Genomic DNA, 72,089 nt, shown 5'->3' on the forward strand with positions numbered 1-72,089 from the left:
AGTTTAGAAAAAGGTTCACAATAGAAAGAGAATAACAGTTCAAAAGCTGCGACCAATGGGCAAGACCAAGTTATCATAGTATAATTAGGATCTCTAAAATTGTACATGCATGTCATGAAGTCACGAACAGAGTCGGATGTACTACAGACCAAGCTAGTTCTAAACTCTTTCCTTTAATTCATTTGTAAGCTAGGAAGTTGTCTATTGTACACTTTATTATACAATACTCAAATATTTTCCAAGAACAGAATCACTCCAACCAATTGATATGAAACCTAGAATTTAATCCCCTATTCAAACGGAGGATTAAACAACAGAACATATATAGATGCAAACAATTCTACATTTACAAGAAACAAAAAGATGTCATGTAAATGTTCCACAAAATTTCATGACAATCATGTACACTCCAATTTTATTTTCTATCTTGGCCCAATCGAAGTTATGGTGACCCCATTTAGAGATTCTTTATGAGTTGAACCAGTGTCACGGCTCCTCAAAAAATCTATCACTGTATTTGATCTTGCATAATTTGATGGCTCGGTTGGTGAAGGCAACTGCATCTGATCACTGATTAGCATTAGCTGTACAGTTGACATAGTTGGTCTTTCTTCGGGGTTTTCTTGCACACAGAGCAGTCCTGTGTGGAAGCACCGAGACACCTCATTGGCAGAGCATGAATTACTGAGTGTTGGGTCTATGAATTCTGATGCTCGATCTTCGGTCCATAATATCCAAGCCTTTTAAATGTGTAAATGTAGATATATATTCACAAAACATGTAATGGAAGGAAACATATCAATACCACAGGCTCCTTCTATATCAAATATAAATTTGTGCAATTTGTGCAATCTTCTCAATATTTTTTTATGTGAAGGACACTATCATAGTGGTGTCCATTTCAACTACTAGCTGCTAATATACTGGTAATTCATATGCAAATATTTGCAAAGTATGAGATTTATTAGAAACTAGTTAATTTGAAATGCCTTACATGCTGAAGAAGAGTGTCGCCATGCTGTTGTAAATGATAAGCACTACAATTTCGTTGCCCGTTAAGTATCTCCAAAAGTAGAACACCAAAACTAAAAACATCTGATTTTATGGAGAATGTTCCATTCAATGCATACTCTGGGGCCATATATCCACTGTAGAAGCAACGCTTTTAATATGATTAAAAATAATATACCAAGGAATGAAAATATGAAATACAGATACTGACTTTTGACTATCATTATTTTGCTCTACGTTGAAATTTTAAAATACAGTAATTGATATCCTTGTGGTAGTTTCTAGTCCATTAATAATTGATTGTATCTTGTATAAACAATTAATTCTAATACAACCTGTACCAGGAGTTTATTGAACAAAACCTCTCTGCAGTAATTTACAAATTAAGATCCAAAATATGTTATGGATATCACATCATTGATAGGAAAACTAATACATGTATACGCAACAAGCAACATTTTTAGGCCATTTCTAAAAAAATGATATTATTTTTTGAGAAAACTTTGATGGTTAATTGTCCAACTTACAGGGTGCCGACAACTTTGCCAGTATTAACTTCATTGCTATCTTCGCCATAAAAACTTTTTGCCAAACCAAAATCAGAGATTTTGGGATTCATTCTATTATCCAACAGAACATTGCTAGCCTTAAGATCTCTGTGTATAAACGTCACTTGAGAATCCTCGTGTAGGTAAAGCAAGCCTCTTGTAATGCCCAATATTATGTCATGCCTTGTCTTCCAATCCAGCTGGGAACTCCTGTTTGAATCTGTGGATTCATACCAAAAAATACAAGTATAAAGAAAAAGGAATGAAGTTAACCAAGAGAAAATTTACAATGAACTCTACTAATTAGAAAAACTCTAGCTATATGTGTTGTAACGTTAGTATTTCATCCCAAATGCCTACTAATGTTCACACACACACACACACACACACACACACACACTTATATGGCATTTTTGCGTTTTTAATATCCAAATAGTCGATCCAAAGAGCTCAATATGGTCTCGATATTAGAATGTGCTTGAAGACCAAATTTGACATTTTTTTGAAATTTTTACTATTTTTTTTTAGAATTTTTCAAAATAGTGTTTTTCATATATTTTTTTATTAGATTTTATTTACCATATTAAAACAATGTTTTGAATAATTCTAAAAAAATAGTAAAATTTCTTCAAAAAATATATAATTTAATCTCCAATCACATTTTATATGGAGAACATGCTGAGCGCTTAAGATTGACTATTTAAACTTTGAAAACACAAAAATAACTTATGAGCACAACCGCCAAGAGAGAAAGCACCACCACTACCGAAGATCACCAACGAAGACCTACTCGCTTGCTTCTGGAAAGAGTACGAGTAGCTTCCCAGACGAAAAACGACAGAAAACAACGAAAGAGAACTAAATGCTGGAGGAGGATAAATTTGGAAAATACTGCTATGGGCCCTCTTTTCCTTCGATTACACCCCAATTTAGAGGGGACGATTTTTGCCGATCTAGGGTAAGACAGTAACCCTCTCGACTGTTCCTCCCCTCCCTAATATTTTTTCTGGAGCACGTAACTCTTCAATTTGTCCCTCTCCCTCCTTTTCACTCCCCTCTATTCCCCTCAACTGGAGCACGCCCTAAATAAACGCCCTAAATAGAGTAACCAATATAAATATCTCTCCTCCTTATTAAGGAGCTTAATGTCTAGATCCTGCAAGGGTCCTGATTTACTGTTTTTTTTTCAGAAGGATGCTCAGCCGTTGAATTTTCAGATCGCACATAGATGAATTTTCCAAATTATGCGCTTTAACACTTAAGCATACACTGGTTGCGCCGCATATGATCTCAGTGCTCGTAGACTGCGCGCCGCACCCATGGACCGCGCCTCTGAACCACGACCGGCGCCTGTGCACCGCGCACCCTTTTTTCTGCTGAAGGCGGGATTCGAACCCAGTTGGGTTCTATTGGTGCCAAAATTCTTACCACTGCACTAGAGTTCACATGTGTTATCTTGTAGATAAATATAGTATTTACTATTTTTCTCTACAAGCCGCATATGATCCCAGCGCCCATAGATCGCGCGCCGCGCCTCTGAACCATGCACGGCGCCTGAGGACCGAGCTTGTGCACCGCACACCTTTTTTTCTGCTGAAGGCGGGATTCGAACCCAGTTGGGTTCTGTTGGTGCCAAAATTATTACCACTACACTAGAGTTCACATGTGTTATCTTGTAGATAAATATAGTATTTAACTATTTTTCTCTACAAATTTGATTTAAATTATAATTATATAAATATCATATATAAAATAATAAAAAAATATATATATATTAATAGCCGTATCGTATCCTTCATTTTTAAAAATTGCCGTATCGCCGTATCCGTATCGTATCAGTATTATTATTGCTTTGAGATTTGTGCAGCACGTATTTGAACGGTTGATTTTCAAAAAGGTCACGCAAATAATGAAATAATGAAACGCTTGATCTTCTTCATTTTATAATATTTTATAATGAAATAATCTGTTTCCGTTGCAACGCACGGGTACGATGCTAGTATATATATATATATATATATATATATAGAGAGAGAGAGATGGGCTACGGTGAGTTGCGAAGTAAAATGCGTTTCTACTTCATGCCGTATTTTTATTTTGAAAGTCCAAACAACCGATCCAAACTGTTAGATGTTTAATCCATATTGAAATGTGCTTGGAGACCAAATTTTAGATATTTTGGAATTTTTTTACTATTTATTAAGCATTTTTTAAAATTGCTGTTTTACTGTGAACAGTAAAAACAGTAAAATTTTCTGGACCATCAGATCAGCGACTTTCAAAATTGCTTAATAAATAGTAAAAAAATTCCAAAAAAAATATAAAATTTGGTCTCCAAGCACATTTCAATATGGAGAACAAGATGAACGGTTCGGATCGACATTTTGAACTTTAAAATCGCAAAATATGAGTGGGAAGTAAAATAGTCGCTTTACTTTGCAACTCACCATAGCCCATCTCATATATATATATATATATATATATATATAGAGAGAGAGAGAGAGAGAGAGAGAGACCGGCTAATTTGCTGCCGGTAACATTTCTGCCCAAGGTGCTGTTGGGCTTTTTTTATTTTGTGATGTCCAAACAACAAATCCAAACCGTTAGATGTTTAATCTATATTAAAATCTACTTGGAGACCAAATTTTATATTTTTTGGAATTTTTTTACTATTTATTAAGCTGGTTTGAAAACCGCTGTTTACAGTAAATTTCTGCAGCATTGAAAATAGCGGTTAATGTCTAACATCATTAATGTCTAACTTCTATTTTCAGCATCCATATTCGATCTTTTAAAGTTTTGCTTCTAACATTTTAAAATGTTACTCGCAAGCATTTAAATCTCTATGTGCAATTAACTACATTTTAAATTTGAATAGTTTTAACTTCTAACTACTTTTGTATTCAAACCAAACAAAAGAAAGATTCATTTCACCAACTATTTTTTTTTCTTTGATCATTCTCGTCCATTTTTCCAATGATCCGTGATGAATTTTGCGAATCTAAAAACACAAATGTTTTTTACTCAATTTTCTCTTTCAAATGAGATCTATAAAAAAAAAATATTTTTGTGTTTTTTTTTTGAAGTTGCTGTTTTAATTTTTTTTTTTTGTAAAGTAAAGCCTATGAACATCATTTAAATGTTTGACACAACTACTTTTAACGATTGTATACAGAGGTCTAAATGTGTGATACTATATGATCGATATTAGATGTTTAAATGGTTGTAGACTGAGATTTAAAAGTTGGAAAATTTAAAGTCCTCATGAGATTAACTTAAAAAAATAATTTCAAAATAACTCAAAATAACTTTTTAATGGATCTCATTTGAAAGAGAAAAATATTTCTTCATCATTAATTCAAGATTTAATAGTCCTAATTACACGTGACTCACGCGACTATGTGTCGTGACGTGCCGTGTCGTATCAAACTTTTGAAAGATGGTCACGTCACTTGAATAGTCACAATACATAACATACGAATCACAGCACATGACCAACACACGTGCCATGTCATGTCATGATGGAACAATGCCGTGTCGTGCCATGACAAAACTATGTCGTGTCGTGACGAATCCGGTCACGATATGACTTTTTTAGATCCCTATTTACTACTCTGTTATGATTCACCAGAAGAAAAGTTTGCACTCTTATTAGTATTTTGTGCCTATCCCTAATCAAAATCCTAGATCTATTCCTGTCTAAGGAGGATATGCCGAACACTACCATAAAAACTAAATTGAAATTTAAAGACCTTAGGAGAGGGTCCTTTTTGTAAGATGTTGACAATTGTAAAAAAAAGATACTAAAATAAGGAGGCTAACTACTAGCTAAGAACCATAAACTTAGTACAATTGTGCAAATTTCGTATCTCTCCGAAAAGATACAAGTTTGATTTTGAAAAATATCATCTAAAAGATCCAAAATATCTAAAAAGGTACACGTTTTCTTTTGAAAAATATCATTTAAAAGATCCCAGAATACTGAGATTCTTTAATAAAAAAAAAATCCTGATAATTGTCCCTGCATCTTTATCTCCTCATTTATCCCAGCACTTAACTTCTATAACTGCTTTGGAGATCACAAAAGGTCCAACATTGATTTTTTTTTCTAAAATATTAATCTTCATACACAGAAGTATTTATATCTAAGAACAAAATTATTTATACCTAAGAACAAAAGTATTTATACCTATGAGGTGCATAATTTTTACATAAATAATTGTCTCTATAACCAAATCTCAAATTATATGGGGGGCCATATACGTTTTTAAAGGTGAATTTTTTTCTTCATTCAATCAAGTTCATATTTTTGACGATTTATGAGAAATTTTGCGAATCTAAAACCACGAACATCTTCTACGCAATTTTCTCTTTCAAATGAGATCCATGATGACATATTTTGGAGCTCGTCGTCACACAAGTATTTATACCTCATTGTGTAAGTATTTATATATATACTTGCAAGTACTTTTTACATATTATACTGGCTGACATTTGAAAGTATTAATATCAAGTATTACAAATATTTATGTCCATTGCATGAAGTATTTATACCTATGTGGTCAACTATTTTTATTAGAGAAAAGTTAATGCATGGATGATTGGGGAATGTTGATGTGAGGATGCGGGGTCCCTACTACATTTGATGAAGGTTGACGTGGGGATCATTGAGGGCTGGAAAATGGGTACGTGGTCATATGAAGTTAGGGTTTGGATCACGGGCAGGGCACGGGCGGGCCGGGCATACCTGGGGACAGGCACGGGCACGGGTACGGCGGGGATACGGGTACCACGGGCCGGGCATCACGGGTTTTTTTTTCAAAAGACCTGCCCTGCCCGTCTTATACTCGTGCCCATTGTACCCGCGGGGGACCGGGCGGTCCGGTTTTTTTTACGGTGTTGTACGAATATTATTATGTGTTTATAATTTGACTTTTAAAATATGAATAGTTCAATATCAAATAGTGTATATAAATAAATAAAATTTGTAACTTATATATAAAAATTATTCGTGCGAAAAATTTGTATATTTATTTGGCTAAGTACAAATCTATTTATTTATTTCTTTACACGTGTTTATAATTTATTTATATCTCGAAATTTTTAGTTTACATTTTAAATTGATAATATATTTTCTAAACGTTCATTTATTTTTAATAGGTTAAATAAAATATAAATAAAAATATATTAAAACAATATAAACGGGGGGGGGGGGATTTGAATTTTTTTGAAATTTTGAATATAAACGGGACGGGTACACGAGTATAGGGTACAAGGACACGGGCACAGGTACACGGGCACGAGCTCACAGGTACTACGGTCCGGGTATGCCCGAGTATTTTACCGAAAAACCAGGTCTGGCCCGTTTAATGCCCTTACTCGTGTACCCATTTACCCGTCCTATACCCGGGCTCGGGCACGAGTACCCCTGTTACGTTATGAAATTTTTACAATTAAATTCGAATGATTTAAAAGAAAGAATCGATAAATCATGTTAATAAAATGGAAGTTTAAACCTTAATTAAGGTTCCCCTAAATAAGTAAGTTAATTGTGAATTGAAACCGCGTCGAAATTTCGAGATTTTGGAATTTTATAGCCCCAGTGCGGATTAGGTTGACCGCAGTGCGGGTGGAAGCCATCCGCAGTGGCTCAGGCTTTTTCTGGAATTTTGCCAAAAAAATGACTAAGTAGTGAGTGCGGGTGAGGGATCCGCAGTGCGGATGAGTTTAGCCGCACTCATGAATTTCTGTATTGCACTGAATTTTCCTGAAATCGGCTAAGTAGTGAATGCGGATGAGGGTGAACCGCAGTGCGGATCAGGTTCATCCGCAGTAGGCTCGGACTTTTCCTGGATTCGGCTGACAACCGACTAAGTCTCGAGTGCGGATTAGGTAACCCGCAGTGCGGATTGGCTAATCCGCATTCAGGGTAATTTTAACCCTAAAACCCAAATTAAACCTTCTCTCTCTCTCACTTCACCATTATCCCCATTTCTAAGTTATTTTCGGTTAAGAGAGAAGGAAAAGATCCCGTGAGTTTCCGTTTCTTCCAGACTCCCGATTGTTGCGAGAAATCGAGTTTGGAACCGAGAAAGCAGCCGAGGATCTCTCAGAACCCTTCTATTTGGTATTTCTTTCTCTCCTTTTTACTTTCGAAACCTCGAATTTTCTCAATTTCTCGGATTCTCGTTTTAAACCCGAGATTTGTGCTCGAATTGCTCGAGGACTAGTTCCTCTACACTTCTTACTAGTTTGTTTGTCATTCTTTTTCCCGATTTCTTCCGATTTATGAAATCTGATTTCTAGGGTTTCGTGCCAAAATTGAAAGTTGGCATAATCGTGATTTGATTTGCCTAACCCGACCAATTAGACTTGTAATCGGTAGGGTTGCCTCCTGATCGTGAATTTTTAGAACATTTAACGGCCGATTTGAGGTTTTGACCAAATTAGGGTTAACCAAACGGTGAATCGAATTGATCCGAGAACCAAAGTAGTGAAACGGTGATTGATGGTTACCAAAGTGAAATAGTATAAGGCTAGAGGGCCTAGATGAGATTTTGTGTGGTTTTAGAGGATTTTGGTAAGAAATAATGAACCGAACGAATTGATACCAAAAACATAGGAATTGATTAGAGAAGGTATAAGCCCTAGAAGTAACTCGAATAAACCTCTGGATCCTGAACCAATGTTAAACCAAGTATACGCATAATATAGGTGTAGGCTCGGTCGAGCAAGAACTTGCGAGACAATACGAGACGTCCGATCCTTAAAATTAAGCGGTACGCTCGGCATACTAAGGTGCGGGATTCTTGGACTTGTCTGATACTTTATTTTCAGGAATTAAACTGTTTATTCGTTTGTCATGTTGAATGATTAATTGTTGCATATTTTGGAATTCATATTGCATATTGATTCTTGCATAAATGAGAAGGATTGAATTGTTTTAGTTAAGGTTGATTTGAATGTTGGTACGGTTATTAATTGTTTAGTTCTGTGAATTGTTCTTGATGTGAATGAATCTGCCAGGCCGACCTGTTTAGGTGGCTGGATAAGGTAACGGTGACCTATCCGTTGACCTGTGTTTATGAATTTGCCAGGCCGACCTGTTTAGGTGGCTGGATAAGGTGACGCTGCTGACTTATGCGTTGACCTGTGAGAATTTGCCAGACCGACCTGTTTAGGTGGCTGGATAAGGTGACGCTGCTGACTTATGCGTTGACCTGTTAGAATTTGCCAGACCGACCTGTTTAGGTGGCTGGATAAGGTGACGCTGCTGACTTATGCGTTGACCTGTTAGAATTTGCCAGACCGACCTGTTTAGGTGGCTGGATAAGGTGACGCTGCTGACTTATGCGTTGACCTGTTATGAGTTTGCGAGACTGACCTGTATGTGTGGCTTTGATATATATTTGCTTGAGATTTAGCAAAGTTGACCTGTATAGGTAACTTTGATTCCGTGTGTTGCATTTGTGTCAAGTTGACCTGTATTGGTGACTTGTAACCGAACCTTAGGAAATGGTTAAGCCAAACAGCAATTGCAGATGGGTGTCTGATAAAGGTTCAGCTTGGTTGGCCATCTGTAGGCGCTTGTAACCCTACAGATGTGGGTTTGATAACGGTTCAGCTCGAAAGAACATCTGTAATTGCTACCAGCCCTAATGAACTGAGTTAGGAATCGAGTTAAGCCAAAATAGATGTTGTGTTTTGAAATCCATATTGAAATTCCGTAAACTGTGTTTCAGGTTGATTAACTGTTGTCGAGTAGTGGCATTCTGTTATTTATGTTTTCTTATATACTGTTGCATTGTTATTGTTTGGGTTTCATTATTGAATATAGAGTTTGATTGCAAGTCCAATAATTCATATGTGGCAAAATTCGCACTGAGAATTTATTCTCACCCCCACCTTCCCCGTTATTTTACAGGTATTGGTGCGATGGATTCCGGAGAGGCACGAGAGTAGTAGGCCTTAGTAGCTTACCAGTATACGACCCTAGATATGTTTTGTTGTATAGATTTAGGGTAGGCCTCGTGGTTGGTATCCGGATGAGATACTTATATTGTATTATTTACTGTCCAGACTGTGTACTCTGATTATATATATTAGAAACTTGTTTTGAATTGCGTGTTGTTGGTTTAAATTGTGATTAGCCTTGTAAGCATACACGGCGTTGTATGCTTACGGCGGGGGACTGTTACTACCCGTGGCCGCGGGGTGTGACAGCTCTCTTCGGTGGTATCAGAGCTCAAGGTTTAAACCCTAACCGGACTGATAGGATACGTGAGTGGGGTACGTTATACTTGGGGTCGCACGGCTAACGACTCGTTCGTTCTATGAGATAAGTATATGCAAATCTAATGACTATTTTCTTCTTATTTAAGAACTATGGAAGGACGCCGAGGTAGGGGACGACCTAGAACTAGGAACCCACTGAACGAACCGATCGTTCATGTGAGCGAGGCCGGATCTGCAGGGCCTGAGGTCCAGAGAGTTGATCTTGGACCTGTAGGTGCGCAGAACCGGGATCGAGATTTAGACGAGAGGTTGATCGCGGCTTACGAGAGAGGTCGCCAAGCAGAAAGACGTGAGGTGGCACCGGAGGCTCCCCGAGGAGGTCCGGAAGATTTTAGGAGGTTGTACGACTCCTTCATGCGCCTTAATCCACCTCGGTTTAATGGCACTGGTGAGTATGCTGCTGCTGAAGAATGGCTCGCGAGCGTGAGTGCGAAGCTAGTTCTATGTAGAGCACCAGAACAAGATATGGTGGAGCTGGCAGAGCAACAGTTGGAAGAGGGTGCTAGGTTCTGGTGGGATGGAGCCCGACGTAGCTATGTCGGGGAGGAGGCCAAGATTCCGTGGGAGTGGTTTGAATTGCAGTTCACTGGACGGTTTCTGAGTAACATCCAGCGAGATGCGCTGCGGAGGAAGTTCCTAGACTTAAAGCAGAGTGGGCGAGCAGTGGCGGAGTATAACAACGAGTTCCTTGCCTTGTCCAGGTACGCGATTGATATACAGACTGATGTGGTGAGATACCATAGGCAGTACCTGGATGGACTGGATGGGGGGATATCGATGATTGTAGATACCCCTATGGCTACTGAGTTGCAGGCCATGATGGATCACGCTGAGCAAGTGGAGTTGCACAGCAAGAGAAGGAGGTCGGAGATGACAGAGAGGAATGTCAAGCAGAGGGAGGGCCAAAACCGACAATTTAGGTCAAGGGGAGGACCGTCGACAGTTAGACCACCCCTGAGACAGTTCATGGCACCTAGACCCCCTCCGAGGCAGATAGCAGCACCGGTACTCCGGCCGGATTTTGTTTCTGTGTGGTGCCGTTCATGCAACCAGGCACACTCTGAGAGCGATTGCAGACGCCACAACCAAGCGTGTTACACCTGCGGCAGCATGGAGCATTGGGCAAGAGAGTGCCCGAATGCGGCACTAGGGTTCCAGAGGAGCGGCGGTGGCAGAGGGCCCATGGGACGTGGATCTGGTAGACCACCATTCCGTGGTCGAGGTGCTTCCCAAACCAGCGGAGGCAGGATTGGAGGTCGAGTGGCTGCCCACGCACTCGGTATAGCAGAGGTTGCATATGACGCAACGAGGACGCTGAAGGAAGGTGAAGGCTCGCAACCGTCTGACTCTCGAGCTGATGTGATGACAGGTATACTTTCTATCTCGGATGAGAGTGCCTATTGTTTGATAGATACCGGGTGTAGCCATTCCATTGTATCGAAGGCTTGGGTAGAAAAGTATAAATGGTCAACTGAAACCAATAACCAAGTCCTGAGTGTCCAAACCCCTTTCGGTTCGACTGACCGAAAAATAACCATATGCCGAAACCGAAAAGTCAGAGTTGATGGAAGGGATCTCGAGATAGACCTGTTGGTTATGGAGATCACGGGTTACGACGCCCTATTGGGGATGGATTGGTTAACAAGACATGCCGCGACGATCGACTGCCCGCACCGCAGGATTTGTTTTGTGACCGCAAAAGGTGGTATGTCGTGCATGCTAAACTGTAGAAAGGTTGGAGGGTTGATACCGTGCATCTCGGCTGTGGAAGTTAGGCACCTGATCGATTCAGGGTGCACTGCATATCTGGCGGCAATAGTGTACACTGATACGGAAGTTCCTGAGATGAATACGATTCCAGTGGTGTCGGAGTTCGTGGATGTGTTTCCGGAAGAAATAGTCGGATTACCACCGGAACGAGAAGTGGAGTTTGGCATAGAAGTGGTACCGGGTACGACACCAATTTCAAAGAGTCCGTATCGTATGGCTCCTGCTGAATTGAAAGAACTCAAGGCCCAATTAGGAGAGATGCTGAAAAGCGGGTTTATTAGACCGAGCACCTCTCCATGGGGTGCTCCGGTGCTGTTTGTGAAGAAGAAGGATGGTACCTTGCGGTTATGTATCGACTACCGTGAATTGAACAAGGTGACCGTCAAGAATAGATACCCGTTATCCCGAATCGATGACTTGTTTGATCAGCTGCAAGGATCTTCGATCTACTCCAAGATAGACTTGAGAACGGGGTACCACCAGCTGAGAATACGTCCGACTGACGTGGAAAAGACAGCCTTCCGAACGCGCTATGGGCATTACGAATATATGGTGATGCCGTTCGGGCTAACGAACGCTCCGGCTGCATTTATGGACATGATGCAGCGAGTGTTTCACGACCTATTGGATTCAACGGTGGTGGTGTTCATCGATGACATCCTGATATATTCAAGGTCACGTGAGGAGCATGAGGTACATCTGCGGATAGTGCTGCAGAGATTGAGAGATCATCAACTATTCGCGAAGTTTTCGAAGTGTGAGTTCTGGCTTGAGAGAGTGGCCTTCCTGGGGCACGTGATATCAGGTGAAGGGTTGGCCGTGGATTCAGAAAAGATTCGGGCGGTGACCGATTGGAAGAGGCCGGAAACAGTTACGGAGATTCGCAGTTTTCTGGGGCTAGCCGGATATTATAGAAGGTTCGTACTGGGATTCTCACAGTTAGCTGCTCCCCTTACGAAGCTTTTGCATAAAGGTGTGAAGTTCGAGTGGGGTGCCACTCAAGATCAAAGCTTTGAGGAGTTGAAGAATCGGTTGGTAACTGCACCGGTTCTTGCCATGCCCATCACCGACGAGGAGTATACCGTTTACACCGACGCATCCGGATCTGGTTTGGGATGTGTACTGATGCAGAAGGACCATGTTATAGCATATGCTTCTCGGCAGTTACGGTCGCACGAACAAAATTATCCGACCCATGATCTGGAGCTAGCTGCAGTGATCTTCGCTTTAAAAATTTGGCGGCATTACCTGTATGGAGTGAAGTGCCGTATCTTCACGGATCACCAAAGTTTGAAGTATATTTTCACTCAACGGGAGTTGAATTTGAGGCAGAGGAGGTGGTTGGAGTTGATGAAAGACTATGATCTGGATATCCAGTATCACGCGGGAAAGGCGAATGTGGTAGCGGATGCGCTAAGCAGGAAGAGTCAGATTAATCTGGCATCGATTATCACCAGCGAGACACATCTTCTCGAGGAAATGAGAAGAATGAATCTGCACGTAGGTGCATCTCGTGAGTTTGCATTGGAAACCTCATCTCGATTGATTGGAGATAGCAATAGTGCAGGTACATCTACAGTTGCCTCGATTATCTTGGCCGCGGTCGAGGTTCGACCAGAGTTACACGAGCAGATTCGAGCAGCACAACAAGAGGACCCGAAGTGCCAACAGTTCCGACAACATTTCGAGTCAAATGCAGACTCGCCATTCCAACTCCATGAAGATGGTATTCTGCGGTTCCATGACCGCATATGCGTTCCGAATGACTCAGGATTGAAGAATCTGATTCTGTCAGAAGCACATGACTCGGGGTATACCATTCACCCCGGTGAAGTCAAGATGTATCAAGATTTAAAGCGATATTTCTGGTGGCCAAAGATGAAAAGGAACGTGCAAAACTATGTGGAGAAATGTCAGGTCTGTCAGCAAGTCAAGGCAGATAGACGGAAGAGGGCGGGCTTACTAAGACCTTTGGAGATACCCATGCGGAAATTCGAGTCGATCACTATGGACTTCGTGACAGGATTTCCGAGGACCGTTGGACGATATGATGCCATATGGGTGATAGTGGATCGGTTGACGAAGATCGCACACTTCATTCCACTCCGGATCGAGACATCCGGAAGAGAACTAGCCGATCTGTTTTTGCAATACCAGTTTAAATACCATGGATGTTCGCGGCACATTGTCTCCGACCGAGACCCTCGATTTACATCTCACTTTTGGGAAAGTTTTCAAGAAGCCATGGGCACGAAATTGAGATTCAGTACAGCCCATCATCCGCAAACCGACGGTCAATCTGAACGAACAATACAAACATTGGAGGACATGCTTCGATCCTGTGCTTTAAGTTTCCGAGAATCTTGGATCAACCACTTGTACTTGGTAGAGTTTGCGTACAACAATAGCTACCATTCGAGTATCGGAATGTCACCACAAGAGGCACTTACAGGACAGCAGTGCCGCACACCGCTGTGGTGGGGACCCGCAGGTACGTATTCACCTACCGGGCCTCAAATGTTAGAAGAGATGGCTGAAAAGACGAAAGTCGTTTTGAGTCGGCTTAAGTCGGCCCAAGAGCGACAAAAGAAATATGCAGATGTGCATAGAAGACCGTTGGAGTTTCAAGAAGGGGATCATGTGTGGCTTCGAGTGTCACCCGTCAGGGGTGTACACCGATTTGGCGTATCCGGCAAGTTGAGTCCTAGGTACATTGGACCGTTTTAGATTTTGAGGCGAATGGGACCGGTGGCATATGAGCTTGCATTGCCACCAGCATTGGACCGAGTTCATCCGGTGTTTCATGTGTCACAATTGCGCCGATACGTACGAGATCCATCTCATTGCATTGATCACTCGGACCTGCATGTCCAAGGTGACTTGTCCTATCAAGAAGAGCCAATGCAGATATTGGACCGAAAAGAACAGCAACTTCGGAGCAAAACGATTAAGCTTGTCCTGGTCAAATGGGGACGCCATTCGACTAAGGAAGCAACGTGGGAACATGAGGAAACCATTCGTGAGAAGTACCCGGAACTATTCAACGACCAAGGTACGCAATTTAGTTCAGAGGACTGAACTCTATTTTAAGGGGGGGAGAAATGTTACGTTATGAAATTTTTACAATTAAATTCGAATGATTTAAAAGAAAGAATCGATAAATCATGTTAATAAAATGGAAGTTTAAACCTTAATTAAGGTTCCCCTAAATAAGTAAGTTAATTGTGAATTGAAACCGCGTCGAAATTTCGAGATTTCGGAATTTTATAGCCCCAGTGCGGATTAGGTTGACCGCAGTGCGGGTGGAAGCCATCCGCAGTGGCTCAGGCTTTTTCTGGAATTTTGCCAAAAAAATGACTAAGTAGTGAGTGCGGGTGAGGGATCCGCAGTGCGGATGAGTTTAGCCGCACTCATGAATTTCTGTATTGCACTGAATTTTCCTGAAATCGGCTAAGTAGTGAGTGCGGATAAGGGTGAACCGCAGTGCGGATCAGGTTCATCCGCAGTAGGCTCGGACTTTTCCTGGATTCGGCTGACAACCGACTAAGTCTCGAGTGCGGATTAGGTAACCCGCAGTGCGGATTGGCTAATCCGCATTCAGGGTAATTTTAACCCTAAAACCCAAATTAAACCTTCTCTTTCTCTCACTTCACCATTATCCCCATTTCTAAGTTATTTTCGGTTAAGAGAGAAGGAAAAGATCCCGTGAGTTTTCGTTTCTTCCAGACTCCCGATTGTTGCGAGAAATCGAGTTTGGAACCGAGAAAGCAGCCGAGGATCTCTCAGAACCCTTCTATTTGGTATTTCTTTCTCTCCTTTTTACTTTCGAAACCTCGAATTTTCTCGATTTCTCGTATTCTCGTTTTAAACCCGAGATTTGTGCTCGAATTGCTCGAGGACTAGTTCCTCTACACTTCTTACTAGTTTGTTTGTCATTCTTTTTCCCGATTTCTTCCGATTTATGAAATCTGATTTCTAGGGTTTCGTGCCAAAATTGAAAGTTGGCATAATCGTGATTTGATTTGCCTAACCCGACCAATTAGACTTGTAATCGGTAGGGTTGCCTCCTGATCGTGAATTTTTAGAACATTTAACGGCCGATTTGAGGTTTTGACCAAATTAGGGTTAACCAAACGGTGAATCGAATTGATCCGAGAACCAAAGTAGTGAAACGGTGATTGATGGTTACCAAAGTGAAATAGTATAAGGCTAAAGGGCCTAGATGAGATTTTGTGTGGTTTTAGAGGATTTTGGTAAGAAATAATGAACCGAACGAATTGATACCGAAAACATAGGAATTGATTAGAGAAGGTATAAGCCCTAGAAGTAACTCGAATAAACCTCTGGATCCTGAACCAATGTTAAACCAAGTATACGCATAATATAGGTGTAGGCTCGGTCGAGCAAGAACTTGCGAGACAATACGAGACGTCCGATCCTTAAAATTAAGCGGTACGCTCGGCATACTAAGGTGCGGGATTCTTGGACTTGTCTGATACTTTATTTTCAGGAATTAAACTGTTTATTCGTTTGTCATGTTGAATGATTAATTGTTGCATATTTTGGAATTCATATTGCATATTGATTCTTGCATAAATGAGAAGGATTGAATTGTTTTAGTTAAGGTTGATTTGCATGTTGGTACGGTTATTAATTGTTTAGTTCTGTGAATTGTTCTTGATGTGAATGAATCTGCCAGGCCGACCTGTTTAGGTGGCTGGATAAGGTAACGGTGACCTATCCGTTGACCTGTGTTTATGAATTTGCCAGACCGACCTGTTTAGGTGGCTGGATAAGGTGACGCTGCTGACTTATGCGTTGACCTGTGAGAATTTGCCAGACCGACCTGTTTAGGTGGCTGGATAAGGTGACGCTGCTGACTTATGCGTTGACCTGTTAGAATTTGCCAGACCGACCTGTTTAGGTGGCTGGATAAGGTGACACTGCTGACTTATGCGTTGACCTGTTAGAATTTGCCAGACCGACCTGTTTAGGTGGCTGGATAAGGTGACGCTGCTGACTTATGCGTTGACCTGTTATGAGTTTGCGAGACTGACCTGTATGTGTGGCTTTGATATATATTTGCTTGAGATTTAGCAAAGTTGACCTGTATAGGTAACTTTGATTCCGTGTGTTGCATTTGTGTCAAGTTGACCTGTATTGGTGACTTGTAACCGAACCTTAGGAAATGGTTAAGCCAAACAGCAATTGCAGATGGGTGTCTGATAAAGGTTCAGCTTGGTTGGCCATCTGTAGGCGCTTGTAACCCTACAGATGTGGGTTTGATAACGGTTCAGCTCGAAAGAACATCTGTAATTGCTACCAGCCCTAATGAACTGAGTTAGGAATCGAGTTAAGCCAAAATAGATGTTGTGTTTTGAAATCCATATTGAAATTCCGTAAACTGTGTTTCAGGTTGATTAACTGTTGTCGAGTAGTGGCATTCTGTTATTTATGTTTTCTTATATACTGTTGCATTGTTATTGTTTGGGTTTCATTATTGAATATAGAGTTTGATTGCAAGTCCAATAATTCATATGTGGCAAAATTCGCACTGAGAATTTATTCTCACCCCCACCTTCCCCGTTATTTTACAGGTATTGGTGCGATGGATTCCGGAGAGGCACGAGAGTAGTAGGCCTTAGTAGCTTACCAGTATACGACCCTAGATATGTTTTGTTGTATAGATTTAGGGTAGGCCTCGTGGTTGGTATCCGGATGAGATACTTATATTGTATTATTTACTGTCCAGACTGTGTACTCTGATTATATATATTAGAAACTTGTTTTGAATTGCGTGTTGTTGGTTTAAATTGTGATTAGCCTTGTAAGCATACACGGCGTTGTATGCTTACGGCGGGGGACTGTTACTACCCGTGGCCGCGGGGTGTGACAACCCCGGGCATAGAGCAGAGGCGGACCTGGCACGGGCTGCCCGCCTCGGGTTTTGTTAATACACTATATCAAGTTACGAATGCAAATATTAATATTTTATTTTGCAAGTATTAATTTTTTTATATTTTAGTATTTATACTTATGAATATTAACTAGGAGAACTATATAATTAGTGTGAACTATAGTACAATTTGTCTTTAATGAAAGTACGAAAATAAATAAAAAAATAGAGGTGTGGAGATGATTATAATTATTAAAAAAAAAAAGAGCAAGGAAGCTAGCTATAATATAATTACCAAAAAGAAAGGCATCGAGGCTTCCGTTAGGAACGAACTCATAGATGAGCAACTTCTCTTCCTTGTGTGCACAACAACCCAATAATTTCACAAGGTTTCTATGTTGAAGTTTTGCTATTGATTCCACCTCATTTTGAAATTCCACTGTCCCTTGACGCGATTTAGCCGAGAGCCTCTTGACGGCTATCTCATGCCCACTGCTCAAAGTACCCTAACCAAGAGATAATATTTCAAGTAAAATTATTCCAAAGAAAAAATTTCATGTGAAAACACATAAAATATAATATTACGAGTACTTTCAGTGGCTTAAATTATATACTTCATAAAAAGAGTTGAGCTAATTTTTTTTTTTTTTTTTTTTATATCTTTTATCAATGTGTTATTGAATGAGCCATAATTCATATATTGATCTTGATATTGGAGGTCAAATTTATATATTTTTTTAATAGTAATTTAATATGTAGGTCCAATAGACAAGTTCATTTAAAAAGAAATTAGTATAAGGATTAATTGAATTAAGAAAAATGATTTGAGAGACCGACTATTTATTACTCTAAATAATAATTAGTTCTTATTATACTATAATAATAATAAATTTAAAAATTATATAAGAGATATTCATAATCACAATTTGTTACTCAGTAAATAAATAGATTATTAATGTGGATCATATATATGTTAACTAAATCATATAAGTACTAAAAATTTTGAATGCTAGTTTAAATAGATTCAGTATATAAGTACTAAAAATTTTGAATGCTAGTTTATATACCTCAACTTAAATGTTAAAAGGTCAAAACATATTATTGCCATGAGTTATCTTTGCTCAAGAAATAGAGAGTAAATTAAATCAGGAAATTTTACTTTGTAAACTGGCCCAAATCCACCTTCACCAATCTTGTTTGATTCGGAGAAACTGTTTGTTGCTTCAATAATTGTAGAGAAATCCATCAACGGCAGATCTAATTTTGACAAAGTAACCAAGCTCTGGATCTGATCTCTTCTTATTGCTATTTATGCATGAAGTAAACAAAATAGTTATATATTATAGTTACTCTTTTTTCTATTATTTCTGTTATTTAAAAAGAAAAAAAAAAGATGTACATGTAAATAAGACACATAAGTAGCTAGGTATATTTCCTAAGCTCATGATCGAGTTCCATCACATACTTTTATTGTAATTCCATAAATTAATATAGAAGGCAGTACTAATTTAGTCTTACCGTTTCTTATTCTCCATCTCCAACAGTATATAAAATAGAAGCATGTGCAACATATCACCACCACTAAAATTGAAACCATTACTGGAATCTCAGCTGAAGAATTTGATTTGCTCTGTATCCCTGTTTCTTTAAAAATCTAAATAAGCAAACCAACATTAATTGAAAACAGAAACTCTTAAAATCTTATAAAATTATAGTATTTACCTTGACCAGTAGAATTTTGGGTCTGCGGCGAATCCTTGAGATGCCTGCGGTTATGAAAGTACTCCATATATCTTCAATTAGCGAACTTTTATCCTTTTCTTTTTACTTTTTTACGACAGTTCTGTAAAACGGGGAATATGCATGGTTCCATCTCTATCTCAGCTTTGGTTCAAAATCCCAAATTCACAACCGAAGCACTACTTATTACTACGGGTATTGAGTTGATACTGCTACAGTGCCCCAACATTTTGGCCTCCATATATCACCAACCATCATTATGTATATATAGGACGGAAATAGAAAATTTAGATAGTTAAGATACTGATGAAATATAAATTGTGTAATGTGTGATAACTGAAATTCAAACTCAAACTTTCATAATCACAAAGTGAAGATCTAACTACTAAGCTACATCCACATATTCTCTCCCATTTTATGTGCTTTAAGTTTTTTTAATTATATATGGAGCAAGGAGCTGTGTAACATGAACAAGACCGCTAGGGATCAACACGTACTATATATACGGGTCAGATAATATTATTTTCATATCCATATATATTAAGTTAATGGAAAAAACTCTGTATTTACCTATACTTGATAAGCTAACAAAAAAAATCTAATCCATAATCGTCTTATCGTATATGGTATGAGTCAGATAAATAGATAAAAAAGATGTCATTGAATAGATCGATATATATGAACTACGAATAAAACTATATCATACCATGCATCAAACACATATAAATATATCTATATGTGTTTTTAGTTTTAATAATTATCTATATATAAGGATAATGTTTTATAAATATATCTATATCATACTATGAATAACGATTACCAAATAGTATTTACATGTTAATAGAGAACAAAAAAACATCATCCTTGTATATACTCAATAAGTTAACAAAAAAGAACTTTACCAATATTTATTTTATAAAATATGATACATATCGGGCAAACAAAGAAAATGATGCTATTGACACCCTTGAATAGAGGTGCAAACTAATCGGATACGGATTAGATAGTGGTAAAATCATTTTTTTTTTCAGATACAGTTACGGATCAGATATTAGACGGATATATACAGATACAAATCAGATTTCAAATATCCGTAGATATATATATAAATATTTTCATAATATATATTAAGCTATATGATATGTATCTACTATTCGAATATAGATAATTAAAATTCAAAACCATGTCCGTATTTGTATCCGCATGGATATTCAGATATCGAATATCCATATCTAATTTTCGGATACGGATCCGAGTACGTTCGAATAATATTTGATCCATTCACACCCCTACTCCTGAACAGGGGCGGAACTAGGATCTGAGTATAGAGGGGGCTAAACAAATATTTTTGTTTAATAAAAATATATTTATATAACACAAGATAATAAAATCTTTTACTATTTGATTTCATAAAAAGACACAATAGATGACTAATACTAACAAAGTATGAATAAGAATCTCTTTGATATTATTTTATGTGTGCAAATTACAGACAAAAAAGAATCATCTAATTAGAGGTGTAAGAAATAAATTGTATTTGGTGAACTGATATAGTATTTTAAGAGTGTATTTGTCTATCATGATAAAAATTATAAATTACAATTTGATTGGACACTTTCTTTTTCTATATTTTCTTCTATATTTGATCTTTCCAAGAGAACAATGACTTTTCCTTTTTTTGTTATCGCTGATGATTCAGAAACTGAAGCGCTTATATGGAAATGAAAAGGCAATATAAGCAGTTTTGATTTCTGAACTTTACATTCAGGCCCTTTCAAATTTATTATATTATATAAGGGGGGCTAATATATATAAAAATAATTTTTCAATGAATGTTTAATATACTTGGTAATTAAGCAATTTTTGAAATTATAGGGTAGCTTAGCACCCTCCAGCATGAACTAAGCTCCGCCCCTGCTCCTGAATACGATACATATCCATCTTATTTAACTAACAAAAATCAACATGTCCGTTCACACCACTACAAGAATGAGACAGTATCCACGAGAAACACGGTATACGTCGCATTCAACATGTTGATATCCACCCGTATTTTGTTTCCCCCCTATTCAAACAAAAGTTAAGCAAGTTGATTTTTCAACATTCCCTATAGATAAAGCGGAGGAGATAAATTAATTGTGTGAAAGTGAAAACCAAGCAAGTTAACATCACTGAATAAATATTGCCTCCTGGCTCTGGTACAGCGACTGGTACCAGCGGAGTTGTCACTGGTACAGTGACTGCTGCATAAATAACAGGTGCTATCTTGTTGTAAGTTTTATTTCCTGTTTTTTGAAGGGTCTAAAGTGATATGAGGTGTTTCTTGTAAACGGTTGTAATTGGACCCGTTAAGCGTTTAATATATTCCTAGCAGCCCCTGCCAGTTGAGTTTCAAAAAAAAAAAAAGTTTATTGGTGAACTCAAGTCTAAAACCCATCAAATCGACTTCAAACGACGAATCTCAACTGTTGAAATCTGTCTACTTTACAAGTAATGGGCCTACATGTAAAAAAAAATTAATTTTGAAATTAATTTTGCATAAAATCAAGTGGTAAAAAAAGTTCAAAAAATAAATGCATTAAAATTAATTTATTAACCTTCTAATTTTGACCGCTTGATTTTATACTAAATTAATTTGAATATTTAAAATTTTTACATGTAGACACATCACTCATAATATAAACGGGTTTCAACAGTTCGGATTTGTCATTTGAAACCGATTCGATATGTTTTAGACTTAATTTGACCAAGGAACATGGTGAACTTAAGAAGACCCTAGTTCTCCTCCACTGTCAGTTCAAAAGTTATAATTTTGATCTGGGTACACGGAAATAATTACGTACTCTTTATTTAGGAATATAATACGAATACATTAATAAGAGAAACAAATTTTAGTGCTACTGGCTAACATAATTTATCAAGACCAATAAGTCAACAGTATATGACGATCGTGGTCAAATTTCATGCGTAAATTAATTAAATTAATATGACAAAGATGATAATTAAGATCCGAAAAATTGTAACTCTAATTTGTACAAAACCCAGAAAAGACAAGCGCAAAGTTGATAATATTGGTGTCCTGGTCAAATCGGAAAATTCTGCTTAACATACTGTAGATTTGTTTCCCCCAAGTTCATTTCACTCAAGTAACATAATTTTTAATTCGAATCTGGTCCGTTTGTATATATATTTGCACAAATTTTAGTCTCAAGTAACATAATTTTTAGTTTGAATCTAGTCCGTTCGTTATATATTTGCACAAATTTTAAATGGGCCTCATGCGTTACAGACTTGGTTGAATTGATCCAGATTCCGATGGGATGGTCCGGCTTATTGTCATCTCTAGATCATTTTACTCAAAAATCAAAATATATTAGATATGGATGGCACTTGGCAGGATGGATTCCCAAGTTCATTGCTCCAGGTGCCAGCAGATAATGTACAGTTGATATTAATTGTATATCATACAGATTTTTTGCTTTCAAACGAACATTATTCATATAGATGAGATATACAGTGCTCGCTCTCTTATTGTTTCCTGACTCATGCCACGAGGGAGAAGGGCTCATGTCTTTTTATAACTTTGACATATTAGCAAAATCACGGTCGATTGTGGCAGATAAAGGCTCCCCTAAGGTAAGAGTGTTCTTATGGGTAGCTATGCAGAACAAATTGCTCACTCAGGAAATCCTCCAACGTAGGGTTTGTAACGTACCAGTGGGATGCGTTTTATGTGGTGGTGCAATGCTGGAAATCAGGGATCATAATCATATACTGGTAAGGTGCAATTATTCTGAAATTTCTGAAGGGTTTTGTTGAATTTTATGCGGAATTGTGAGACAAAGATTGTGATGATGAAATTGTATTTCTATATTATTATTACAAATGTGATACATTGTATATTTATACAAAAGTCTCTAACAGTAACCTATTATAATTCTCAACAGGTTTTCTTACGGTTTCTGGTACGGAACCGGTAACCATGAATGCTCAAAACTTGTTACACATGTGACGTGCCAGTACCGGGGGCAGAGGCAGCAACACTACGAAGCTGGGCAAAACTTCTATAGCAGTTGGTACTTGGGCACTATGGTGGATGGAGATTTATCTTTTAAAACCCATTTCTGGATTCTGGGTTGTGATTGTAATTAGGATGGAGATTTATTTAGAAAAAAAAAAAAAAAATCTGATTTATAGTTTCCGGGATGTGATGTAAATAGGGGAGTAAATATTAGTTTAAATTTTTTTCCTTATTAATGAAAATTGTAAGGTGGCAGTTGCCATTTTACCGTAAAAAGGACAAATTAGCAAAATAAAACAAATGAATATGACATAGTTATACTTCAAAACATTTATTGTATTGTGCTTCTAGTTTCATAACAAAATGAATAGGACATAGTAGCAGCAGGATTATGATGGATCTTGCAGACTGAGTACTGCAGCTTGGTTCAAAGTTCAAACCTGTGGATCTCGATCTGTACCAAATCATGAAATACAATGAAAGATGTAAAACGAAATATCATGCTGAATCAACAAGCAATATCACTGGTATCCAACAATGGTACATGCAAAATGCTTGTGCTTGTGATCTACAACAGCATGATAATTCGAATTCTAGAAAAATACCTTTATGCCCTCAACATTGGTTTAAAAAAAGCAAGACAGAATCTACTCAAAAAAACTAACATTCAAACATTTAGTAACATTCATCCATTTCGTTCTAAGCATGACATGTCAAAACATAACCCCAAATATTACAAAAGCACCTAATTAACTACGACCATTACAAAATGATCCTAAATTCCTTGCAGTGTATCTCACTCAGACTTCAATTCCGACTCCAATTTCAGTTCTTCCTTGTGCAAGTTCTCATCTTTTTCTCAATGGGATGTTTAAACCTTTTTCTCCTCCCTTTGCACTGTGATTGAGGGGGGTCTTGGTAGTTAATCTCCTTAACACCTTCTCCATTTTCGATAAGAATCTGGTCAGCAGTGTCACCAACACGCTCGGCTGACATATCAGCCCTCATACTCTTAGCAATCTCACCTATTTCGTTGAAGCACGACTCAAGATTTTCACTAGCAATGGTATACAATTCCAAGGGGTTACAGAAATTATCAACAATTTTCATGGCCTTCATGCAAAGACTACTATACCTACAAAAATAAAACCAAAATTAACGAATGCTAACTAGAACATAAAAATATATTCAATAACTAAAAAATGTTACCATACCTGTCAGCATCAGACCGTGAGGTACTAAATCCAGCTTCAAACCCGTAAAAGTTGTAAAATTTTAAGCCGCATTGATACTATCAAACTCCATGCCAACAAAGGGCTCAAAACATTGCTATGAAGGTTCCTCAACTTGGTCGTTTTCAGGATAAGGGCCAACAAGCTGATCCTATCCAATTCATACAAAGATTGATCAAATTAGATATATTAAACAATTTAAAATTAAACAACACTTATAAATTATATTAAGTTCAATGAAGTTTTACCATAATCTCTGTCTCTTCATCTTCATATTCAGTAGGGAGTAAGGACTCCTCTTGAGGGATCATGCTCCTTGAGGGCACATAAAAAGGCAATGCGCATGCAACGTGCCAACGTTCATCCTCTTTATATAGGTGCAACAAGAAGAAGAGAAAAGAAAAATGTATAAATAAGTTTCTAAAAGATGCACAATTGTAAAAAAAAATCAACATGAATCGGTATTCTGTACATGTAAAGGAACAACAACAAATATTTCCATCAAACATTCAAAAATCAGAAACAAAACCTTCTCCACTATGGAGAGCACGGCTAAATAAGTGAATATATACATTTTAGTTAATATTTGCTTCTCCATTAGTTTCAACCACCTATATCATTTAACATTTTTTATACTTATAATTGTGTTTGTCTTTGAGGGTTAGAGCTCAGTGAAACTTCGATTGATATACTAATTGACCGGACACATCATTCTAACATACTAATTGAGGGTTAGAACAAACAAATATACAGTTTACCTTTGCAACAGACAATTAGATTAGAATAAATAGTTAGTTAGAATAACAAAATGCTTGTAACAAACTCAATTCTAATTGGAATTATAGTTACTAGACCAATGAGGAGTCTACTTGAAAATGAAAACCCATAACTTAAAAACTCATTGTTGGCTCTTACTCTGTTCAAGCAGGAGAAGCGACGCTCAGCCGCACAGGGAGAGGCAAAGAGATGGCGCGACGACGAGGATGAAGGGAGGAGGGACCATTTTTTAGCTTCTCCAGCAAAACAATCCAAATTGATATAGGGAGAGCACGAAGAGAGGAAGAGCGCGGAGAAGGCACGGTCGGTGGGTTCGGGGAGGACAGCGGTGCGTATGCCGTGCTTCTCTAGCAGAGCGCGAGAAAGAAATTTGGGGGAGACGGATACGCCAACGGGTTTAATTGGGGAAGAAAGCGTAGATAGGAAAATTAACGGAGTAGCTGATCCAAGGATCTATCAACACGAATTTTGACAAAATCTAACAGTTCAGATTCGATCTTACACTCCTGCCGACAAGGGGGCAGAGGATTCGGTTCCGGTCCCGATAGCCATGTCGAATCATTCCTGTTACTGTTAGTAGAGAATCCGAACTCTTTTCGTAGTCACTTGTTTCATTGTTTGTCATATCAGTATACGGAACAGTCTCTCAAATTTTTACGCACCGTTTACACGCCTTGTTTTGATTCAGTAGGAAATGTATGGCTCAACACAGCCTGAAGTTGCAAATGCCTCTAATTTTTATGGGCCTGGAATTCGATTTTTGTTGAGATTATAAGCTCTTTTTTTTTATTACATGTTACGGGCTGAAGGCCCATAATAGAAAAATTGCATTAGAACTGTATTTCTTGAACAACTACTTGAATAAGATGCTCGTATCAGGTACTTGAATTTATATTAAACAAAAAAATATATTGTGTAATAACTATTGTTAAAAATCCATTTCTTGAGTCTGAAGCAATCTGCAGATAGTACTTCTTTTAATCATAATAATTCAAGGCAGACTTAGATATTATACACAGAATCAAATATAAAGTTGACAACGGAATAAAGCAAAAGTATTAGCAGAACCCCGAGGCCTCCTTTTGCACTTTATCCTTTCAATCTCTAATTAATGCTATCAAAGCAAATAACACTGGCAATGGTGTAACCTTCTCTATATTTCCATGGCTTTCATCTTCTTCTTCCTTCTCTATATCTCCACTATTATCAATATATCATCTTCTCAATCTACGGTTTGTCGGACCTTTTGTGGTGACATTCGAATTCACTACCCGTTAAGCATAGATGACGGCTGCGGCAGCTCATATTATCGCAACATGCTTCTCTGTACCAATTCATCAATCCTCCATTTCCGCACCCCGTCTGGGTCTTATCCTGTTTCATCCATCGACTATACTGACCCGCACCTTGTCATAACTGACCCATCAATGTGGAGTTGTGCCAATCCGTCAGATACCAACTTTGCGGCAACACCTTTCAGCCTTGACACCAGTAAAAGGTTTTCCCTTTCAACAAGAAACGAGTACCTATTTTTTAATTGTGATAAGAACTCTGTGCTTATTGAGCCTAAACCAGCTTACTGTGATCGATTTCCTGACCGGTGTGGCTCTGCCTGTGACAGCTCAGGGTATGACATAAATATCTTAATTTTAAACATTAATTAAACATTGTCATTTTTTAGATTCTGTAATTTTACTTTTTATGAACAATTTGTTATTAGATATCATTGCAATGTACATTTTTATAACTCATTTACAAAATTAATTGTTTTGGGTATGATTCTGCAACTAGAACTCCTCCATTTATTCCAATTCAGCTTGAAATTTTCTTGTTCATTTTGGGTCCTATTAGACCATTCCCAAGTGTCAGCCAACAACAAAAATAATTACCAATCTAACAAAACATTATTTCCCTAAACAGTATTTGTGTATTACTATTACAGATATCTGTGCCGCAACCTTCCAGGCTGCCCGAGTGCCTTGCTAGAGAATAATGTTAGCTGTTGCACCTACTACCCGAAGGCCTCTGAGTCTCTGAGGCTCATGCTGAAACATTGCGAGTCGTACACCGGTGTGTACTGGAGGACAATAGGGACGACTGTTCCACCTTATGATCAAGAGCCAGAGTATGGCATCAGGATTGATTTCGAGATACCGGTGACAACTCGGTGCCTCGAGTGTGAGGATAACAGGAAAGGTGGCGGTGTTTGTGGGTTTGATACTGAGTCTAGGGATTTCCTTTGCTTGTGCAAGGATGGGAACATGACAACATTTTGCTCAGGTAAATTGTACAAATTAGAGATTAATTTTTCCAAATCCTTATGATATGATTTATTAACCTTAGCTTACTATAAAGTGTACGACTTGAAAACAACAATCATACGCTATCTGGGATGCTAAAATATCAGTCCAAAGCTGTAAAGCACCATATGTGGTTGCCTTGTTCTAATGCTATGTTCTTTTTTTTTTTTTTTTAAAGTTCCAACGAATCCAATTTTTAAAATGGCATATATCTTAGTTTTTTCCGAAATAAAATCTTTGTACAGGGCCTAGCCAGAGCCCACGAGAGAATAATATAAGCCCATATATACTAACTGATAAGCCAGGTCTGATCCGGCCCAAATTTTGCCGCGACAGCTAATTGGAAAAAAAAAATGCATAAAATGATAAAATATAAAATCAATGTTCACTAGGGGCGTCAACGGTATGGTAAGGGTTGGGTGAAAGCATTTTCATATCCATATCCGTCACAAATTATTCTTTTTCGTACTCTACCCTTACCCGTTACAAATTGCCTTATCCGTACCCTATCCTTACCTGTTGTAGTTATCGGATAACGAAATCGTAACGGGTAAATAACGGTTAATACTTATATAACAATTATTTTTGTGCTTTCAAGTATTAAGTTTAGTAGACTTTTAAACTTTATTGAAAATTTGAATTTACTAGAAAGCGTGGAAAACCGATGTTTTCAGTAAATTTCTGCAGCATTGAAATCAGTGGTTTTCAAACTAGCTTAATAAATAGTAAAAAAATTTCAAAAAATGTAAAATTTGGTCTCCAAGTAGATTATAATATAGATTAAACATCTAATGTTTGGATTTGTTGTTTGGACATCACAAAATAAAAAAAGGGGCGGCAACACCTTGGGCAGAAATGCTGCCGGCAGCAAATTAGCCAGACCCTATATATATATATATATATATATATATATATATATATATTTATATAATTACCCGATCGGGTAACGGGTACAGAATAGGCTTTACCTGTACCCTTACCTGTTTTGATAACGGGAAAAAATCTTTACCCATATCCGTACCTGATAAGTTTATGAAAAAAAATCTTACCCATATCCGTCTTATCGAATACGGTATGGGTCAGGTAAACGGATAAAAGGGTGTCATTGACACCCCTAATGTTCACGAATAATGAATAAATTAAAAAAAAAAAATTAGTAAAAGTTGGAGGTCAAGCCATCCAACTATTTAATACCCTTGTTATTATAACAAATGATTTCTCTCATCCGGATTTCAAATAAATTCTAAATTAGGCTATGGTAATGGAGTTGGTTGATGACCTGAACTATTCAATTTGCCCTGTCAAAAATTTGCAAAGGATCAAAGTTGAAAATTAAAATGATTCTTGCAAAAGCCACCTTTAGATATTAAAATGCCAACAAATTTGCAAAGGATCAAAGTTAAAGAAACTTAATAATTTAGTTGTGAAGTTCCTCTTAGATATAACTTTTTTCTTTAAAAAAAATTTGCAGATGCTGATCAATCAAAGCATGGAACATCATCAACTGTGATTGCTGGTAAGAATTTTCATCATGATCCCTGCTAAATGCATCATCAAAATATATACTTTTTTTAATTATACTAAATATTGAATTCTGATTCCTTAGAAATATTCACTCTAATGTGTTGAATGAACTGCTCATATTTACAGGAACTGTTGTATTTTCGGTTGCTGGAGCTGTTGGAATTGGAGCTCTTGTGTGGTTTGTAAGGAAACTAAAATCAAATAAAGTTGTTACTTGTGGAGTTCAAAGCAACGAAAATAGATATTTCTGAGAGACAAACATAGAACTATTAGTTTAATATGTTATGCCAAAAGAATTATTTTTTGGCAATTTTATTCTTCTTTTCTATTATTTTTTTCTTTTTATATTTTTAAAGAGAGGATATCCTGTTTTGCTTATACGTGACAGTAAAATATTCTGGGTACTGACAGAGAATCTTGTATTATTTCCTAGGATTATATTATATTTTTTTTTTTTGAAGGTCCTAGGATTATATTATACCGACTCTAGTTAAGCTTATGACCAACACATCATAACTGTAATAAGGGCAATGATATTATTTTATCTGATCTTATCAAAGCGTATTACAACCGTCAAAAGGAAGCACATTAAATATAGTTTTAATATATTTTGAGACAAAGATTTTAGGTTTTTGTTGAGAAATGTTACAGTTGAAGAGTAATAGAAACTTGCCTTTTATAAGAGTTTCTAATTCTGAAGAAGAAGAAAATATGCGACTTTTACAATAAGCAGAGATGATCTGTTAAGACATGATCTGATGACTTTTCTACAAATTCAGTTGTCTTCAATTTCCTAATAACCAAACAGTTTGTAACGGATAAAATAATGACTATTTCCCATATTTTGTCCTCAAATTTATGAAATTCTGAATTTTGCCACTGCTAACAGTACTGCTAGCATTGCTAGTTAGCGGTACCTTTTTTAAAAAGTTTGACCAAATTTATATGTACTAGAAAGATCACAAAAAGAAAATATATGAAATATCTTATATTTAAATATACTACAAAGATCATGAATATTTTTTATGTCAGATTTTTTTAGTGGTAAAAATAATAATTTTTTTTTAATGTGTTGCTAGAAAAAAAAATTTAGATCTAGTTATTGATACGGTTCAAACTTTGAATCTGTGTCAATAAAAATGTTTTGTGGTCCTTGTAGCAGATTTAAATTCTAAGGTACTCCATCTATTTCTCTAAAAATATTTTTAGATAAATATTATAAATATAAAATCACTTCTAAAAAAATAAATAAACTTATATTTGAATGTACTAGAAAGACTATGAAATATTCTTATTGATCTATATCTAAAATTTAAACTGAAATCAATAATTCAGATTCAAATATTTTTTTAGTTTTCTAACCACGTAAAAGTTGGCCTAAAATATATTTCATGATCCTTCTAGGTGGTCAAACTTTTTGACAAAAATACAGGTAGCAATGCTAGCGGTATCAAACATTGTCTACCGGTCCCAATTATCAGTAGGGACAAAAATCGAAATTTTGAAAAATTTAAGGACATGTTTGGAATTTCAATTTTTGGAGGATATAATAGAAATTTCGTCCCGTTCACTGATCATAAAATAGCTTAAACAACGAAGATTTTATTAAAAATAAAAAGGTTCTGACTCTAGTAGACAGTCTTATTAAAGTTATGACTCTAGGAAAGATTTTGAGGGATAAAGAATAGAAATTGAACTTCGAATTTTTCTCATTATTATCAATATTTTATTTTATTTACTTATGAATGGTATATGTCGTTATTCATCCTTAATACCAAGTTATATTAGAATTTCTACCTTACCTAATTAATGCTCATTATTTAATATATATATATATATATATATATATATATATATATATATATATATATATATATATATATATATATATATATATATATATATATATATATATTTAAAAGCTTCCGTCCATCCAATATCTTTTACATGCTATTTTCGAATATTGAACATCTATCTCTCGAAAGAAAGACAAAAACTAATTGTGACACTGCGCTAAGCCCAAAGCTCAATTAATTCTCAATTATAATTAGTCATTTTACATATTAATTATTTATTTTCCATAGTTAAAACATTGTTACTTTATTAAAATATAAAATGAAAATAATGAAAATGTTGAGAACTAAGATATGGTCTAGTGACAAAGACAATGTCTTATATGTAAAACATTAGATTTTTAAATTCAGATGGAAGATTCCTTGTAAATATTTAAATAGTTGAGTGGCTTAACTTCCCACCTATACTAAAAAAATTAATAAAAAAAGTATCACATAAAGTTTAATCAAAATTACAACCCACTTAACTCGTATAATTAATTCACAAAATCCGTATTTAAATAATTACATAGATTAATTGAATTTTCGGATAAATTGACTTAAAAAAAATTCAAACCATATAATCAGGTTGAATTAATGTAAACCTTAACGATTTTATTAACTCAGCTACCTAGCTGATTCCTAACTCTCAGGATTCAGGAAGTAAAAATTCGGTAGGGTTTCCATTATTGATGTATTTAACTATTTGACTATTGTTTGTATGAGTTTGACTTAATTTGCATACCCCTTTTAAAGACGGATCCAAGTGCATATATATCAATTAGCGGAAAAAGAAAGAGAAAGGAATTTGACAATGGTATTTGATTAACACGCTATTAATCGGTCAGCCCTTAATTAACGGGCTAGCTAAGCGGTTACGTGTCTCCACAATGTCGTTTCATTAAATTTCGGTGTTTCAACAAAAATATATATTCTCAGTTTCAGTGTTTCGACGACAAAAATGTTATCGGTTTCACTTAAGACACAAGGGTGTAATAAATTAAAGAATTTTCATTCCCGAGCAGTTGCTTAATTTATATACCATCGACGACCCAAATTTTTTTATTAATAACATAAAAAAATAAAATAAAACACCTCTAAAATGGAAGAATTCCACGTTTACTCGGGCCACTAAGTCAATCTGTGCAGTCCATTTATAGAGGATAAAATGGAAGAATTCCATGTTTACTCGGGCCACTAAGTCAATCTACGGTCCATTTATAGAGGGTTGCATATTGACTTGACGACCCCTTAAATGCTCAAAAAATATACTGTAATATTAAATATATCACAGTTTTGAGAGAGCTCTAAGCCAATCGACGGCCCCTCATAAATGAATCGCAGATTGGCTTAGCGCGCGGTTCAGATAAATCTAGAATTCTCTCAATATTTTTAAGGTGTTTTGGTTTATTTTATTATTTTGAAAGGGTATAAATAAAAATTTTGGATTGATGACTCGACGTTGGGTGGTCTACTTAATTTCTCTTTCTTAAAATCAACAAATTAATAGATTATGGACTTTGGTACGTACATTTCATTTCTGGTTTCGGATTTTACGGTAACTACGGAAATTGATTCTCATCCTGATCATATATATTCTCCACAGGTAGGCAGCCATGCACCATGTAACTTGCTATGACTGTCTGTTACGTGTGGTCGAAGTCTTGTTTACGCTCCATCTGTTTCTTACTTGAAATAGTGTTCATAGCGATTGGTATACAGTGGTTTGAAATTATAAGGACTTTGGCGCTATATATATGTTTTCTTGTATAATAAAAATTAAGATAATGATCATAACAGTTTAATTCTAAAGAACCTATAGGAATTAATTCTTAACACGAGTTATGTCTTACCATCATTTAAGAAATTGATTTACTTATTCTATTAGAACCAATGGTTTCATTAGCTCATTATTCAAAAAGCTATAAGATGTTCTAATAAACAAACAGAAAAATCTTTAGTTTCTATTTTGTATGACATATGCATGATATATATCATGGTATAATTTTATTTTGAGGAGAGTTCAAATGCCTTTATTTTTTGTATCTCCATCATGTCTTCATTTTTAAAAACTTTAATAACTCAAAATTTAAAACTGAAAAGTCAAAATATAACCATTGAATATGATATACAACATTTTCTCTATGCAAGTGTAAAAAATTATGACATTTCAAATTTATTTTAGTTGTCATTAAGAGCTTGTAAAAACGTATTAATGTGGATAATTTCTAGAAACGTTGATTTTTCAAATAATTCATTCACATAAAAACAAAATTGAAATGTGATAACTTTTTAATGAGCGCATAGAGAAAATAATATAGATCACATCTAACGGTTTTATTTTGACATTTATGATTTAAATTATGATTTATTAACGCTTCTAAAAATGAAAGCATGGTGGAGGCACAAAAAATGGAGGTATTTGAACCCTCTTTTATTTTTGAGAAAGAATATATAGACAACCAACTTTATTCAACAATTTTGATAATCAAATGCGGTATCAATATAAAAAAATTGAGAATATATGTTGTTTTTCACTTCAGGAGATCACCTCACCATAATTAATTTGTGTAAGTGTAATTTGAAATTCTTTTGCCTATTTGATTTCATTTTGAAATTGCCTCATTATTATCAATTTTCAAATTGAACTAAATATTATACACAAGCTATCTAAACCATTAAAAAAAAACAAAAAGTCTTAGTTTGACAATTTTTGAGTCATTTGTCATGATTGTCAAATAATTAGTTAATTATATCAATATAATTTTTTTTTCTTTCTAAAATGTGTTTCACCTCTTGTTGAATATTTAAACTTACAAAGCAGTGGCATGCCTAGATGACTGACATTAGTTAAGGTGAATAATTTAAATAAATCTGTTATTCGATGAGAAATTAAAAATGCTCAAGTCCAATTAATAAGATTACTAGTTAACATAGTTACAACAATTTCAATCAATTTGACATGCCTAGATGACTGACATAGAGTTGCTTGTACAAGTCCAATAAAATTTCTGTCTAGCTGCGCCAAATTTTTCAAAAGCTACAGCCGGAGGTTTCAAAATCAATCCAAATAAAACCCAGGTTCTATCCACAAGTTAGCAAGTTAAGCGCATGGCCACCTTGCTCATCTATAAATACCCATATGCATTCTCTCCATGCATGCAATAACCCAAAAGTACATCTTATTACTCCACATTATATATAACTGGTATCAAACGAGTAATGGCGAATATGTTTCTCGTTTTGTTTTTCCTAATGACAATTGTCATGTCCACTTCTATAGTCACACCAAATCCTCTCACAGACAAAGAAAAAGAGAAATTGGTTCCGAATACTGATACATTAGCATCATCAGAGTCGCTGAGAGGGTTTGACTACCTGTTACGTGGAACCGCAACATGTGACAAGTTTCCAAGGGTTTGTCAAGCCAAGGATACCGCAGGACCCGACTGTTGCAACAAGAAGTGTGTGAACTTAATGAAAGATAACCTCAACTGTGGGGCATGCGGAAGGAGGTGTTGGTTTGGACAGACATGCTGTAACGGTAATTGCATCGACGTTTTGTACGATCTAATGAACTGTGGGGCATGCAATAACAAGTGCAAGATGGGAAGCTTTTGTTACTATGGAATGTGCAGTTACGCTTAGAGGTCATATATATACGACTATATATTGGAAGTATTGAAAGTTTGTTATTTTTTATTTTATTTTTAAATTTTAAATTTTACATATAGTGTGTCGGCGTGATATATGTAAAAATAGTAAGTACATTGCTATCTGTAATAAAATCATGACATTTAGTTTTCAATTTTTTTTTCTTTTGTAATTTACAAAAAATTAAGAAAGGTAGATGCTGGACCTCTAGATCTACTTTTAACTCCAAAAATATATTACAAATCTATTATATATATAACTGAATATATATAATTCAGATTTTGAACCATGCATCCAGTATATAACATAAGATTAAATCCTGATCAATGTAGTAGCATACCATCTATTTCTAAACAAAGTATCATACTTTATAAGAGAAAAAGGCAAAGGATATACCAGTCATACGTAGCTAGCTAGCTCCAACAAATTTACAAGAATTCTACACATCCCCACGTCACATATATCATGCACAAAGATCAAACTGTGGGAACTTTTGCTAATAATTAATTAATCTCAATAAACTAAATTACTAACATTAAGAAGAGTTTGTACGCATCAATTAGACAAGCACAAAAGTGTTACGTACAAAGAAGAACATTTTCTCAACAGAAATTGAAATTACTATACAATTTATGCAGGACAGATAAATGACAAATAAAATGGTAAGCTTCATTTAGTTATATCTTAATATATGCAAGACAAATAACAATGACCGGTTCCAAAATTTATTTAACTATGTTTTTCTTATAAAAATAAATTCACTACGTGAGCTTCATATATGTCCACCAACAATATATAAGGTTGTTAATTACCTGTATTTCAAAAGAGACTTTAATCCAATTAATTAATTTAGTTCTTCGTGCTGGCACATCCTTAAATATTAGGCATGTTGTATGATGCATTTATTAACGAGTTATATAGTGCATGAACTTTCAGCATGTATAATAGGGCATGCATGATAAGCCTATTTAAATCAATCATATTGGTCAGGAATTACTTGATAATTTGTTCATGTACCATACTACCATTGGATTAATGTAAATATATAGATGTGATGTCTTCTAATTAAGTTGTTCTCTATTGTTCAGCAAGTATACGTACGTAGGTTGATTAATTAGGTCCTCGAATAGTTTATCATTAAATATGTTCAATAAAGTAGCACCTTGTAAAGTAACAATCCTAGATAGTTTTACGTACATGAATTTTGACCGGTGTGGCTCTGCCTGTACTGACAGCTCAGGGTATGACATAAATATCTTAATTCTTTTTTTTGAAAACTTGGTAGGTGCTACCAAGATAAATATCTTAATTCTTAAACATTAATTAAACATTGTCATTTTTTAGATTCTGTAATTTTACATACTTGTTATTAGATATCATTGCAATGTACATTTTTATAACTCATGATTTACAAAATTAATTGTTTTGGGTATGATTCTGCAACTAGAACTCCATTTATTCCAATTCAGCTTAAAATTTTCCTGTTCATTTTGTGTCCTATTAGACCATTCCCAAGTCTCAGCCAACTACAAAAATAATAGATGCATGAAAACTAATTACCAATCTAACAAAACATTATTTCCCTAAAACAGTATTTGTGTATTACTATTACAGATATCTGTGCCGCAACCTTCCAGGCTGCCCGAGTGCCTTGCTAGAGAATGACGTTAATTAGCTGCTGCTCCTACTAACCGAAGGCCTCTGAATCTCTGAGGCTCATGCTGAAACATTACAAGTCGTACACCGGTGTGTACTGGAGGACAATAGAGACGACTGTTCCACCTTATGATCAAGAGCCAGAGTATGGCATCAGGATTGATTTCGAGATACCGGATAACAGGAAAGGTGGCGGTGTTTTTGGGTTTGATACTGAGTCTAGGGATTTCCTTTGCTTGTGCCAGGATGGGAACATGACAACCTTTTGCTCAGGTAAATTGCACAAATTAGAGATTAATTTTTCCAAATCCTTATAATATGATTTATTAACCTTAGCTTACTATAACGTGTACGACTTGAAAATAACAATCATACGCTATCTTGGATGTTAAAATAGTTAAATATTATATCAGTCCAAAGCTGCAAAGCACCAGATGGGGTCACCTTGTTCTAATGCTATGTTCTTTTTTTAAAAAGGTTCCAACGATCCAATTTTTAAAATGGTCTATATGATATCAAATCTTTGTACAGGGTCTAGCCAGAGCCCATGAGAGAATAATATAAGCCCATCTATACTAACTGATAAGCCAGGTCTGACCCGGCCCAATTTTTCCGCGACAGATAATTGGACAAATAATGCATAAAAGGATAAAATATAAAATCAATGTTCACGAATAATGAATAGATATAAAAAAAAAAAAAAATTGAGTAAAAGTTAGAGGTCAATCTACCTAACTATTTAATACTCTTATTATTATAACAAATGATTTTCCTCATCCGTATTTCAAATAAACTCTAAATTAGGCTATGGTAATGGAGTTGGTTGATGACCTGAACCATGCAATTCTCCCTGTCAAAAATTTGCAAAGGATCAAAGTTGAAAATTAAAATGATTGTTGCAAAAGCCATCTTTAGATATTAAAATGCCAACAAATTTGCAAAAGATCAAAGTTAAAGAAACTTAATAATTTAGTTGTGAGTTCCTCTTAGATATAACATTTTCAAAGTGACTTAATAAATAAATAGTAAAAAAATTCAGAAAAATATAAAATTTGGTCTCCAAGCACAATTTAATATGGAGATTAATTTGAACAGTTTGGATTGACGTTTTGAACTTTGAAAATTGAAAAATGAATTGGTAGCACCAAAGCTCAGGAACTACCACTTTGATCTTAGCCAACCTCCTATATATATATATATATATATATAGAGAGAGAGAGAGAGAGAGAGAGAGAGAGAGAGTGTGACTAATATGCATTCGGTAGCACTTCGGCCGAAGTGCTACCGATTCATTTTCCAGTTTTTAAAGTCCAAATGATCGATCCAAACTATTAGATGTCATCTCCATATTAGAATGTGCTTGGAGACCAAATTTTACATTTTTTGGAATTTTTTTACTATTTATTAAGCCACTTTGAAAATTGCTGATCTAACGGTGGCTTACCAAACAATAAAAATCAGAAGCTACCGTTGGATCAACGATTTTCAAAGTGGCTTAATAAATAGTAAAAAAATTCCAAAAAATGTAAAATTTGGTCTCCAAGCATATTTTAATGTGGAGATGATATCTAACGGTTTGGATCGATCATTTGGATTTTAAAAATTAGAAAATGAATCGGTAGCACTTCGACCGAAGTGCTACCGAATGCATATTAGTCACACTCTATATATATATATATATATCCAGTGATTTTTACATGGAGAAACAAAAACAGTATTTTTAAACATTGCTGAATTGAGTTTAGAGAACTACGCAAACTATCCGGCCATTTTTATTAATATCCCTAAAAAAAAGAAATTTTAATAATGCCCATGTGTATAATTTTTTTTTAACTGCCCTGATCGCCTGGGCATCGGGCGGCCCAAAATACCAATGAGGTGCCCCGCTGACAGGCGCTCCACAGCAATATTGAGCCACCCCACCCACTGGCGCCCCATAACTTATGTGAGTCGCCTCATCCACTGGCGCCCCATATGTTATGTGAGCCGCCCCGCCCAGTGGCGCCCCACTACCCATCAATAATCCCCACGCCCAGCCGCCCCATCCCTCTCTGTCTCCCTTCTGTATTCGACCCGCCCAGAACCAAAGGCCAAAGAAAAGCCCTAGCCCCGCCCTGCCTCCCCCTAGCCCCGCCGGCCGGTCACCTTTGCCACTACCACCCTAACCGCCGCCCTAGCTCCGCACCACGCACCTCTACCTCACACAACGCCCGGCCTCGATCTTCTCCCTCGATTGAACAAGTAAGTTTTATTTGTTTTGATTCGATTAGAGTTTAGGTTTTGGATTAAATGTGATTAAATTGTCTAATGTGATTCGGTTTGATTCGATTCGATGTTTAGGGTTAAATGTGAGTAATTAGTTGAATTGATTGAATTGGTCGAATTGGTCGAATTTGACGAATTGTGAGAATTACGGGTTATTTATAAATGCTATTAAATTATAAATGCTATTAAATTGTGGGAATTGCGGAATTATAAATTGTAGGAATTGCGGGATTAAATTGTGGGAAATAGTAGACATGCAATGACATGCTTGAATTGGATGCTTGAATTGCTTGAATGCTCGAATTGGTTCAATTGCTTGAATTTAGGATTATGATTTATGATAAAATTGGTTGAATGTGATATGGTTCAATTTAGGGTTTATGGTTGTTAATTGTGAATTGATTTAAAAATTAAGGGTTTATAGTTAAATTTAGGGTTTATGGTTGTGAATTGTGAATTACTTAAAAATTTAGGGTTTATGGGTCAATTTAGTGTTTGAATTTATGGTTCAATTGGTTGAAATGTTTAAGAATTTAGGGTTTGGGTTTATAATTTAAAAATATGCATATTTATTTTTTGAAAATTATTTTTGTGATAGTTGATGACAAACATGTATATTATCAATACAAATTAATTTGAGGTAAAACTAATTCTTTTGAAGTATATCAATATTTGTTTAAAAGTAAAAATTTGTCAATGATTTTTATGTTAATTATATAATTAATAGAGTGAGTCCATGGTACTATGCATATCACGGGTTGGTCCGTGCTACAGCTCAATATTCGAGTTTTCAAAATCCTAATGGTCGATCCTAACCATTCATCTGGTTCTCCATATTAATATGTGTTTGGAGACCAAATGGTATATTTTTGTAATTTTTTTACGATTTTTGTAGATATTTAGAAAATCACTTGATATGAAAATTGTGGACCATCCAAAAACAGTGATTTTCAATAAATCTAAAAAAATAGTAAAAAAATTTGAAAAAAATGTAAAAATTGGTCTCCAAACACATATTAATATGGAGAACAATATGAACGGTTTGGATCGACCATTAGAATTATGAAAACTCAAATATTGAGCCGTAGCTCGAGCCAAATCGTGATATGCATAGTACCATAGACTCACTCTAATTAAATAATTATATATTCTTAATATATTAAATTCTTATTAAAAAAATATTATATAAATTGTATGTTTTGATTAATAATTATTGGTAAATTATAATTATTCGATTAGTATTTTATTATTAGTAACAGTTATTAATATATAATTATTTAATAAATATGTTATATTCGTAATATATTAAATAATTATTATAATAATAATATAATATACTATAGTATAATTATTGAATATATTAATATCATATAATTAGGAGTTTATTATAAATAATTAATTATTTTTCAATTGCATGAATTTAATTTTCTTAAGTTGTGATTGATTAATATATATTTTTTGGTAAATGTAGTATGCCTAGAGTTAGACGGTGGCAAGTACGAGCCGAGCCTGCAGCGGGTCCGGCTGTAGCGGGTGCAGATGTTGTGGATCCGACTGGAGTGAGCACGTCCTCGGTGGATCCGACTGGAGAGGGCCCGTCGTCATAAGATGATACGACTAGCAGGGGTTTTGAGGATCCGACTGGAGCAGATCCGTCGTCTCAGGCCGGTTTTACAGATGGTGTGCATGATCCTGACACATTTAGTCTTCTTCTTTGGACCCATCATGTTAAGCACCGCGTCTGATTGGCATCTGTTGAGGTACGTGATTTTTATACTTAAAAAATGACATCTGTTGAGGTACTAAAAAAATGGCACGATTTGAGTCTGACAAATTGATACTAAATACAGGATGATGTCATGCTTACGGTGAGGCACCGCAGGTCTGAGATTTCGTTCGTTCCCCATAAAGAAATGCAGCGATACATCTTGAACCTCGGGTTGTATCAGCTTGCCACCATGCCACAGAGTAAGATCGATGTGTCTCTGATGCATGGTCTAGCGGAGAGATAACGACCTGAGACTCATACATTTCATCTCCCGGTCGGGGAGATGACAGTCACCCTTGGTGATGTGAGCGCCTTGTGGGGTTTACGTATCGATGGCGATCCCATAGGTGGCATCTCAGACCATCTAGAGCTGCAGAGGATGATACCGGAGTTGTTAGGGTGTGATCCGAAGACTCTGCAGAATAAATATACGAAGAAGAAGGGGGAGGAGGAGGAGTTCCGCTATTCCGGGTACTGTATTTCTCTAAAGGCACTCCGGTCTCACTTCTTTCAGAATCAGATATTTCCTGAGACTACTGACATTGAGGTGGTCAGGAGGTACTATTACACTCTTTAAATTAACTTAGTAGTTCATCAACAATCTCAATTATTTATATTGATTATTTTATATTGCATGTATACTAGAGCGTATGTGCTGGATTTGTGCGGTGCTGTCATGTTCGAGGATTCCAGCGGTGACGCAGTTCCGATGATGTATCTCTCCCTGTTGAGGGACCTGGAGAAAGAATCGAGATGGAACTAGGGTGGAGCTTGTTAGTTTGTAATAATCTAGAACTCAATAATACGATAATTTATCATAAAACTTTGTTTATGAATTGAATGTTTATTTATATATATCATTTTGTTGCCTTGAGTATTATTGAATTTATGGATCATTTCGAGTTCATGACTGAAATTGTGAAACTCCATAATATAGATGATATATACTCTTAAAAAATCACTGACCAAGGTAATTAGCAAGAACACTAATTACCGCGATAAGGTTAGTATGTGGATTAAAAGATGGTTAAGTTTTGCAAACCACCTGACACGAGATGTCATTTTAATCACATAGATACATGTTCTAGGAACATGGTATTTGACAGACCCCGAATGAAACATTAAATAGAATTGTGTTCGTGTCATTAATGTTTTCATTCAGTGTCAAGTTCTACAGTATGAGGTATTTATCGTTCCCACTAAGAAATATGTATGTGTGAGTGTTATCTAACGCTGTCCGTAAAAAGCAGTCATAACGGTAAAATTTCCATATGTATAGCTTAGCTGAGGAAGTGATAGTTTACCAAGAATACTATTTGTCCCTCGTATCTCTATACGAGCTATAGCATCACTGGACCCCTTGATAGAGTAAGATTATCTGCTAGCGGTATAATTACAAGAGTAATTATATTTGATAATCTGCTCAAGATCAAGAAAAGATTCAGTTAGCAAGGATGACACACATCTACCTTGAAACTAATCTGATAGCTATGAGACAGAAGAACAGACACAAGTAAATTGTTTACTGGATCGTGATATTGTACTGTACAGCATCATCTGTGTAATTGGATGGTCATGATGCATTTTGCCAGACGCCTCTCATGATTATAGAAGTTAAAACAGTTTTAATTCTATTTACCAACATAACACAGATCCTATCGGGTCACACCATATAGGAGTTAATCGGAGAATCTTATTGTGATTGATTATAAATTGGTTATGATCATTAGTAAGATGGTTATAATTAATTATACGTGTTATAATTAAATTATAAATGTTATGTAAAAATAACAAGCAAAAACATTGGTTAATTTATAAACGTGTGTGACACGTTATATAAAAGTTAACCGGTTAATTTATAAATGTGCAGGACACGTTGTATAAATTACCGAAACAACAACCGCAAGAAAAATATATATAATTGTTCAGAATAATTATACGAATATTATTTGTATTCGGGCCGAGGGCATTCAGGTCTTTTCAGATTCGTCCTTATCTGCATGACATGTCATCGATCCTATCCAGATGGCACGTCATCGATCTTATCCACATGACATGTCATCCTTATCTATTCAATGGCATATCTTGTAAATAGGCATATGTTGAGGGGTATTTCGGTCTTTTGCGAACCTCCTCAAAAGCCTATAAATAGAGGGGTGCATGTAGAGAGAAAAACCGCTAATTCACTTGTATCGTTTCGTGCAGAATTGAATCGGTATTTTCTCTCTTTCTCGGTTTCTCTCCCAAATAGTGTTTCGGTTGAGAAAAGAAAGTTATACGTCAACGACGTATAATCTTGTGGGTTGTTGTGGAGTATATTTACGGGATCGATGAATAGTGTTTTACCGAATTTCACGGTATGTCAGTTTTTGCTTATTGATGAAACTGAGTAACCGAAAATTCGTGTTTACGGGTTTTCGTCTTTTTCCCTGTGAATAGTGTTTTTGCATAATTCCGCGGTTTATAGTATTTCTGGAAAAAGAAATAAACCGTTCTCTGGTTAGTCCTGGTGGATAACCTATAGAGGTATCACACGTGTGATACTCCAAGTCGATTCCTTCCCTAGTGAGGCTCTACTCGCTCGGTCTGCAATCCAACTGTGATTTGGAAACAATGTATAAATATGTTATATTAATCTATTTAATTGGTAAGTAGATTAAAGTTTTAGAAATCAATCATGGAGTAGATCTGTAAAAGGATTAAATTGGGTTTTGATGCCAAAGGAATACTGAAGGTGGACCTCCTTGGAAAGTTTCCTGACATGCCCATTTTAATCCTTGGCTTAAGTTAGAAGTAAAAATTTTTGTTTTACATTCTTTCCGCAGCTTAAGCCTAAACGGGTTTTGGTTACCCCGAAACCCAACAGAGCTGTCCTCGCCCACTTATACAGAGGCCTGTGTCATGCTTGTCTGGTAAGTCTGTATTAATATACGTTGTTATTGAAGGTTGGATAAGAAGCACCCAGTTTTTATTTTAAGTTAAATTTTCAGGTGAAGAATAAACATATTTTTGGACCATTTCTTCTGCTCCAACATTGGTCGTGGTCACATCTGCCCATAAATCAGCCAGTTATAACATTGTCACATCCCCGGTGGGGAGGTCCTGACCCAGACAGATGCCCCGCGTACGCCGCTATATGGGGCAGTCATCACGATCATGAAGAGAAGGGCAAGGGGATTTCTTATGTCCGGGGCCAGCTCCAGATGCTCCGAGATGCGAATATCGATTGGTTTCCGTATCGTGCATGGTATCAGCGTAGATGGCTGAGCCCGTTGACATTAGAGCAGGCACGGCTATGGTATTATCGGGGACCGGTCTTCTGTTTCTGGATAGTGGAGTATCACTACCCCGATCGGGTATCTCGACAGTTTGACTTGGATGCTTTCATCCCAAAGTTTCCTCTGATGGGTAAGGATGATACCGACAAGTTCCACAAGTAAGTACTATCTACTTAATTTCATTATCACTTTAATATTGCCACTGTTTCTCTCCTTTCTAATTAATTGTACTTGCAGTACGGTGCACAATAAGTCTAAAGTTGACTGGAGCCAGCATTTTGTCATACAGTAAAACTGGGCTCGACATCCGGAGCAGCACTTATGGAGCCCGCCATCTACTGCATCATTGGGTGCTGGTCCCGGGGATCTGAGATATGCCGTATGGTACCAAAGATGGGGCATGCCATCAGTCTACACTGCACCAATCGTGGAGACAGGCGATTTTGAAGGCTGCCTCGTTAGCATGCTGCGCGATGCTGGGGAGAACATCAATTGGAGGGAGATAAAGTCTACATCGCTAAATATGGATTACCAACCAGAGGCCATCTACGCTCATGAGATGCCGCCACCTCCTGCAGGTAATTACAAGTTAATATTAAAAGTATGACACACACAATATTCTTATTTTCCTTGAATTGTTTGTTCTAACTCAATTAACTTCCAATTATGCAGTTGATGACTCAGGTTGGGTGTTGAATACCCAAGGATGGGATGCTTATAGAAATAAATACGGAGTTCCGGTAGAGCTTGGCACGGTCAGTCACCGCTTTATATTATTTATTGCAGAGTTCTTTGTATGTAGCAAAACTAACATTATTTTAATCTAGGATGGAGCACCTTGTTGGAATGCCAATTCCAGTTTTACTGTGGATGAGCTGGCCTCGTTCGACACAGAAGCAGAGGTGATTGGCTCCCACAGACCACGATATGGAGTGGAGATGGAGAACGACTTTGAGGCTGGTGGGAGTGCATCTCAGACTGCAGATGGCTTTGTCTCTGCATTATTTGGCACACCGCCTCCTGCCACGTATGCTACAAGCTGGGAGCAAGATCCATGGGAGCTGCGTACACAGCCCGCCAATGCAGAGTCAGCTGCTGTATTTGATTCATGGGCAGCCAGTACAGGTATGCAGCACATGTATACGAGGGAGGAGGATGAGGATATGGGAGAGGAGGAGGAGGATATGGGAGAGGAGGCGTTAGGAGATGTGAGTCCGCAGAGGCGCGTGCAGCCGCACAGGCATGGCAATGGCATAGCGGCTCCTAGGTTGTCTCCATCCGGAAGAAAACGACGAGGATGATTGTAGAGTTTTTGTTTATTGTGATATAGTTCTAATTGTAGTATTTTGACTATGGGACTGTTGTATTATACGTTTCTGATTATGTTGGCGCGCATTATGTTGGCATTATGTTTTTTTTTTATTTTATATTCATGTTGGTATTATGTTGTTTGCACTTTACATTTCATCATTATAACACAGTTTAATAATACAATTAAAGTTCAACAATACACTTAAAGTTCAACAATAGAATTAAAAGCGCAACAGTACACTATATTAAGAAATTATATTGAAACCGTAATTTTTATTTGCGACTCACACTTCCATTTAAAAAACTAACATCTTTTTCTTTAACAAACCACATTTAAAAAAAAAATTATAAGTTACATGACATAATAATGGGTAAATTAATACATGGCTATTTGGAAAATAATTAAAAAAATTAAAAAAAAAATACAATACGGGGCGCCCGTCCCTGGGGCGCTTCACATAGCATACGGGCCACCCGTCTCTGGGGCGTCTCATTTGACTTGTGGGCCGCCCGCAGTGGGGGCGCTCCACTGGGAATTTTGGGCCGCCCCAAGCCCAGACAGTCAGGGCAGTTTAAAAAAAAATTATACACAGGACATTATTAAAATTTCTTTTTTTTTTAAGGATATTAATAAAAATGGCCGCAAACTATCAAACATTTTATTTATATAATGTGTGCTTGGGTCAATAACAATAATAATGTTTTGGTTAAAAAAAAAAAAAGAAGAGATATCTAATTGGAAGATGCCACCATGTCTGTTTTTAGCCAACAAAAAGAATAAAATAATGACTATTTTCCATATTTGTCCTCAAATTTATGAAATTCTGAATTTTTGCCCCTATGCTAACAGTACTGCTAGCATTGCTAGTTAGCGGTACCTTTTTCAAAAAGTTTGACTATGTACTAGAAAGATCACAAAAAGAAAATATATGAAATATCTTATATTTAAATATACTACGAAGATCATGAATATTTTTTTATGCCAGATTTTTTTAGCGGTAAAAATAATAATGTTTTTTTAATGTGTTGCTAGAATAAAAAAGTTTGGATCGAGTTATTGATACGGTTCAAACTTTGAATCTGTGTCAATAAAAATATTTTGTGGTCCTTGTAGCAGATTTAAATTCTACGGTACTTCATTTATTTTTCTAAAAAAAAAATTTAGATAAATATTATAAATATAAAATGACTTCTAAAAAAATAGATAAACTTATATTTGAATGTACTAGAAAGATCATGAATTTTTTTTATTGATCTATATCTAAAATTTAAATTGAAATCAATAATTCAGATTCAAATATTTTTTTTAGTTTTCTAACCACGTAAAAGTTGGCCTAAAATATATTTCATGATCCTTCTAGGTGGTCAAACTTTTTGACAAAAATACAGGTAGCAATGCTAGCGGTATCAAACATTGTCTACCGGCCCCAATTATCAGTAGGGACGAAAATCGAAATTTTGAAAATTTAAGGACATGTTTGGAATTTCAATTTTTGGAGGATATAATAGAAATTTCGTCCCTTTCACTGATCATAAAATAGCTTAAACAACGCAGATTTTATTAAAAATAAAAAGGTTCCGACTCTATTAGACAGTCTTATTAAAGTTCTGACTCTAGGAAAGATTTTGAGGGATAAAGAATAGAAATTGAACTTCAAATTTTTCTCATTATTATCAATTTTTTTTTTAATTTACTTATGAATGGTATATGTCGTTATTCATCCTTAATACTAAGTTATATTAGAATTTCTACCTTACCTAATTAATGCTCATTATTTAATTTTTTTTTTTTTTTTTTTTAAAAGCTTCCGTCCATCCAATATCTTTTACATGCTATTTTCGAAAATTGAACATGTGTCTCTCGAAAGAAAGACAAAAACTAATTGTGACACTGCGCTAAGCCCAAAGCTCAATTAATTCTCAATTATAATTAGCTATTTTACATATTATTTATTTATTTTCCATCGTTAAAACATTGTTACTTTATTAAAATATAAAATGAAAATGTTGAGAACTAAGATATGGTCTAGTGACAAAGACAATGTCTTATATGTAAAACGTTAGATTTTTAAATTCGGATGGAAGATTCCTTGTAAATATTTAAATAGTTGAGTGGCTTAACCTCCCACCTATACTAAAAAGATAAATAAAAAAAAGTATCACATAAAGTTTAATCAAAATTACAACCCGCTTAACTCGTATAATTAATTCACAAAAGCCGTATTTAAATAATTACATAGATTAATTGAATTTACGGATAAATTGACTTAAAAAAAATTTAAACCATATAATCATCAGGTTGAATTAATGTAAACCTTAACGATTTTATTAACTCAGCTACCTAGCTGATTCCTAACTCTCAGGATTCAGGAAGTAAAAATTCGGTAGGGTTTCCATTATTGATGTATTTAACTATTTGACTATTGTTTGTATGAGTTTGACTTAATTTGCATACCCCTTTTAAAGACGGATCCAAGTGCATATATATCAATTAGCGGAAAAAGAAAGAGAAAGGAATTTGACAATGGTATTTGATTAACACGCTATTAATCGGTCAGCCCTTAATTAACGGGCTAGCTAAGCGGTTACGTGTCTCCACAATGTCGTTTCATTAAATTTCAGTGTTTCAACAAAAATATATATTCTCAGTTTCAGTGTTTCGACGACAAAAGTCTTATCGGTTTCACTTAAGACACAAGGGTGTAATAAATTAAAGAATTTTAATTCCCGAGCAGTTGCTTAATTTATATACCATCGACGACCAAAATTTTTTATTAATAGCATAAAAAAATAAAATAAAACACCTCTAAAATGGAAGAATTCCACGTTTACTCGGGCCACTAAGTCAATCTGCAGTCCATTTATAGGGGGTTGCAGATTGACTTGACGACCCCTTAAATGTTCAAAAAATATATTGTAATATTAAATATATCACAGTTTTGAGAGAGCTCTAAACCAATCTGCGGCCCCTCATAAATGAACCCCAGATTGGCTTAGCGCGCGGTCCAGATAAATCTGGAATTCTCTCATTTTTAAGGTATTTTGGTTTATTTTATTATTTTAAAAGGGTATAAATAAAAATTTCGGATTGATGACTCGACGTTGGGTGGTCTACTTAATTTCTCTTTCTTAAAATCAACAAATTAATAGATTATGGACTTTGGTACGTACATTTCATTTCTGGTTTCGGATTTTGCGGTAACTACGGAAATAATGGTACCAAATAAGAGATATATATCATGATGAAGAATTGCCGATTGCCAATTGATTCTCATCCTGATCATATTCTCCACGGGTAGGCAGCCATGCACCATGTAACTTGTTATGACTGTTTATTACGTGTGGTAGTCGAAGTCATAGTATAGTTGATTGGAGCATCAACTAAATTTGAAGAAGCAATCAAATTTCTTGTTTACGCTCCATCTGTTTCTTACTTGAAATAGTGTTCATAGCGATTGGTATAGAGTGGTTTGAAATTATAACGACTTTGGCGCTATATATATGTTTTCTTGTATAATAAAAATTAGGGATCAACTAATAGTCCCCCTACTTCAGTCCCCTAAACGTCCCCCTAACTACCTAATATATAAAGTACAATGGGGACCACTTACATTTGTGAAAAATTACAACTGGCGCGTGCATGTATGTATACTTATACATGCAAGTATTACCATATAATATATTAAGTATTCATACCTATGACATTAAGTATTAAAAAAAAAAACTGGACATCAACTTTTTTTCTCTCTAATCACACACCCATCTTTTACACGTTTTTAGAAGTGGGTTCTTTTTGTCCATTTAATCTCGTCAATATTTCTAACAATCTGTGATGAATTTTGTGAATCTAAAACCACAAACATCTTCTACTTAATTTTCTCTTTCAAATGAGATCCATGATGAAGTACTTTTGAGTTCTTCGTCGTTCAAGTATTCATACCTCGGTGTTCAAGTATTTATTACTAATATGTCAAGTATTCTGCTTTAAATGCCGAGTATTCATATCTACTTCTTGTGGCTTTTACTTGTTTATATTATTATTTTTTTCATACATATTTTATCTGAATTATTGATATCTAAAAAACTTAGTATTAATACTTATATGTGATATCTATCATATGAAGTATTCATTTCTAACTATTGAAGTATGAATTTTTAAATTGACAATATTCAAACTGTTAATATATGAAACGACAAGTAACAATAGTTAAGACATGAAGTATTCATATCTACTTCATGTGACTTTTACTTGTTTATGTTATTATTTTTTCATACATAATGATATCTAAAAAACTTAGTATTATTACTTATGTGTGATATCTGTCATATGAAGTATTCATATCTAACTACTGAAGTATGAATTTTTAAATTGACAATATTCAAACCATTTAAATATGAAACGGTAAGTAACAATAGTTAAGACAACAAGTATTCATATCTACTTGATCAAATTTTGTTGTTACTGTGATGCATATGTTATAATAATTTTTAAGACATAAAATATTCATATCTACTTGGTCAAATTTTGATGTTACTATAATGCTATGTTTTACTAATAGTTAAGACATAAAGTATTCATATGTACTTATTTATGTTATTATTCTTTTTATACATACTTTATCTGAATTATTGATACCTAAAACACTTAGTATTCATACTTCTGTGTGAAAGTGTGTATTGTTATGAAACAATATTTGACTTTAATTTTTTTTTTATATTTGTAGATAATAGTAACCATATTAACATTTGTATTCATACTTATGAATTTTTGTATGAATATTAATTTTAAAAAGAAAATTTTAAACAATATAACAATAAAATATCATATTCCACCAAGCATATAACAATTTCTCAAATATTATGAAAAAAAATTTTCTCGATCACAACTAATCTAGCAAATGACAGTTTCCTCAATCATCACAGCAATAACTAGCAAAAAAGATAGTTTACAAATCATGTAGTAAACAACTATGAAGGTGGAAACGAGGCAATTAAGTAGAGGTGTAAATGTAGTAAAGTTTCTCTTAGACATTTCATCAAACAAGTTGTGTGCATGAGTAAACAATAAGCAAAGAAAAAAAAATCAGTTCAAACTCTAACTATCAAATGTGATCTTAGATTCATACGAAACAAAATGAAACCAATCAAATCAAATCAAATAATAAGATTTAAAATTCATAAAATAGTGGGGATGATCTTGTTCTGTCTAAAGAAGAAGTGGAAGAGAGTAATGGAGTCATCGAGACGAGGAGGCCATTCCAGTGGAATGAGATTGACACAGCATTGCAACTGAAAACAGTGGGCAGGGGCGAAACTGGAAGGAGGTGGAGTCGAGATCGCCGGAGTGGAGGAGGGACTGGACGCAGTTGTGGAGGGAGAGGCAGGGCAACAAGAACAGAGGGAGAGTCAGGGAGGCGAGGGTCACGAGGCTCTGGGTAATAGGAAGGAGATCGGAGAGCGAGGAGAGGTGGTTTGATGTGGAGGCGGCGCTTACAACGGCGGTGTTTAACGGCAGCCTCCTCGCTAGAGCACGACTGAATATGATCTTGTCCAATAAAGACTCAAGGCGTACTACAACCACCGCTCGGCCGTTGAAGGGAAGGTGGACAAGTGAAGGCGGGAGAGGGCGGACGCCGCCTCAAAGGCAAGGTGATGAAGCGCGAGTTTATCAGACCAAAGACAATGATGCATTTACCGGCCAATGAAAGGAGGAGCGAGTCACCGGAGATCCATGTCATGGCGGAGGTGTGGGTTGATGAGGACGAAAGTGAAGGAAGTAGATCGGGAAAAAAAGAGAGGCAGGCGAAAATGGAGAAGATGAAGACAAAATGAGAAAGAGGTTTTAATTTCTAATTGAGTAAGACTTTGACCGTTAATTGGTAAGATTAACTGGTCAGGGGGACATTTAGGGGACCAACTCGTGGGGGACAATATAATTACCCTAAAAATTAAGATAATGATCATAACAGTTTAATTCTAAAGAACCTATAGGAATTAATTCTTAACACGAGTTATGTCTTACCATCATTTAAGAAATTGATTTACTTATTCTATTAGAACCAATGGTTTCATTAGCTCATTATTCAAAAAGCTATAAGATGTTCTAATAAACAAACAGAAAAATCTTTAGTTTCTATTTTGTACGACATATGCATGATATCATGGTATAATTTTATTTTGAGAAGAGTTCAAATGCTTTCATTTTCTGTACCTCCACCATGTCTTCATTTTTAAGAACTTTAATAACTCAAAATTTAAAACTGAAAAGTCAAAATATAACCATTGAATATGATCTAGCTACATCATTTTCTCTATGCACGTGTAAAAAATTATGACATTTCAACTTTGTTTTAATTGTCATCAAGAGTTTGTAAAAACATATTAATGTGGATAATTTCTAGAGACGTTGATTTTTCAAATGATTGATTTACATAAAAACAAAATTGAAATGTGATAACTTTTTAATGAGCGCATAGAGAAAATAACATAGATTACATCTAACAGTTTTATTTTGACGTTTATGATTTATTAACACTTCTAAAAATGAAAGCATGACGGAGGCACAAGAAAATGGAGGTATTTCAACCCTCTTTTATTTTTGAAAAATAATATATAGACAACCAACTTTATTCAACAATTTTGATGATCAAATGCGCGCGGTATCAATATAAAAAAATTGAGAATATATGTTGTTTTTCACTTAAGGAGGTCACCTCAACTTAATTAATTTGTGTAAGTGTGTAATTTGAAATTCTTTTTCCTATTTGATTTCATTTTGAAATTGCCTCATTATTATCATTTTTCAAATTGAACTAAATATTATACACAAGCTATCTAAACCATTAAAAAAAAAAAAATCTTAGTTTGACAATTTTTGAGTCATTTGTCATGATTGTCAAATAATTAGTTAATTATATAAATATAATTTTTTTTCTTTCTAAAACTTGTTTCACCTCTTGTTGAATATTTAAACTTACAAAGCAGTGGCTGCTAAATTAAGGTGAATAATTTAAATAAATCTGTTATTCGATGAGAAATATTTAAAAATGCTCAAGTCCAATTAATAAGATTACTAGTTAACATAGTTACAACAATTTCAATCAATTTGACATGCCTAGATGACTGACATAGAGTTACTTGTACAAGTCCAATAAGATTTCTATTTAGCTGCGCCAAATTTTTCAAAAGCTACAGCCGGAGGTTTCAAAATCAATCCAAATAAAACCCAGGTTCTATCCACAAGTTAGCAAGTTAAGCGCATGGCCACCTTGCTCATCTATAAATACCCATATATATGCATTCTCTCCATGCATGCAATAACCCAAAAGTACATCTTATTACTCCACATTATATATAACTGGTATCAAACGTTAACGAGTGATGGCGAATATGTTTCTCGTTTTGTTTTTCCTAATGACAACTGTCATGTCCACTTCTATAGTCACACCAAATCCTCTCACAGAAAAAGAAAACGAGAAATTGGTTCCGAATACTGATACATTAGCATCATCAGAGTCGCTGAGAGGGTTTGACTACCTGTTACGTGGAACCGCAACATGTGACAAGTTCCCAAGGGTTTGTCAGGCCAAGGGTACCGCAGGACCCGACTGTTGCAAGAAGAAGTGTGTGAACTTAATGAAAGATAACCTCAACTGTGGGGCATGCGGAAGGAGGTGTTGGTTTGGACAGACATGCTGTAACGGTAATTGCATCGACGTTTTGTACAATCTAATGAACTGTGGGGCATGCAACAACAAGTGCAAGATGGGAAGCTTTTGTAACTATGGAATGTGCAGTTACGCTTAGAGGTCATATATATACGACTATTGGAAGTATTGAAAGTTTGTTATTTTAAATTTTATATATATATAGTGTGTCGGCGTGATATATGTAAAAATAGTAAGTACATTGCTATCTGTAATAAAATCATGACATTTAGTTTTCAATTTTTTTTTCTTTTGTAATTTACAAAAAATTAAGAAATGTAGATGCTGGACCTCTACTTTTAACTCCAAAAATATATTACAAATCTATTATATAACTGAATATATATAATTCAGATTTTGAACCATGCATCCAGTATAACATAAGATTAAATCCTGATCAATGAAGTAGCATACCATCTATTTCTAAACAGTATTACTTTATAAGAGAAAAAGGCAAAGGATATACCAGTCATACGTAGCTATAGCTCCAACAAATTTACAAGAATTCTACACATCCCCACGTCACATATATCATGCACAAAGATCAAACTGTGGGAAAAGTGCTAATAATTAATTAATCTCAATAAACTAAATTACTAACATTAAGCAGAGTTTGTACGCATCAATTAGACAAGCACAAAAGTGTTACGTACAAAGAAGAACATTTTCTCACCAGAAATTGAAATTACTATATACAATTTATGCAGGACAGATAAATGACAAATAAAATGGTAAGGTTCATTTAGTTATATCTTATATGCAAGACAAATAACAATGACCGGTTCCTAAATTTATTTAACTATGTTTTTCTTATAAAAATAAATTCACTGCGTGAGCTTCATATATATATATCCACCAACAATATATAAGGTTGTTAATTACTTGTATTTCAAAAGAGACAATCCAATTAATTAATTTAGTTCCTTAAATATTAATTAGGCATGTGAATTGTATGATGCATTTATTAACGAGTTATATAGTGCATGAACTTTCAGCATGTATAATAGGGCATGCATGATAAGCCTAAATCAATCATATTGGTCAGGAATTACTTGATAATTTGTTCATGTACCATACTACCATTGGATTGTAAATATATAGATGTGATGTCTTCTAAGTTGTTCTCTATTGTTCAGCAAGTATACGTACGTAGGTTGATTAATTAGGTCCTCGAATAGTTTATCATTAAATATGTTCAATAAAGTAGCACCTTGTAAAGTAACAATCCTAGATAGTTTTACGTACATAAATTTTGACCGGTGTGGCTCTGCCTGTACTGACAGCTCTGGGTATGACATAAATATCTTAATTCTTTTTTTTGAAAACTTGGTAGGTGCTACCAAGATAAATATCTTAATTCTTAAACATTAATTAAACATTGTCATTTTTTAGATTCTGTAATTTTACATACTTGTTATTAGATATCATTGCAATGTACACTTTTATAACTCATTTAAATAAACCTAAATTAGGCTATGGTAATGGAGTTGGTTGATGACCTGAACCATGCAATTCTCCCTGTCAAAAATTTGCAAAGGATCAAAGTTGAAAATTAAAATGATTGTTGCAAAAGCCATCTTTAGATATTAAAATGCCAACAAATTTGCAAAAGAGCAAAATTAAAGAAACTTAATAATTTAGTTGTGAGTTCCTCTTAGATAGGCTTTGGAAACCAATTCTAAGGACCACGAGCTTCATCTGAGATGGAATTCCCATCACTCCAGTATTCTCCGCAATCATAGGTGACACGAAGCTGTTCCTCACCGCTCAGTTCTTTATGGCCAAATAAGTGGAGGAGTACTAAATGGAGAGATGCCAGCAGCCTATCAGACCGAGAATAGGCGGATAGAAGGAACCCTGGTGGAAAGCGGACCAACTGGTACCAATACTGGTACTGGTACGGACAGAGAGCAAAGACAGGTGATTGATACCGGGTGAAAAACATCGAACCAGTGACCAATGATATCTGGTTGGATGAAAATGAAGACACTTAGTTGGATTTAATTACAATTTTATGCATTTCTTTATTCTCTTATAACTACCTTCATATTTACAGTTTTTCAAACTTCCAAACTCAACTGTTTTGAGTTAAAAAATATACTGTAATATTGAATATATCACATTTCTAAGCCAATATGCTTCCCCTCATAAATGAGCCGCAGACTGACTTAGCGGTCCGGATGAATGTGGAATTCTCTCATTTTGGAGGTGTTTTTTTTTTTTTTTTAAAAGGGTATAAATAAAAATTTCGGACCGACGACTCCGCGTTGGGTGGTCCACTTAATTTCTCTTTCTTAAAATCAACAAATTAATATATAGATTAAGGACTTTGATACGTACCTTTCATTTCTGGTTTCGGATTTTACGGTACGTAACTACTGAAATGGTACCAAATAAGATATATTTTGATGAAGAATTGCCGATTGCCAATTGATTCTCATCCTGATCATATTCTCCACGGGTAGGCAGCCATGCACCATGTAACTTGTTATGACTGTTTATTACGTGTGGTAGTCGAAGTCATAGTATAGTTGATTGGAGCATCAACTAAATTTGAAGAAGCAACCAAATTTCTTGTTTACGCTCATCTGTTTCTTACTTGAAATAGTGTTCATAGCAATTGGTATATAGCTAGTGGTTTGAAATGATAAAGACTTTAATTGGCGCTATATGTTTTCTTGTATAATAAAAATTATGATAATGATCATATATAACAGTTTAATTCTAAATTAAGAACGCTATAAGAATAATTAATGCTTAACACGAGTTATGTCTTACCATCATTTAAGAAATTGGTTGACTTATTCTATTAGAACCAGTGCATGGTTTCATTAGCTCATTATTCAAAAAGCTATAAGATGTTCGAATAAACAAACTGAAAAATCTTTAGTTTCTATTTTGTATGACATTATCAGAGGTTGGAACCAGCTGTTTGGCCGAATTTTTAAATACCATAATAAAAAAATAAAATGAAAAACACCTCCGTTTTAGGAGAATTTCACATTTACTCACGCCGCAGATTGGCTCTGCCGCCCCATTTTGGGGAGACTGGAGAGCCAATCTGTGGCCCTACTTTGTATGTTACAACAACCCAAAACACCCCCTGCGGCCTAGGTATAGGTGAAATCCCCCCAAAACGGTAATGTTTTGGTTTTTTTTTTTTAATTATGGTATATAAAAAAATTTCGGGCTATTTGGCTCCTTCTCTGTTCAATGATGTCATGAATAAAATCGGTGGTATACCCACCATTATTATAAAAACAGAGAAATAAAAAAATATATTTATCCACATGAAAATAATTATTATGCATGATATCATGGTATAATTTTATTTTGAAGAGGGTTCAAATGACTCCATTTTTTGTGCCTCCATTATGCCTCTATTTTTAAGAACTTTAATAACTCAAAATTTAAAAATTAAAAGTCAAAATAAAATTGTTGGATGTGATCTACATCATTGTATCTATGCACGTGTAAAAAATTATGACATTTTAACTTTTTTTTAGTTATCATTAAGAGCTTGTAAAAACGTACTAATGTGGATAAGTTCTAGAGACATTGATTTTTCAAATGATTTATTCACATAAAAACAAAATCAAAATGTGATATTTTTTTATAATGAGCGCATAGAGAAAATAACATAGATCACATCTAACGGTTTTATTTTAACGTTTATGATTTAAATTATGACTTAGTAATGCTTCTATAAATAAATAAGGCATGGTAGAGGCAAAAAAAATAAATGCATTTGCTATTATTTTTTAGAAAGAATATATAGACAACCGACTTTATTCGACAATTTTGATAATCAAATGCGGTATCAATATAAAAAAATTAAGAATATATGTCGTCTTTCACTTAAGGAGATCACCTCACCTTAATTAATTTGTGTAAGTGTAATTTGAAATTCTTTTGCCTATTTGATATAATTTTGAAATTGCCTGATTGATTATTGATTTTCAAATTGAACTAAATATTATACTTACACAATTTTTGACAATTTTTGACAATTTGACAACTAAATATTATACTAAATATTAAACTTACACTAAAAAATTCTTAGTTTGACAATTTTGAGTCATTTGTCATGATTGTCAAATAATTAGTTAATTATATCAATTTTTTCTTTTCTTTTTAAAATTTGTATCACCCTCTTGTTGAATATTTAAGCTTTACAACTTACAAAACAATAGTTAGAACAATCATGTATGGTATGAATCGATAGCATCCACAATAATGTCTTCTTCTTGTTTTTATTGAAAGCCTTGGCAGTGGCTGCCAAATTAAGGTGAATAATTTAAATAAATCTGTTATTCGCTGAGAAATTAAAAATGCTTAAGTCCAATAAGATAACCAGTTAACATAGTTACAATAATTTCAATAAATTTGACATGCCTAGCTAGATGACTGATATAGAGTTACTTGTACAAGTCCAATAAGACATCTATCTAGCTGCGCCAAATTTTTCAAAAGCTACAGCCAGAGGTTTCAAAGTCAATCCAAATAAAACCTGGTTCTATCCACAAGTTAGCAAGTTAAGCGCACGGCCACCTTGCTCATCTATAAATACCCATATGCATTCTCTCCATCCATGCAATAACCCAAAAGTACATCTTATTACTCCACATTATAACTGATGGCAAATATGTTTCTCGTTTTGTTTTTCCTAATGACAATTGTCATGCCCACTTTTATAGTCACACCAAATCCTCTCACAGACAAAGAAAAGGAGAAATTGGTTCCGAATACTGATACATTAGCATCATCAGAGTCGCTGAGAGGGTTTGACTACCTGTTACGTGGAACCGCAACATGCGATAAGTTCCCAAGGGTTTGTCGGGCCAAGGGTACCGCAGGACCCGACTGTTGCAAGAAGAAGTGTGTGAACGTAATGAAAGATAACCTCAACTGTGGGGAATGCGGAAAGAGGTGTCGGTTTGGGCAGACATGCTGTAACGGCAATTGCATCGACGTTATGTATGATGAGAGGAACTGTGGGGCATGCAAGAACAAGTGCAAGAAGGGAAGCTTTTGTAACTATGGAATGTGTAGTTACGCTTAGAGGTCATATATATATATATATATGACTACTATGGAATTGAAAGTTTGTTATTTATTGATTTTATTCTTAAATTTTATATATACTGTGTTGGCGTGATATATGTAAAAATAGTAAGTACATTGCTAGCTGTAATAAAATCGTGACATTTAATTTTCAATTTTTTTTCTTTTATAATTTGCAAAAATTAAGAAAGGTAGATGCTGAACCTCTATTTTTTACTCCAAAAAAATATTACAAATCTATTATATAACTGAATATATCTATATATATATATAATTCAGATTTTGGACCATGCATCCAGTATAACATAAGATTAAATCCTGATCAATGTAGTAGTATACCATCTATTTCTAAAAAAAGTATCATACTTTGTAAGAGAAAAAGGCAAAGGATATACTCATATACCAGTCATACGTAGCTAGCTCCAACAAATTTACAAGAATTCTACTTTTGCTTCATTTAGTTACAAACTCTTCTTAATGTTAGTAATTGATGCATACAAAAATTGAAATAACAAGTATAATTAAACTCTTCTTAATGTTTGTATGGTACACGAACTAATAGCTTACCAGTCATACTTTTGCTTCATTTAGTAATAATATGCAAGACAAATAACAATGACCGGTTCCAAAATTTATTTAACTACGTTTTTCTTATAAGAATAAATTCACTACGTGAGCTTCATATTATAGTCATGTTTTTATTAACAAGTTATATAGTGCATGAACTTTCAGCATGTAATAGGGCATGCATGATAAGCCTAAATCAATCATATTGGTCAGGAATTACTTGATTTGTTCGTGTACCATATATATATACTACAATTGGATTTGTAAATATATAGATGTGATGTCTTCTAATTAATTGTTCAGCTAGCTAGCAAGTATACGTAGGCAGATTAATTAGGTCCTTGAATAATTTATCAATAAATATGTGCAATAAAGTAGCACCATGTAAAGTAACAATCCTAGATAGTTTTACGTACATGACAATATTAAGCAAACAGTACGTCGCCAACATATATATACTTCGATTTCTTTGTATTCCTTATTTGCATGTAAAAATAATAATATCAATGTAAGCTTATACAACACAAAAAAAAAATGAAACAATTTGATTACCAACAAATTAAATCAATAATAAAAATAGGTTTTGTTTCTATTCCGAAACAGCTAATCAATAAATTGAATCCTCTATGCATAACTGCACATCCCAAAATTGCAGAAGCTTCCTTTCTTGCACCTCTTCTTGCAAGCGCCACAATTTTTCTGGTCATACAACACACTGACACAACTGCCGCCACAACACATCTCTCCAAAACGGCACCTCCTCCCGCACTCTCCGCAGTTGAGATTGTCAGTCATCACATTGACACACTTCTTCTTGCAACAGTCCGATCCTGAGCTTCCTTTCTCCCGGCAAACCCTAGGGAACTTATCACAAGTCATAGTGGCACGCGGGTTGTACCGAGTAAGCCAATAATTGTATCCACGCGTGGAATATGGGGGCAGTTCTTCATTCGGAGCTGGACCCATAGGTGACGGATTTGTGAAGAAATTTGGCTTATTTCCTTCATTTGATGGGAATGGATTTTTGAAGAAGTTTTGTTTATCTCCCTCATTTGACGAGAATGGATTTTTGAAGTTCTTTTGGTCTTCTTTGTTTGGTGTAGCAGGACTTCCGAACAACTTTTGTTCTTCTTCTTCTTCAGTAAGTGGGTGTGATGAAACTAGAGAAAACATCATGCCAATGGCAAGTAATGCTAGAATGAAGAGAATTTTTTTGGCTGACATTGTTGGAGCTTGTAAAAGGATTAATAGAGTAAAAAGTATATAAGTATATATGTGGATTCACAAGGAAATCTAGGTTAATAAGGCTGAAATTGTCTACGTGATCAGAAAAGAAAACCTGGCTGTTGATGGATGAATCGCAAGAATGCTATATATAGCTTTAAATAGTAGATATGTAGTGGAGAGAACACGGATTGGATGTATCGTACATTTCTGAAAAATTTTGGCAGCGCCTTTTGAAACTTAATTAATTAGGCATGTCAACGTTCATAGTCATATCTTAAGAGTTGTACGACTGTGCGTAGTAGATGTATACAATGAAGTCAAAATAGTACAAGATAAGTTAGAAGGCAAAAAAGGAAACAAGGAGGCATAGTCAAAGTCAAATAGTTCCAAATGGTGGACACCTGACTGAATTATACCGGATTTCCAGAGACAAACATGTCCATATCACATTTGACTACTGCTTGGGTTTTGCTTCTATGAAGAATTTATACTCACATTAGATTAGGTACGTTATGCCATAATCGGTTGTTGTGATGAAAATTTGGGCCCGCATAACCCATGAAGCCCATGTAGAATAAAGCCCATTATGGAGAATCCCACACCCATTATCAGACGAATCTAAACCTGATTAAGATATGAATCCGCTGTAAGTCCTAGTATCTTTCCAGGTACCTGACTCAACATAATTGAAATGAACGGCCCAAATTTATTCTCAGCCGGTGCCTATTTGGGATGGCGCAAGGGAGCGGTATCATTTGTGCTTCGAGATTTGTGTTAAGTTCAAAGAACAATCTTGGACTGTCCATTTCAATTGTACTCGGTACTCAGTCAGGTAACATGAGAGGGCGAGAATTCAAGACATTCATGCATACAAAAAGAACTGCCAAGAGATTGAAACAATTGCGATAAATGTCGTATAACATCTTTAAATTCCTCACATTATATATATATATATATATATATATATATATATATATAGAGTACGGCTAACGCGCTTCCTCTAGCATATGGGCCGAAATGCTTCCGGTGGAAATTTGAAATTTCAAAATCCAAAAAGTCGATCTGAACCGTTCATATCCTTCTCCATATTAATATCTGCTTGGAGACCAAATTTTACATTTTTCTGAATTTTTTTACTATTTATTAAGCCACTTTGAAAATCACTGATCCAACGGTGGCTTAACAAAACAGTAAAACCATTGGATCAGCGATTTTCAAAGTGGCTTAATAAATAGTAAAAAATTTCAGAAAAATGTAAAATTTGGTCTCCAAGCAGATATTAATATGGAGAAGAAGATGAACGGTTCAGATCGACTTTTTGGATTTTGAAATTTCAAATTTCCACCGGAAACATTTCGGTCCATATGCTAGAGGAAGCGCGTTAGCCGTACTCTATATATATATATATAGGACTTGGCTACGGTGCTATGGGTAGCTAAGAGGCCTCCCGTGCTACGGCTCAATATTCGACTTTTCAAAATTCTAACGGTCGATCCGAACCGTTCATCTTGTTCTCCATATTAATATGTGCTTGGAGACCAAATTTTACATTTTTTGGAAATTTCTTACTATTTTTTTAGATTTATTGAAAATCGCTGTTTTTCAGACAAATCTGGACCATAAAAAACAGCGATATTCAATAAATCTAAAAAAATAGTAAAAAATTTTCAAAAAATGTAAAATTTGGTCTCCAAACACATATTAATATGGAGAACAAGATGAACGGTTCGGATCGACCATTAGGATTTTGAAAAGTCGAATATGTAGCCGTAGCACGGGAGGTCTCTTAGCTACCCATAGCATATTAGCCAAATCCATATATATATATATATATATGAGGAGGGATCCAATTACACCCTTTTTTGGTGACACCGAATTACACTCTCCATTTTCAAAGTTTTCAAATTCCAAACAGTCGATCCAAACCGTTCAACATAATGGATATGTTAAAATGTGCTTGCAAATCAAATTTTATATTTTTTTGGAATTTTTTTACTATTTATTAAGTATTTAACAAAATCGCTATATTCAGACTATTGAATTTTTATACCCACCTTAATAAATAGTAAAAAATTCATAAAAATGTAAAATTTGATCTGCAAGCACATTTTAACATATCCATCAAGTTGAACGGTTTGGATCGACTGTTTGGACTTTATAAACATAGGGTGTAATCCGGTGTCACCAAAAAAGGATGTAATTGGATCCCTCCTCTCTCTCTCTCTCTCTCTCTATATATATATATATATAGAGAGAGAGAGAGAGAGATGGGCTATGGTGCATTGCAATGCATGGAGGGGTTTGTGCATTGGACCATAAATCTAAAATTCAAAATCCAAATGGCCGATTCAAACCGTTCATCTTGTTCTCCATATTAATATGTGCTTGGAGACCAAATTTTACATTTTTCTGAAATTTTTTACTATTTATTAAGTATTTTACAAAATTGTTGATCCAACAGTGGCTTAACAAAACAGTAAAATCAGCAACCACCATTGGATCAACAATTTTGTAAAATACTTAATAAATAGTAAAAAATTTCAGAAAAATATAAAATTTGGTCTCCAAGCACATATTAATATGGAGAACAAGATGAACGGTTTGAATCGGCCATTTGGATTTTGAATTTTAGATTTATGGTCCAATGCACAAACCCCTCCATGCATTGCAATGCACCATAGCATATATATATATATAGAGAGAGAGAGAGAGAGAGAGAGAGAGAGATGGGCTATGGTGCATTGCAATGCATGAACCCCCTTATGCATTGCACTATAAATCACGGATTTAAAGTCCAAACAACCGATCCGAACCGTTAGATGTTTAATCCATATTGAAATGTGCTTGGAGACCAAATTTTACATTTTTTGGAAGTTTTTTACTATTTATTAAGCATTTTTGAAAATTGCTGTTTTGCTGTAAACAGTAAAAAACAGTAAAATTTTCTGGACCATCAGATCAGCGACTTTCAAAATTGCTTAATAAATAGTAAAAAAATTCCAAAAAATGTAAAATTTGGTCCCCAAGCACATATTAATATGAAGAACAAGATGAACGGTTCGGATCGGTCGTTTGGACTTTAAATCCATGATTTATAGTGCAATGCATAAGAGGGTTCATGCATTGCAATGCACCATAGCCCATCTCTCTCTCTCTCTCTCTCTCTCTATATATATATATATATATAGGAGGGATCGGATGACACCCTTTTTTGGTGACATCGGATAACATCATGCATTTTCAAAGTTTTTAAAGTCCAAACGGTCGATCCAAACCGTTCAACTTGATGGATATGTTAAAATGTGCTTGCAGATCAAATTTTACATTTTTTTATTATTTATTAAGTATTTAACAAAATCGCTATATTTAGACCGTTGAATTTTTGTACCCATCTTAATAAATAGTAAAAAAATTTAAAAAAATGTAAAATTTGATCGGCAAGCACATTTTAACATATCCATCAAGTTGAACGGTTTGGATCGACCATTTGGACTTTGAAAATGCACGGTATCATCCGATATCATCAAAAAAGGGTGTCATCCGATCCCTGCTCATATATATATATATAGTAGAACTAGGGTGCTCTTAAGCTCACCAAAGTTTTTGTGAGCTTAACTCTAAAATTCATCAAATCGATTTCAAATGACGAATTCGAACCGTTGAAACCCGCCTACCTTACATGTGACGCATCTACATGTGAAATTTTTAAACATTCGAATTAATTTAGTATAAAGTCAAGCGGTCAAAATTAGAAGGTTAATAAATTAATTTTAGTGCATTCATTTTTTGAACGTTTTTTGACCGCTTGACTTTATACTAAATTAATTCGAATGTTTAAAAATTGCACATGTAGATGCATCACACGTAAGGTAGGCGGGTTTCAACGGTTCGGATTCGTCATTTGAAATCAATTTGATGAGTTTTAGAGTTAAGCTCACCAAAACTTTGGTGAGCTTAAGAGCACCCTAGTTCTACTCATATATATATATATATATATATATATGAGAAGGGATCCAATTACACCCTTTGTTGATGACACCAAATTACACCTTTCATTTTTAAAGTTTTCAAATTCCAAACAGTCGATCTAAATCGTTCAACATGATAGATATATTAAAATATGCTTGCAGATCAAATTTTATATATTTTTTTTAATTTTGTTACTATTTATTAAGTATTTTACAAAATTGTTATTTTCATACCATTGAATTTTGGTACTCATCTTAATAAATAGTAAAAAAAATTAGAAAAATATAAAATTTCATCTGCAAGTACATTTTAATATATCCATCATATTGAACGGTTTGAATCGACTGTTTGGACTTTGAAAACATAGGGTGTAATTCAGTGTCACTCAAAAAAGGTGTAATTGGATCATTCCTCTCTCTCTCTATATATATAGATTTGGGCTACGGTACTTCGCAAAGTAAAGTTATTGTTTTACTTCACTTCTATATCTTCAATTTTAAAATTTAAAACATCGATCCGAACCGTTCAAGTTGATCTCCATATTAAATTGTGTTTGGAGACCAAATTTTGCAATTTTTGGAAATCGTTATTTTTCAGAAAATTCAGGACCATAAAAGTAGCAATTTTTAAAAATTCTAAAAAAAAAGTAATAAATTTTCAAAAAATATAAAATTTGGTCTCCAAGAACAATTTAATATGGCTATCAACTTGAACGGTTATATTATTAGCCAGTCAAAGTGGGCTCGGAGCCCTTCTCATTTTTGGGCGTAGATTTTAACAGCTAAGTTTTGGCTCAAAGCAGCAAAGAGGTTATAGAAATTTTTAAAAATGACTATTTACTCCTTCTTTAATAGATATCTCATTAATTAAGTATAATCAATTGATAATTCTTTCTTTATTTGGCCGTCAATGAAGATCTTAATATGATCTTTGAGAATAATGTTACTACTATGCTTAATTTAAATGAATTTCCTAGTTTTTAAATTTTTAGTTTTATGGTTAGTATAATAATAAATTTTTTATCGAAAACTCTATTCGAATTATTATTGTTAAAATGAAGTTTTTAGGATTAATGGTTGTTATATTTATGCTATTACGTTATAGATTGTAACAGCTCAAAATCTGTATGTGATATGTTGATTGATCTATTGTTAAACTCATTCTTGATATAAAAAAAAATATAAAATAGACTTAGATTCTCAATATAATAGTTCCATCAAGAGAAGCAAAGACATGCAGCCCTAAAAATTAATTTTTGAAATCAGCTTATTTACTTCATAATATTACTTATGTGTGTATCTTCAATAATTAATTATGTAGTTCACAAAATCAAAAGAAAAATAAAATAAAACAGGACCAGTTAGAAATTTTGAATTGTACAAAAAAAAAAAAAAAAGATATATAAAAATCAGATATGTTTATATGATGTTGAAAAATAATAACAACATAAATCAGGATATAAAATTCCAAATGCAGAAATTCAATATTTAATATAAAATAAACGGGCCATTTTTTCTAAAAAAATAACGTTATATTTTGTAACAATGAAAAGGGAAATGCAATATCCTTGATTTCATATGTATATCTTTGAATTTATTTGAAGAAAATATTTCCACTAAGAGGTGATGCTCCATTAATGCTTATGATCTTGTAATATAATGTTATATTAGTTTCCTTCTTAAAACATGGACATAATGGTCTAAGTGAAAAAATTCTCTCACCCAATTGCTGCATTGAGCCATTTTTTTGCTGTTAAAATCCTCACCCTCATTTTTCTGGGAAATCGAGATTTCTGTCGACGTCTTTTACAGGATCATCAAGTGTATTGGATATGGAAAAGAATGAAAATCAGATTCTGAATGTGGATTCAGGTGTTTTCAACATTAACCCACCTGTGCCTGTGGGGACTCTAAAATTGCTCAATTTTGTTGACACGTGTCAGATCACCATAGGCCCACAAGATAGCCCAGGTCATTGGTTGGTGACAGGCGCAAAGCTTGATGTAGAGAAAAGGAAGATCATGTTGCATGTAAAGTTTTCACTCCTTGCACCAGTTCCTTGATTGGGTTTAATTCCATCCAAGATGTACAATTTTAGTATTGATAAGAAACGTTTTGCTTATTCTTTTATGGGAATGTGAGATTGATTTCCAGCATCACTGACATAATGCATTAAAGTAACTTAACATCTTGACAATTGGCAAAAATAAATTGCTATCTTCAAATCCGACCTTTGAAATGTGATTTATATTATATTTATATTATGCACATAAAAATGATAAAACTTAATACTTACATATATAAAGATCTAAAATTCAAAATAGAAGCACCTATAAATGGTCTTGAATGCTATTCGTTTCGTTGCTTTATATGTTTTTCCTAGAATGTGAATTTTTTTTGCTTTTTTTATACAACACGTTTTAACAAAACAGGAATTCTAGATTCCTTTCGAATTAGATAAAGCAACCCTTTTCAAAATAACTAAGAAGCTAAAGACACAAGACAGACCCATAAATCCATAAGCTAGTTTGAGGCCCCTCTCTACGACTAACCATTATCTACATAATATTTTGAGATATAATGATCATAACAACATATCACCACACATATTATAGTTCAATATAGAAGTTCAAGGGATCCAAAAGTCAGTGTCTGCCACTGAAAATTATTTGAGAGATTTTACCCCTCATCTCATGCTAAAAGAAAAGGCAAAATGTGATCACAATACCATTCCGTACTATTTGAATATATTAAGACCATGCACGCTCAAACCGTTGCACAACTGACTCCACTTCAGCATCTAATCTTCTCCCTGCCACTGTCCTCTTTTTGATAAGTGTCAGCTTATCATACAAACACCATGGAAAGCTGATAAAGTGTGGCCGCTCCAAGCCCTCATTATAACACCCCCAATAGTCAGGGTGGTATGTAACGTGGTACCAAGCTGAGGCCTTAGCATCTGCTTCCCCATCCTCATCATAATTGGTGTTCTTCTCATTAAACCATGACCTGGCCTCTTTTCTTAGTGACCTCACAGCAAGCCGAATCGCCTCTCCATCCTTGTACTTGGTAAAGGTTTTCGACATCTTTGTAATGTACCCAGTAATCAACTCAGCCTCGGTTTTAATCCCATAATGATCCATCAAGTTGCCGAGTTTAAAATCATAATCCTCCTTGTACCAAAAAGCCTCCTCTATAAAATCTCTAAAACCATCCACCTCCATATCAGGGTCATAACACTGCCTCGCAACCTGCTTGGTGAAATGACAGAGATGCCCTGGTTGGGACCTGTCTACTTTGATGTCCCGGTAGAGTTTTCCGATAACACCATTGGATTCATAGGTGACCTTGTCGAGCTTCTCCATAAAGTCAGGATACTCTTTCACATTAAGCTCTTGTGGGATTTCGGCTGGAATGCCGGTTTTTGGGAAGTCAACGGCTATAGAAAAGAGACGCGCCAGCTCAAGGCAGTTCCTGTTCTCGGCCTTCTCTGGTTCTCTGTCAGCAAAGACAGTGTGTGCATTGGAAATTATACCCAGGCTATCGTTTACCATGTAGTTTGTGAAGTACTCTTGAACTTCCTGTGCAATAATCCAAAAATTAATTAACGAACCTTTTAAAATTTTGATTGTTGGGTGGAAATAGATATTTACTTTCATACTGGGTAGCTATATGGATTTCTATGTTCAACTTGGGGGTACCATTTTGTATGTTACTCGATGAGAGTAGAAAATTATTACATGTTCAACAAAGTAGCCATTGGATGTATGTACTCGTAATTCTGTTTTATTTAATGTTGAATGCCTTTTCAGGTACCTAAAATCATCCAATACCAGCTTTATGGTAATTATTAAACTGAACTCCAAAATAAAGATTTTTGAAGGGAATAGATGGAAAAGCACAAGGCCTTTGTGCTCGTAAAAGGATAATTAAAAGAATTCTTTTGTACTTATTCTCACATATGTCCAATACCACGTGTTCACCTGCAAAAGGAGATGTGTCATGCGAACTCCTATTTGTTGCATTGAAAATACATCCCAGCAAAACATAAGAGAATATCCTTACATAAAATTTGGAAATTTATCATTCACCATTTGTATCAACATAAATTTGGAAGAAACTAGGGAATAGGAATGCAGGGCCAAGCATGGTCTTTGGACGGGCATATGATGTTACTTCTCACTTTGCAGGGATATAAACGAGATTTGATCATTCGTACAGGTGCATATGAAATATTTTTTTAAAAAGCAATAGCAAGATGAGTTAATTATGCTGCACTAACATCAATGGTGACATCATGATCTAAGGTCACAGTTGGAGCAGGAGTATAATCCATCGGTTCAACCCCCCGAGTTGGAATAAGCTGACAATCCCAACTAACAAAATATATATCACCATCCAAGTCGCTTCCTGAACACTCGTTTGGATGAGGTCTGAAATTGCAAGAGGGGAAAACAATAATTACATAATTATCCACAATGAAGATTGTAGAAAAAGATTTATTTTGCAGGTTGCACCCAGTATATCATATTATTTGTGCAGAAGCAGAACCTAAAATTATTAATTTCACACCCTGCAACTAAAACCAGGTTTAATTCAGTGAAAAGGTTGCAAGCTGGCTGTGTAACTCAAACTGGGGACCTGTAAATCAGATTTGCTGGTAGCTTAATTTTAGTTCAATGGGGCATTATTTAAAGGTAAAGGACAATTTTTTCACCTTTTGACAGTGCATACATGTGTATTCTTCAGATAGCTTAATAATGCAATTATAAGTAGGGAAGAAAGGACAAATTTTACCTTCTCCCTTTTTGTGGGAAGACAACACAATCAACCATGTGATACAAATCAGGAACGTCGACAGCTTGTAAAACTTTAACATCTCCTGGATGAAGACAAGGGTTCTTAGCAACAACCACCTTACCAGTGACCACACTTGTGCTAGAATGAGATCCAGAGCCAGCTTTAGAAACTCGAACAAAAACCTGGCCATACTCTAATGTCCTTGTTTCATCCAAACAGCCCATCAAAGACCTCCCTTCTGGCACGAAAATCCTTGATTTAGTTCTCAACTCGAACATTCTTGTAGCCCGAAAAGCATGAAGCATCATTGACAGGAAAGGCTCGTTATCAGGTTTGTAACCGCACAGTAGAAGTTCCTTAAGCAGGTTAGTGGTTTCACCAGGCGACATCAGCTCAACTGCCTCAATGGCCTTGCTTGGGTCAGTTACAACCAGGTTTAGTTGCACTACTGCTTCTTCTTGCTTTAATTCAAAGATGGCATCTCTTACCCCAAGAGTTGAAAGGAGAGTAATTAACTGTCGGTTCAGAAAGCATGGTTGATACTTTGTGTACGCCAATACATCCAATGTAATATTTTCAGACTCAAACTTTGACATGCTTCTCCTTAGAGAAAGCTTCCTTGATGAAGTCGGGTCTACAGCTACCACACCTTTGTACCCACCATACCGGATTTGGAAGGCAGATGGAGTGAAACCCTTTAGCCCGCATTTCTTTGCAACCTTTGTGGCAAATTCATAGGAGATCTTGCCGATGCCATCAGAGAACACATAAGCAGTGCCATTAGTTATATCAGGTATGAGATCCACCTCAGCACTTTGAACTGTTAGGGTTTCAGTAGAGGAGCTAAAGGATTGACCAAGCCGAGCCGCATACTTGGCGACATTTCTAATATGGTGAAAATCACCAAGCCAATCTCTTATACTTGATGCTGTTAAACCTATTCGGGGTGCAAACATCCATGCAGAATTTTCACGCAACTGGCTAGATGAAAATGCAAGAAATTCAAACTTCTTGTCTCCAATTGTAATACCGTTCACCAGAACTGAGAGAACTCTTTCGTAAAGAGGTGTGGGTTTTCTGGGGCGTGATTTGGAAGATAAATCAGTCGAGCGCATCTTCTCGCAATCCTCATCCACAAAAAAGACTCTCAAAAAGTTGTTCAAATCATCTTTGTAGTGACGGACAACACGGTTAGAGACATTTATCTCAGGCCCATAAAAGTAAACCTTAGAAGGGGTAATTTGCACACGGTGAACATACACCAAACCGTCTTCTAGTGGCATCTGGGCCAACCTTGGCCCATACACCAATTTTCCCAAACTTGAATAATGTTTTGCTAGCCAAATAGATGGCTCCAAACAAGTCTTCTTGAAATAAGACATCTTTTCTAGGGCATGCTCTATGTGCTGACGAGGCAAAGCCTCGCTTGGCGTCACCAAAGAAAAGAACTTCTCATCGAGTGTAGGCCCACTGAGTGTACCGTTTTGCACCAGGTGATTTACTTTGAATAGTATCTCATAAGGCATCCAACAATTGGGTTGTACAATTGGCACTAGATCAGTGTTTCTACAGTACGACAACCCATGCTGTATCTCAAAATAGCCTTCGAATTTTTCATAATAAACAAAATGTTTATGAATATTTGGGACATCGTAACTGTAGGGGAGCTGCAAACAGAGGATGGTTGATTGACCAATGCTACGTGATGGAGAAAAATCACTTGTTCTCACCCATTTGTCATCTTGTGTTTCTCTGTAATAGTTAAACACGGGGTCATCCCGCATTTCTCCCGAATTGTCTTGTGATAATTCATATATTTTGGGGGCAGCTTGTACCTGGATTAATATTTAAGAAAAAAAAAAGTTGATAAAATGCTTACAATAATCAAAACAAGGAAAAAGAAGTTGATAGAATGCTTATAATGATCTAGAGTTCCAGACATATATACCATAAAGCACCTCATTACCGAATTACTTAACATTTATTTTGTTTACAGTATCTGTATAATATCCTTGTTTGCAAAATACATGAAAAATGTACCATAGTTGCAAAAAACCACTCAACATTTTTCATTTTTGCATCTAGCCCCACATCTTTGCATCATTTGCAAAATAAGAGCCAAGGTTACATAACAAAAAAATGACTGAAGCACCCTCAAATTTTCATAATTATCTAAGAAAATTGTACCCATCAGAAACCTACAGCTTAATTTGCTTTGCTTGACATTAGTTCATTATGCTCTCAGTTTAAAATGATCTTAGTAGATTTGTGGTCAAATAATTAACACTCGTTTGGATGTACATATATCATGACCTATGCTAGCTGAAAGCATCTCAAAATATGGGTGTACTTCTATGATGGGTATAATTCAAGTTACATAATGCTCATATCCAACTCTCAAGGTATAATGATGGGTTTTAATTCAAGTTACATAATTTTTATGTCGTTCATTAATGTAGATGCTTACAAAATTAAATCTAAGGCTTCAAAAGAACTACCACTAATGAATATAAAAACAAACCTGGATCAAGAGGAACTGCGACATCTGATTTGATGAACGATGCAACTGGATCTCCCATATACTCTCATATGAAAGCTCAAGCTTGTAGCGGCTACGTCCCCAAGATAAGGTGAAATATATCTTTCTCAAATCAAAACCAAAACTAACTTGCACAGAGGAAACAGTCCACAAAACATTCAAGCTTATTTTCGAAACCAAACACCCAAAGTGTAGGTTTGCATCTTCTATTTCAAATTCAAAAGTGCGCGGTTTAGGTGCAATGTCACGTTCCTTGTACTTGACTTTTAAATGATAACCACTAAAACGCAACAAGCCTCTTTTAGCTAAGTTAAACACTTCTTGAGCATGTCCTTCATTTTGGAATTGAACTATCGCATATGCTCTTGATCTTGAATTCAAGTTTCTGGGATGTCGGAACTTGAGTGCTAAAACTGACCCAGTGCCAGAAACAATTTCTAGGTGGTTTTTTACAGTTTCAGCACTGGAGTCCAGTGGGTAGCCACTGACCTGAATTGTCTTCCCCGCCATTACTTATCTGAAAGAGAAAAACTTAATTGTCAGAGGAAATATCCAGAAAAGGTACCAACCAGTGGTCAACTGAAGCTAATAATAAATTAGCTACAAATTAGGCACATAATTAAAGTCAGTAAAAACAATCACGTTGCAGTCAAAAATACTATTTTAGAGTTTGCCTCTTTTCTTTTTTTTGTTATTTCTTTTTTCTAACTTCTTATATAAAAAGGAGGCAAAATGTTGCAGTGTTATTTTTTTGGTTAATTATGGTTTAGCATTTCACTACAAAATTAGAATTATGAACTACGCAGAAATGGAAACCAAAATTACATTTTGCATGATCCAACAGTGTGAATCATCGCTTTTAGAAATAAAAATTATGCACAAATCATTCATCCAACACATTGCGGAAAGAGAAAGAAATTCAGTGTCAAGAACCGCTTCATAAAAGAAATTGAAATGAGGGATAAAGCACTATATCGCCAGTTCAGCATGTCTGTTATGTTAGGGGAAAAAAAACCCACACAATCTCTGTTCATAACAACTTACTAGCAGAGATAACTAAAAAAATCAACCATTTTCGGACAAGAATAAAAAAGAGTTAATCCAAAACAAATCAGAAAGGGGGGATTTCACCTTAGCAGCGATAAACCCCTTTTTTGCTAAACAAATCTCGATCCTCGAAGTTGACGGAAGAAAAAATTCGAGAGAGAAAGATTCAAGAGAATATAGTGAGAAGATGAAGATCAACACCTCTCCGTTATTACAAGAGGAAAAGACAGGAAGAGTAGAATCAGTGAAGTGTCATGGGAAAAGGAAGCTTTTCTATTTTAATTTTAAGGAAA

The 72,089-nt window shown here is 35.2% G+C and overlaps 4 protein-coding genes and 1 long non-coding RNA gene across 8 annotated transcripts; 2 read left to right on the forward strand and 3 right to left on the reverse strand.

Annotated features, from left to right (window-relative positions):
- Positions 1-240: 240 nt before the first annotated feature.
- Positions 241-19,503, reverse strand: LOC144571877 (cysteine-rich receptor-like protein kinase 10). Of its 3 annotated transcripts, none has more exons than XM_078321271.1 (7): positions 19,243-19,503; positions 19,039-19,164; positions 18,680-18,825; positions 17,816-18,026; positions 1,539-1,779; positions 995-1,148; positions 241-740 (listed from the first exon to the last, which is right to left on the reverse strand). In XM_078321271.1, exons 1-7 carry the CDS (start codon positions 19,307-19,309, stop codon positions 423-425), a joined length of 1,263 nt encoding a protein of 420 aa, XP_078177397.1. In that variant the 5' UTR covers positions 19,310-19,503; the 3' UTR covers positions 241-422. The 3 variants fall into 3 exon arrangements, with proteins under 3 accessions (XP_078177397.1, XP_078177398.1, XP_078177399.1); XM_078321272.1 differs by having other exon boundaries at positions 19,039-19,158; positions 19,243-19,502; XM_078321273.1 differs by having other exon boundaries at positions 19,039-19,174; positions 19,243-19,502.
- Positions 19,504-23,863: 4,360 nt separating this feature from the next.
- On the reverse strand, positions 23,864-25,704 carry LOC144571826 (uncharacterized). Of its 2 annotated transcripts, none has more exons than XR_013517585.1 (4): positions 25,429-25,704; positions 24,762-24,880; positions 24,491-24,664; positions 23,864-24,410 (listed from the first exon to the last, which is right to left on the reverse strand). It is a non-coding gene; the product is annotated as an uncharacterized LOC144571826 (long non-coding RNA). The 2 variants fall into 2 exon arrangements; XR_013517586.1 differs by having other exon boundaries at positions 23,866-24,416; positions 24,496-24,664.
- A 620-nt stretch (positions 25,705-26,324) lies between these two features.
- LOC144571650 (wall-associated receptor kinase galacturonan-binding protein) lies at positions 26,325-29,517 on the forward strand. Its single transcript, XM_078320998.1, has 4 exons — positions 26,325-26,917; positions 27,233-27,570; positions 29,062-29,106; positions 29,241-29,517. The coding sequence occupies exons 1-4, from the start codon at positions 26,454-26,456 to the stop codon at positions 29,363-29,365; spliced, it is 972 nt and encodes a 323-aa protein (XP_078177124.1). The 5' UTR covers positions 26,325-26,453; the 3' UTR covers positions 29,366-29,517.
- Positions 29,518-57,221: 27,704 nt separating this feature from the next.
- LOC144571921 (Stigma-specific Stig1 family protein) lies at positions 57,222-57,803 on the forward strand. The gene has a single exon (XM_078321315.1). The coding sequence runs from the start codon at positions 57,230-57,232 to the stop codon at positions 57,644-57,646; it is 417 nt and encodes a 138-aa protein (XP_078177441.1). The 5' UTR covers positions 57,222-57,229; the 3' UTR covers positions 57,647-57,803.
- An 8,188-nt stretch (positions 57,804-65,991) lies between these two features.
- LOC144571794 (putative RNA-dependent RNA polymerase 1) lies at positions 65,992-72,030 on the reverse strand. Its single transcript, XM_078321175.1, has 5 exons — positions 71,881-72,030; positions 70,732-71,266; positions 68,208-70,045; positions 67,693-67,843; positions 65,992-66,991 (listed from the first exon to the last, which is right to left on the reverse strand). Exons 2-5 carry the CDS (start codon positions 71,257-71,259, stop codon positions 66,161-66,163), a joined length of 3,348 nt encoding a protein of 1,115 aa, XP_078177301.1. The 5' UTR covers positions 71,260-71,266; positions 71,881-72,030; the 3' UTR covers positions 65,992-66,160.
- Positions 72,031-72,089: the final 59 nt, after the last annotated feature.

This window comes from Carex rostrata, chromosome 19, assembly GCF_964058835.1.
Source record: "Carex rostrata chromosome 19, lpCarRost1.2, whole genome shotgun sequence".
NCBI classification, from domain to species: domain Eukaryota; kingdom Viridiplantae; phylum Streptophyta; class Magnoliopsida; order Poales; family Cyperaceae; genus Carex; species Carex rostrata.

Coding starts and splice junctions, on each gene's coding strand:
- LOC144571877 (XM_078321271.1), bottom strand. CDS start 19,309: ATGGAGTACTTTCATAACCGCAGGCATCTCAAGGATTCGCCGCAGACC. Junction 19,165..19,242: donor CCAAAATTCTACTGGTCAAG/GTAAATACTATA, acceptor AGATTTTTAAAG/AAACAGGGATACAGAGCAAA. Junction 18,826..19,038: donor GAGATGGAGAATAAGAAACG/GTAAGACTAAAT, acceptor ATGCATAAATAG/CAATAAGAAGAGATCAGATC.
- LOC144571650 (XM_078320998.1), top strand. CDS start 26,454: ATGGCTTTCATCTTCTTCTTCCTTCTCTATATCTCCACTATTATCAAT. Junction 26,918..27,232: donor TCTGCCTGTGACAGCTCAGG/GTATGACATAAA, acceptor TTACTATTACAG/ATATCTGTGCCGCAACCTTC. Junction 27,571..29,061: donor CATGACAACATTTTGCTCAG/GTAAATTGTACA, acceptor AAAAATTTGCAG/ATGCTGATCAATCAAAGCAT.
- LOC144571921 (XM_078321315.1), top strand. CDS start 57,230: ATGTTTCTCGTTTTGTTTTTCCTAATGACAATTGTCATGCCCACTTTT.
- LOC144571794 (XM_078321175.1), bottom strand. CDS start 71,259: ATGGCGGGGAAGACAATTCAGGTCAGTGGCTACCCACTGGACTCCAGT. Junction 67,844..68,207: donor TTCCCACAAAAAGGGAGAAG/GTAAAATTTGTC, acceptor TTGCAATTTCAG/ACCTCATCCAAACGAGTGTT. Junction 66,992..67,692: donor ATCATGATGTCACCATTGAT/GTTAGTGCAGCA, acceptor ATTATTGCACAG/GAAGTTCAAGAGTACTTCAC.